This window comes from Polyodon spathula, chromosome 11 (genome assembly GCF_017654505.1).
Source record: "Polyodon spathula isolate WHYD16114869_AA chromosome 11, ASM1765450v1, whole genome shotgun sequence".
NCBI classification, from domain to species: Eukaryota; Metazoa; Chordata; class Actinopteri; order Acipenseriformes; family Polyodontidae; genus Polyodon; species Polyodon spathula.
Window position 1 is genome coordinate 29,093,214 of NC_054544.1, and position 60,948 is coordinate 29,154,161.

Here is a 60,948-nt window from a genome sequence, read left to right on the forward strand (position 1 = left end):
AATCCAGAAGCTTTCCGGGAAAAAAAAAAAAAAGATGTTGCCAAAACTGAGCAGAATCCAGGACTGTCTTTGTTTGTTAGGACTGGAGAACAAGCCAATCGCTGCCCAGTCAGTAGCACTGCCAGCTTTCTAAGCAAGAGGGTGGTTCAGTTTCTATGCTTATCCAACTGTTGATATGGATTGGCTGCAGTCTCTTAAGAGGCTAGCTCTGGTGCTGGTTTTTAGATATAGGGTCCACTACACAAAGGTATTCCAATAATGATGTTGTTGTTTTTTGATGGATTAAGTAATATTTTGTACGCATAAAACTGCTCTGGATGGCTTGATATAAAATGGATAGTTCCATGAATTTCAAAATTATGACACCTGCACCAAGCCACAGCTTCACAGAAGTACGTGCCAATTATGCTTTCCACTATGCAATGTAAAGGCAGCTTTATAAATCATACTTTCCATAAACATAACTCTAAATGTTACCTGTCTGTGTTTGAAATGCTAACTGTAGCTTGGGAGACAGTCATAGCATCCAGGTGTGGGAGGCAGCTTGTTAATAAGAACACAAGAAAAAAAAAAGGGCAATCCCCCTCTTCCACTGCGGAGCTGGAAATCAGCCTTGCTTTTTAAATGTGAAGCTACAGCTCCAACTCCGATCTGACTGGATTTGCTCCTAGTTAAACAAGCTATAAAAACACCAATAAATAATCAAGCTACATAAATAGAATATTTACAAAACCATATCCCTTGGAAGTTAGAAAACGTTTTCCATTTGCAGCACAGCATCCTACACCACCTCAGCTGAGAGACACATTTGTTTAATTAATTTGGGGGTGGGGGGAGTGATCTCTATTAAAATTATAACTTTCCTGTAGACAAATGTGTTACAATAAATACATTAAAGGGTTAGACAAAAACCTAAGTTTACAGAGAGCCTACATGTTAATTATGACGACAGTAAACAGATGTTAAGTGTGATTACCACAAACCTGTTCATTTCTAAAGAACTTCTAAAACACTAAGATAAATGATTTTATAGACAAGCTTTTTGTAGCCAGTGTTCATTGGTTTTATTTAGGGTGTTTCTTCTCAGGACATGTTTATATATTGGAAAAAAAAAAAAAAGTTTCCATTTGAGTTTATTAAACACTATGGCAGAGAGAGAGAGAGAGATTCAATGCCTCATGATTTACCCCTCTATTCAGTCTGAGCAATGGCTTCAATGACATTAGTAAACTGTGAACCCACATGTCTCGCTGGCGTCTCTGGTTGCGTGCCCATGCCCTCTTGTCCTCTTCATCCTGCATCCTCTTTGCCACCTGCAGGTCATACTGCACCAGCCGGCTCTTCTGGATGTTTGACGCCAGGTGATTCTCAACTGGAGGAGGGCACACACACACACACACACACACACACACACACACACGTACGTCACATGATTCATTTAGAATTATTGCAGGTAATAATATTAAAGTTCCATTTTGCAGTTTGAGTCAGATTAATTGTTAATTCTCCATACAAAAGGTCACACACAAATTAAACTACACTAAGAATGGCTCAAACTGCAATGCAATAAGTAATAAATGATCCCCTGTAAATTACAGAATGTTTGTTATAGAAGTAAATTTTACTAACATGTCTCAAAAGGCGAATTAAGCATTGGTGGAAATAAGACTCCAATTGCATTGCAGTTTGATCCATTCCTGGTTTTACTACTACTTTAATAAGACAAATCTGAGGTTGTTACCCATACACGGTGGATAATCAGGCTCATTTTAAAACCTGGAAAAGGTGAAACTGCTCTGCAATAGGAGTCTTACAACCATCCCTGTTAAGTATCACATCTCTCTAATTGAATGCAGTAACCAGGAAGCTCAATGGGATCTTCCTAGTTCTCAAATTATACATCAAAAAAAAAAAAAAAAACTAATAAATAAGCAAACCAGTGGATTATTAAATGGTCAGACTGCTAATGAGCCCTGTTAAAAGGCATCTCTATATTACTACTGCAATTTATGTCTGCATGTCATTTTCATGCACGTTGTTGCTAAAATGCTCAGATTGGCTGCCCTGTCAAAACCTCTTAAATCCCTGCTGGATTCCTCCACTCAGACACAGCATATCAAATGAGGCACTGACTGAATGTTTCCAATGCAATCACAATTTATTGGCCCCAGATAAAAAAGAAAATGAAATCCAATTCAAGGCCAAACCAATACCCATGTTCCTCCAGTGGTCAATAAATCTTGATATTGACTGAAACAAGGCAGTACCTGCGTCAGTCCAAAGACAGATGGGGGTACAGTATTGATCATCTCTAGCATTGGGCTGCAGTCCACTTTGGGTGTAAAAATTGTTTATCGCAGTCTACCGTGCTTGTTTATTTACAATGCTTTCCTGTGTTTTATCTTCCATTACTATGCACTTTTACCAAGGTAACATTACAAGTCACAACTACATTCTACATTAATTGATACTAAATGTAGCGACCGGAATCAATACAGAATCGTGGTTCCGCCAGGAGCTCCAATCTGACCACAGTCAACGGCTACATGACTATCCCAGCCTCAACAGCAAACACATACTTGTAAACGCATTGGCAGTTGTAGAGCTGGACCGTAATGCCATTTTCAGTGGTTGATTATCGTCTAGTAATTATCACGATAAACATGATTATCTTAAATGATTACTGAGAATGTTTTTAGTAAAATAAAGAATCCAGACTAAATAATTTTTCAATAACATCATAATACAATACAAAATTAAGTACGATCGAGATTTTTATAACAAGGAGAAGCCGACTGTCACAATACAGAAAAGGCAGTTTCAAATTCTTTCTTTTTTATTCTTCTCAGAATAAAGCAGATGTGAAACTTTTCTGAAAACAATGCAAGCTGCAGTCGATAGAGCCAGGTACTGCACCACACAGAAGAATGATGCAATATGCTTTATCACAAAGCTTTAATCACAGCTTTCATAAGAACCTTCTTCTAAAAGTCTATTAATTAAATCAAGTTACTGGATTATTAGCGATTTCATTAACAGTTTCATAACTATTTCTGTTCATTCTAGGCTGCGCTTCCTTCTTCTTGGAGGCTAGTGGGTGGTGAAGCGATTAGAGAAGGAAGCACCAGATTATCATTTTATCAATTCATTTTTTTACTGGGTTCAATAACCTTTTGCACACTCCTCCTTTGCTAAGGTTTAGATTCAACAAGCATTCACTGTGCAGCTGAGAAAAACAAGGGAGACAACAGGTCTCTGTAAATCTGAAGGTTATTTAGGTGATCATTCTGCTCATTTTTATATTAAATAAATAAATAAATAATGCAAGTAGTCCAATTCCCTATTTGCTACTTTATTATTGGAACTGTCTGTAAAGTCTATCTGCCCGGGCTGCACTTACTCTCCTGTTCCTGCAGGTTGTGGGCGAGGGTATGATCCTCCAGCACAGCAAAGTCCCGGCACACTGTGGAGATGGGGGGGGGAGAGATCAGCATTTAGAAATACACCATTCACCACAGAGCAAACGTGAAGGATATTGAGTTGGATAAAAAGGATTAAAAAAAAAAAAAAAAAAAAAAAAGAAACATTAAATTAAAATGACTCTGGGGCCATGGTGATGGCCCAGTGTTGGTTGTGAGTATGTGGGAGGAAGATTATAATCAAGAAGTGGACTGCTAAGCTAGAAATAGTATGTCTCTACAACTGGGGTATTTTGCATTCAAATGCATCAAAAACCCTACCTTTACCTCTAGGGCTAGAAATTATATATGGAACCTGCTTCCCCAGAGACTACTTGTCTGCAAATTTTTCACACTTTCCTCGCTTCAATTTTAACTACCGAAGACCCCTCTCAACTCTGCTAACTGTTCCTGAATGATATTTTTCCTAGTCCAGCACTCCAACTCAATTTGGGAAAGCTTAACAACACAGAAAATACAGGGCACATATGCTAGCCCTAAAAGACAAGGCTAGGATTTGACAGATCATGCATGAATTAAAGAACAGAAGCCTACTGTAAGAAGGGTTTAAAAAGAATAAACCCTGTGTAGAAATGCATCCAGGTTGTACAGTAGATGCATTATTTATTATTTATTTATTATTTCTAGAAGTGTACTGACATTACATTCCACTAACTTTTGTACAACTACACACGTACAGTTACTTCGAATACTCCGATTTTGATTTGACCGGGAAAAACCCTCTTGCAAAACTACCGGATCAGTAACTCTATATGGAAGAAACCCCTGTGCAACAGCACTGGAGTACTGGTATTAAAAACAGTCTGGCACCTTTCAAGATCTTACCAAAGAACTTTGCAGATAATCAGGAAAGTACAGCCTGCACCAACAGGGGAAACAGTAATTACAATTACGCTCACTAATAACTATTGTCTTTTTTTATTTTTTGCTGGGGACCTATTAAGCTAATGAGCTGACCAGCGATACGGCAATCTTGCACAGGTCACTAGGGCAAGCCAATCATAGGATTATTCACAGCCCCAGCAGGAATGGAAAGAAAACCATCATTGCACAGCTATTAGTCATACATGCTTCAGTAAGTTAATTAAACAATCCACAGCAAGGAGGAACAGTTTAGGGTGTGCAGATTAACCTGGAATGCACAAACAGCGCACCTTTCTCCTGCCACTCCTGCTCAAACAGAAAAATAATTCTTCGTTCTTCCCATTAAATATCAGACATTTTCTACATTTCTGCTTACAAACAAGATACAAGTCATCATTTGTCTTTAAGTTTCTTTGATGCTATGAATGTGTGTGTGTGTGTAATGAACCTGTTCAGTTTCTTGTACAATATGGGGGTCGTGATAATACTGACAGTACTATGGAAAAAACAGTACAGCGCATTTCTACCACTGCTACTTATTTAGGGTTTACACTCTACTGCTATTCACCAGTGGCTTCCTCAATCAGAAGCATGCAAATCCATTTCCTCCGCGATTCTCGGTATCAAGACGAGGCTGTGCCTTTTCAGAACAGTGTTGTTGCTCAGCAAATCTGAATCCTCGCTAACCTCTCAATTAGAAACTACAGTAACCTGTGCTGGGCAGTTCAAAAAGCAATACTAGTTTATTAATGAAATTTAGGATTTTGATTAATAAGGCCCATGATGGTGCTGTATTGCAATCATTATAAAAGGTAAAGTACGTCTGGATCTGGAACAGTAAAAAACAAATGTAGTTTGCCATTCTCCCAGTGAAAGGGGTTATGATGCACAGTTTTCACCAGCTCACACTGGTAGGAGTCACAGCCAAGGTTTAGACAGCCACTGCACACACGCACATTCCCAAAACTTCTTCACCCAGAAAATAGGCAGCTCTTTGTTTTTGCCGAGTTGTTGGTGTCTAACCTTGGAAGTACTCTATCCAAGTACACAGTGTTCAGAATTCATACTCTTAACAAAATGATCATGGTATTGACAAAAAAAAAAAAAAAGAAGATGTGCTGCTCAGTATGTGATGGAAGTCACAATTAGACCACCCTTAATCCATCATACTGCTGCAGAACATGAGCACAGACAGAGAGAGAGAGAGAGAGAGAGAGAGAGAGAGAGAGAGAGAGAGAGAGAATAGTTAAAGCAATTACACAGCCTTTAAACCAGTCAGTAGGTCTGCCAGAACATTATTCTGTAACTAAGTATTGTACTAGCATGGATTAAGCAGGGTATCACTCTTCATTGTGTTAATATTTGCATTGGACATGGACATTTCTCAGTGAAGCTGTATTGTGCATGTCCCGCCTGCCAAGGCTGACTCAATTTCCTTCACTGAGACAAACCCAGGCAGACAAAGCCACCATTTAGGAGACAAACACCCTTTAATATCAGTCTTTCCAAGCACTGTAGAATCAGAGACGTGCTTTCATGTTGAAAGAGTATTTATAGTATTTTTTTTTATTTATTTATTTTTTAAATCAACCCTTTCATGAATGGAGACCTCGCATGGGGACGGATTTAAAAAAAAAAAAAAAAAACACTCTTATCTTTGCATGGGGACATATGGAAGATGCAAATGCCTGACAGTCTCAAAAAGTGGCGACTCCAACCAAGCATCACAAAAACTATCAGCAGTTTTTCATCTGCACAATGCAAGTGCTTCACGGGAACTGAATGTAGTCCTAGATGGTAAACGGCTTAAGTACGACCACAACCCAATTTACCTCAGTGTTACCCTGGATCGTTCACTGACATTCCACGACCACCTGATAAAGACAGCCGCGAAAGTCCGCACACGAAACAACTTGCTGGGTATGTTGGCAGGCATATCATGGGGAGCACGAACACCAGTCCTCCAGTCCACAGACCTTGCTCTCTGCTACTCAACAGCTGAGTACTGTGCCCCAGTCTGGTGTCGCAGTTCGCATGCAAAGAAAATTGACACTAAGCTGAACTCTGCAATGTGGACCATCTCCGGCACTTTTTGCTCAACTCCGGTCCAGTGGCTACCGGTGCTGAGCAACATCACACCTCCACACATTCGACGCAAGGAAGCTGCGGTCAAAATTGTCAACAAGATCCAGGATAACCCGGCACTACCATTGCATGACTTGATCCTCCATCCACCAAAGGTGCGTCTGGAATCTAGACTTCCAGTCTGGCTGTCACTTCCTGACCCTGATTGGTCATCAACAATCCAGTGGCAAGAGGAGTAGTTCCAGAGCGACACTCGCAACCAATTCCTCATTGCCGACCCAACAGACCGCCCGCCCAGCTTTGATCTGCCACGCCAAGACTGGACTTTACTCAATCGCTATCGTACTGGTCACGGTCGGTGTGCAGCGTGTCTTTATGACTGGGGCCTCGTAGACAGCCCACTCTGCTCATGTGGGCAGAAACAGACAATGCTTCACGTTGTGGAGGACTGCCCGCTGACAAGTTTCCCAGGTGGATGCTTTACACACAGCTGTTGATTCAGCAGTTGCTTGGTTGCGCAAGAACAGCACACGCTAAGAAGACGACGACTGTATTGTCATTCACAAGTGAGTTTCTTTCCCCATCTACGTGGCTTTCGTGAGAAATGCCATTGAAAGAGAGGAGAACTGTGAGATTCTGGACAGACTCCATTATAATGCTAATCAAAGCACCAACCCTCCTCTGCCATGTGTCTGCAGATGAGTGGCAGTTGCGTTTTGGCACATATGCTCAGGGTATGTTATTTATAGCAACGACAAAACCTAACGGGGGGGGGGGGGGGGGGGGGGGATATTTCACGACAGACAGAGATAAATAAATGGGGATCCCATTGCTTGAACTACTTCTGTGTGAGAGACTTGATCAACAGACTGCGAGAGCCAGACAATGAAGAATTGATCACGTATGGCGCTTTCACTTATTCAGCCCAGTGATTTCCACATTACCAGAAATTATTGCGAGGCAAAACAGAACTTGTGCGCAACAAGTAATTATTACAGGCGTTTATTAAATAATAAAATGTACATAAAAAAGGCAAAATGTGATTGCAGAGCCTAATCTCTGACTGAGGCTGGTGACCAATCTGTGAAAAGAGTTTGCAGTTAAAACCAAGCTTTGCCATATCAAGATCTACGTTGCCGCAAAAAGCCGGAGCTAAACACAGACGTTACTTAAGAACGCCGTGGCCTACATGATTAATACACACAACCGTCATTGGTCTTGTCATGTCACTGTTTGTAATACTTAACATACACATTAATAAATAGGCAGTGTACGTGTCTTGCAGTACAGTAAGGGACCCGGCCTTGGCAATTACATATTAGACCACTGCTGACAATGAATGCAAATCAAAACAAAAACAAACAAACAAACAAACAAAACAAAACTTAAAACATCCTTACTCGCATGCTCGCTTTTAATTCCTCATCGTATCAAGAACACTTTCCCCAAACAACACGCATTAAAAGTGAGATTCTTTGGAGCTACTGTATTGTAATGAGGGTGATTTCAGATTGCATCACTGGAGCGTATAGAAAGTAGGTAAAACAGGCTGATCCGATTAATTATATATATATATATATATATCCTATATATATATATATACACACATATATACACACACACACAACACGAGGTCTCGGGGGAATCAAAAAACAAAAACAACTACCTACAATGCTTGAAACATCGTTTCAAGTTAATACGAACATCACTCGAGTTAAAAAACGCTTAGTGAGCAAATTTTGGATAAAAAAATATATATATAATAAAAATAAAATATATATATATATATATATATATATATATAACATTACTAAACATTGAAATATACTAGCAATATCCTACAACGATTTTGGTAAACGTATCCAGCAGCTATGTTTTGATAAAACCTTCTGTTAAATAAATGTGAGCATATCTGTTTCTTGTATCGGTGGTACTGCTTCTGCCGTGAAAACAAACGTTTATTGGACCAAAACATACTCACCTTCTTTGACGCCAGGTAGTTTTTTCTTATCAATACTTAGATCAGCCATGTTGCAGTGATTCTGCTAGAACTAGCCGTTTATCTCCTGTTTTCAAATTCGACAGGCAGGATATTGAAATTTTACCACGGGCTGTAAATTTCAGCCAGGTTTCAGGTTGATATTTTTAAGCACAGATTAGTATCGGCGTCCCGAACGCTAGTGACTGGCTGATATCTCCCTCGCGACTTGAAAACTATACAATGGAACAAACACAATGAGAAAACCGCAGCACTGAGCTACGGAGAGCAAAGCGGGTTAGAAAACCACACACACACACCGGTGACAGGCGTTTCAATAAATGCACACAACATCCCTTGCATACTTAGAATTAAGAAGAGAGTTTCATTTTTTTAATTATTATTATTTCGTTTAAAAAGTTAGATTCAGTTTTTCTTCAACTGAGATGAAATGCACAATTAGAAACGCTTCTATGTGTGTTTTTCAAACGGTGACTATTTTGTAAAAATGAAATAGAAACGTTATATTTCCTAACACCCTTCAAGGACATACAATTACATATTTTTCAAAAACTCTGCAAACTGTCGGAACATGGAAGTTATACATTGAACATGCACTGTAAAGCAATGCAGACTTGAAACTCGTTTTTATAAAGTCAATCTGGAGCAAAATCCTGGACAGGATTGATCATTTGCTTCCAGACATTACCGGTTATAGGCTTGCACCTGCCATTGGGACTAGCTTGCTCTATTGGTCTAGATATAATATTGCTAATACAGTTTCCTATACTTGCCTGTGTCTGTAAAATTAATCACTTTGTTTTCCTTTTAGGAACGGTGCTGTAAATCTGGCCCACTCTCTACTACGAAGCATAACATGAGGGATTGTTCAAATTTGCTTCAGCCACTTGACAATAAAACAAAAGACCACTAAACATTACACAGCGTGCTACTGGTTGGATGTCATAAGGGTTTGATTTTCTCTTGTAACCCAGACTGGTTTGCACACTGCTTTTTGCTGCCAACGGAGGTCAGTCCTATTCAACCACAAGACAGCAGTCCAAGAACACTGACATACTGCACAGTTGTTTCAATTGCCCTGATCCCTGGGCTGAGTGCTACTGTGTGCGTATCATTAGCAAGACTAAACCAGACTGAACATACTAGAGCTATTCTGTGCCCTTCTTCTTCTTCTTCTTCTTCTTCTTCTTCTTCTTCTTCTTCTTCTTCTTGTTAATCTACAGGGCGCATTCCATCTATTATTTTAGATAATTAACGCCCTCTATCTGTAGTCCTTTGTCTGTCTTTATTTTACTTTATTTTTTCTGTCATCTTTATTTATTACTTATAACTTCCCTTCTTTTCCTGTTTCCTTTATATATTTCATCAGTATCTGTTCTCTTTTCAGTCTCCCTTCCTCTTTCCCTTTTCCCAGCCTCCCTTCCTCTTTCCCTTTTCTTTACGTCGAACTCATATACCTCAATTTCCCTTAGCCTCCTCTCCATTTTCCTTCTCTGCTCCTCATATGCTCCTAACTATTTCAATGTTTATTTATTTGATAAATAACCCCATCATCACCAAACCATCCTACAGATACCTTCGATCCTACTAAAATATTCTCAGCTAAATCAATTATCATAATATTAAATAGCAGAGGGCTGATAACACTTCCTTGAGGATTTCCATTTTGCATCTCAAATCTTTCAGAGAACTTCCCCCTATTTTTTACTTTAAATCCTCTTTCCTTCAGAAACTCTCTGATCCACCACAAAATCCCTTTTGTCCCCAATGATGCTATTTTATATATTAATCCTTGTTTCCAGACCATATCACACGCTTTCTCTATGTCAATAAAAACTGCCCACCTCATTCTCACTTAATGCCTCCTTGACTTCAGTAGACAATCTTACCAATTGATCTGTCATCGATCTGTTCTTACGAAAGCCACTTTGATAATCACCCATTCATTTTTTTAGTTTCCAAAAAATACCGCATTCTCTCACACACCATCCTTTCCATAATTTTACATATATTAGCCGTTAATGCTATTGGTCGATAAGATCCCACTTCACGTGGATCCTTTCCTGCCTTACCTATAGGAATGACGATAGCATTCTTCCATTCTTTAGGCAACACCCCCAGCTCTCACATATTATTATAAAGTTTTAATAATATTTCTAAACCTCTATCTAGTAACATTTAAAACATAATATTAGAAATCTTATCTTCACCTGGCAAGGAATTCTTGCTTTTTTCAATCGCAGCTTTCACTTCATCCATTGGAAATTACACATTTATTTTTGTTTTGACATCTTTCCTATCTTCCAATATTACTGAATTATTTATGCAAAATTGTCCCCTCTTATCTAAAAACTCTTTATTATAATTTTCATCTTGCCCCACCTTAACACATGCTAACCCCTTTCTTCTCATCGTCAGTTATAATTATTCCGTCCTGCTTTAACGGAATTAATTTGTTTCCTTTATCTTTTCCTGCCATTTTCTTAATTTTATTCCACACATCCTTTACACTAGAATCAGAACTTATTTTAGTGCAATAATCCTGCCAATATTCCTTTTTCCTTTTCCTAACAGTCCTTTGAGCCATTGCTTTTGATTTTTTAAACTTAAACAACTCTTCTGCCAACATAGTTTTTTTTTTTTTTTTAAACTTTTCTCAAACAAGATTTCCTTTCTTTAATTAGTCTGGAACATTCTTCATTCCACCAAGTGACCGCTGGTATAACCCCCTTCTTACTTTTCCTAGTTGGAATAGCTCTTTTTGCTGCTTGCTTGATAGCATTTATTATCCTCTCATTAAAAATATTTACATGATATTGTATTATGTTTTCTTCAATAGTTCTACTACAGATGTATTTAAATTCTTCCCAGTTTGCTTTTTTATAATCCCATCTCTCTTCCATTACCTGTTCATCAGTCTTAGTCTTCCCATCTATCATAAGAATTATAGGGAAATGATCACTTTTCATTTCTTCATCCATTAATAACTTCCAATCCACTCTAACTCCCAACTGCGCTGATACAATAGATAAATCTAGCGCTGAACTTTTCCCAGTATTTACATCATACCTTGTTCCTTCCCCCAAATTTAAAACCACCAGATTTAAATCTTCTATTATTTCTCCAATCACCATTCCATTTCTGTCATTTATCATACTACCCCATAATGTATTATGGCTATTAAAATCTCCACAAATAATCTTCCCACCTCTCATATGTTCAATAATATTAATTATTTCTTCCTTATCTAACTCCTTACAAGGGATATACATATTCAACACGCTTATCACACCATCCTCCACATTAATTTGTACCCCCACTATCTCCAACTTCATAACAATTTCAGAAAACAATATTCTCCTTTATTCCTATGCATACTCCTCTACCTTCCTTTCTATCTTTCCTTATAATTATATACCCCGGTACATTAAAATTTACTTTTGGAATCAACCATGTCTCTTGAATACAAAAAATATCCACTAGCTTAAAATCAACTACATTTTTTTTAAATTCTTGTCCATTTGCTATTATACTTCACGCATTACATTGAAAAATTCTTATACCAAATATCTATTCCCTTCCAACTGCCCCCTTTCCAGTAATTCATTTATCTGTTCTACAGACATTCTTTCTATTCCCAAGTATCTTTCTCCAGCTTTAATGCAGCTTTAATTTGCATACTCCTGATTGTCTTTTCCTGCCTTGTATTCATCTCAACCTTTTCTTCTTGCATTTTTTTCCCATTTGTTCTTTATAGCTTTTAACTGCTCTTGCATACAAAGTTTTTTTCCTCTAATTTAATTATTTGAATATCCCTGGCTTTTATCTGTTACACACAGCCTTTAAATGCTGCACTATGCTCCTCACCACAGTTACAACACTTACCCTGTCCTTTTACATCACAATCCCTGAAAAAGACCTAGGAGTTTTTGTTGACTCAGAAATGGCTTCATCTAGGCAATGTGGGGAAGCTATAAAAAAAAAGGCTAACAAGATGCTGGGATACATTATGAAAAGTGTTGAATTTAAATCAAGGGAAGTAATGTTAAAACTGTACAATGCACTAGTAAGACCTCATCTTGAATATTGTGTTCAGTTCTAGTCACCTCACTATAAAAAAGATATTGCTGCTCTAGAAAGAGTGCAAAGAAGAGCAACCAGAATTATTCCGGGCTTAAAAGGCATGTCATATGCAGACAGGCTAAAAGAATTGAATCTGTTCAGTCTTGAACAAAGAAGACTATGCGGCGACCTAATTCAATCATTCAAAATTCTAAAAGGTATTGACAATGTCAAGGGACTTTTCGACCTGAAAAAAGAAACAAGGACCAGGGGTCACAAATGGAGATTAGACAAAGGGGCATTCAGAACAGAAAATAGGAGGCACTTTTTTACACAGAGAAACCTGAGGGTCTGGAATCAACTCCCCAGTAATGTTGTTGAAGATGACACCCTGGGATCCTTCAAGAAGCTGCTTGATGAGATTCTGGGATCAATAAGCTACTAACAACCAAACGAGCAAGATGGGCTAAATGGCCTCCTCTCGTTTGTAACCTTTCTTATGTTCTTACGTTCTTATATTCATGATTCCCTCCACCCATACATAGCACATCTTCTTTTACCCCTGCAAGATCCTGCCATATGACTAAATAGTTGACACTTATAGCATCTGATTGCCTATATTCATTCACTCTGAATCTTTGGAATCCAATAATTACTTGCTCGGGCATTTTTTCTAGTTCAAACGATAATGCGACTGTTGTAGATTTCGTTGCTCCTTCCATTTGAAGCAGTCATGCTAATTAAGAAAGGACCTCCCGTAGTTTTCCCCAGTTAAAGCTGTTTAAAAAAAAAAAAAAACACGTAACCAAGTAAAGCAATAGAGATTACTGCAGTTGTCTGATGCTTGACAGTCATTTTAATTGTAGTTTACCATGCGGTTCCCATTATTTTCCTCTGGTTTCTCCTCCAATCCCAATAGCTAGAATTGAACGTTTTTGTGTGTTCCCGTGCATACAATTTAACACGTAAAATAAGGCATTCAAAAATTAAATAGCGATTTCCCTTTTTTTTTTGTTTTGTTTTCCTTGTTGAAATAACAAAGCAATAGTCAGCTGTATCTAGTTAGGTTTTAATTATAGCGCTGCTGTAATTAACTACGACGAAACACAGTCTGATTAAGATTGTTGCAATTATGTTGTGCTAAAATTCTTCATCACATGGGTATTTGTAAAGCTGGTGAGTATTTTGGGAAACTTTTTGTACTGCCTACGTCTGGGCTGGTCCTTGTTTTTCTCCTGTACCTTGAAGGCAATGCGGTGCCTGAGAAATCTTATTTGTTCCCACTACGTCTTGTGTATTGAATCATTACACTAAATGCAACATATATCATGAAGTCGACACAGGCTCAGCTCTGGAAAGGGCAAAGGGAGGGCAGTAAGGGTGACATGTACTCAAGAAAGCGGATCAGTCGTTGTCTCAGTTCAATTTGTATTTTATTTTAGATTTAAAAAAAAAAAAAACACAAAATAATTAATAGACATTGAAAAAGAAGGTGAGTGGGGATGATTTAGAGCAACGATCCTAAACTGCAGAGCTAGATTTCCAGCGTGTATACTTACAGGCAAATGAAGCCCTATTTTTTATTAAAGGAGACAAAAAACTAGAACAAACAACTAAATGACATAATTGAAGCCCTGTTGTCACTTTCACAGTGTTTGTTTGTCATGTTTTTTAAACAATACCATAATAACAAAATAGGAGTAATTAGAATATTTAGTAAATGCTTTGAAAACGTGCCCTGTAATTCCATTCTTCAGGATTGCATTGGACTCTTAAACACGTATTGCATATTTTATACTGCAAAAAATATGGAATGCTATACCTAATATAATGAAGAAAATGTGCATTTTTATAACGTAATTAAATGTCGATTACACTGACGCGAAAGACAGCGTTTACGTTACAATCAGTAGTACCTGCTGGAAAAAGAATCCTAGCAGGGACAGCAGCGCACTCTGCTGGACAAAATGTGAATATTAAATTTAAGTCAAGAAATGTATTTGTTGATTATTATCTGTTGATCCAGTTTCTTCTAAAATGCACACGCAAATTAACCTATTAAATGGAGCAAAAAGTATCCAGGCACAATATCAATGCATTAACACTGGCAACATGTTTTATAGATATGCAATTCAGAGTCTGTTAAACACACTTTTGAAATGTGTCTGTAAAAGAGAGACACACATGCAGTGTTAGATATGTTGATATATACACCCTTGGTACAGCATTACTGTGGGTCTTTTGACCATTCCCTCTATTGATGCTGATAAATAGGCTCTAAGCTTATTGTCTGCAATAGCTAGGAACATATGCATTATATTCACATGTAGGCCATGTTAAAAACTTTGTCTCTAGTTTGTTATTTACTCCTTTTTTTAAAAGTGAGTATTTCATGTTACTGTTACAAATTGAGAAACAAGACAACATGTGCTTAAGAGCGACCTTGGATTATGTTATTTGATTATTTCTAGATTCTTATTATTGAAAAAACAAAGTCTTTCTTCCTATCAAAAATTGTAGTGAATTAAATGTTATTGTTCAGAAGTTTTTTAACATGGAATCTGTCTTATGTACAAACTTCTGATAATGATATGTCCTGTCATTATAGATGTGAGTTATATTATAGCCACCAAACTGCAAGGTGCTAGTTTCATGAAGATGCTCTCAACATTCCACCTTCGCTCTGACAATAAACACAATGTACTTACTTGGTCCAGTGCGGTGAAGCACTGAGATTGAGTAGCTTGCCCTGTGATAAATGTTCGATATACTACAAATCCCATCTAATAGCTGCTATGGGATTTCAAATAAAAAAAAAAGCAACAATAAATAACACAGGCACACATGCAACCGCTCCGAGGATTTCAGTTTACAAGAGAATCCAGATTTTATTTATTAGCCTGATAGAAGATACATGGGTCAGGTCCCGACATGAGAGCTCTGTATATCTGTTACACTTTGCGTGGATAGCTCCTGGGATGGTGATAAACAGACTGCTCTTGCCATGTCCCAGGCATTGATTTACAACCCATCCGCCCCCTGTCTTCAGCTTTAAAAGTCTCCATGAGACCCCAGTAGGATTCCAGCAGAGATCTTGTAGCACCATGGGCAGAGACCTCTACACTCTCTTCTGCACCCGGCTCCTGGCTCTACTGCTGATGGTACAACTTCAGGTAGTGCATGGAAGGAGTTTCCTGATTCAAGGTGGGCTACATGCATTGTCATTAGAGGCATAAAACCAGCTGGCTTCTGGAAAAGATGTCACAGATTTCCAAGACAAGCTTATAGCTCTGCTACTGCAGAAAAGCGAGTCTGGCAAGGCTGGAAGAGGACCTGAGATCAATGGTAAGCAATCCAATGGAAGAGGGTTTGGGCTAATGTGCATTGAAGAGGTATTGTTTCAAACTTGAATACAGTATATACCTGAACTATATGAGAACTACATCTACAATATATAGAATATGTGTATAAAGCCATGGTGTATTTAGAAATGGTTTACATTTATAATAAAGGTACGCCATGCTGAGGTGTTACTGTATTTTGGACAGATTTATTTTCCTTGTGGGTAGTTGAAATATCTCATGGCTCTGAGTGGAATGATAATTTCCATGCTCTGTCACAGATTTGGAGCTGGCAAACAAGCTAGCAGAGCTGGAGAAGGTATGCAAATATATATTTATATAATAGTGAAGTGCTCTTCTGTAAAACTGCTATGATATGGCATTCTCTGAGAGTATCAAAAAGTAATAATAATAATAATAATAATAATAATAATAATAATAATAATAATAATAATAATAATAATAACTGTGCCATCTGTGAAAATAAACAGTTTTTCACATCTATGAGAAAACATAATCATTGTGCAATTAATGAAACGAGAAAGCAAATGTAAGCTCTCTGCTTCGCTCTTAGAATCCAGGTTTTATCACTACCATGTCGCACCAGTGATGCCTTGTGTCTGTGGCTATGCATTCGGTATTGATGAAACCTATTAACACAGTGCATCATTTCACAGCTGGCAGCACTGAGAGGAAAGCTTGACCTGGAGAAGCAGCTGGACTCCAATGCAATAGGAATAGAGTCAGCACACCCTCCTCACTCTCTCTGCCAGGCAATTATTATTGCAGATGAGTGGTGTTCAGGAAACAAAGAAGCGTTTCCAGTGCAAAACTCACAGCATCCTAGAGATGCCTAAATGAAACCAGCAACGGATCAGTGGGGTGCTGGTACATTTTCATGAGGCTTGCCATCTTTCTATGACACCCAGTATGTCACACCCAGTATATCACATCCAGTATATTACACCCATTATATCACACCCAGTTTTACTTCACAAATATTGAGTTTTGTGTTTTCTTTTTATCAAGCCATGTGTTGTCTTTGCATGTTTCTTTGCTTCCTGGACTTGAGAGATGGTGTGCTGAATGTAACGCAATGTACTGTCTTTATGTTTCCCTGTCTGTCTGCAGCTTGCTTCTGGAAATACTGTGTCTGAGATCTGCACCCTTTCCAACCACCCCAGCAATGTGCCACCCTCAATATCATATATATATATATAATATATATATATATATATATATATATATTACAGACAACATGTATACATCTGCAGAAAGGGTCCATTTCAAACATGTATGTTGAGAGTGTTCAAACACATAAAATCCATAACTAAATTTTATCTAAACTAGCAAGATATAAAATTGAAAAGAAAAAGAGTTGATCAGGGAATTGATCACATGTACAATATTTTACTTTATTTTACCAGGAAAACTGTGTGCATACTTTCTGACAAAAAAAGCCCTTGTTTTAAATCATGTAAATTGTAGCTTCTTATTATATTGACACTAAATATATTGACTATCCTATTATGTGTGCCTCTGTACAACTCTTTATTTTGTTGTTTTGTCCTACTACTGGTATGCTAAATGATTGGTTTCACTTATACTGTACTGTCTTTCACAAGGTAGCACTGGTGGTAATCAAGATCTGTGAAACCTGCCTGCAGTTTCAAATTATGTCATTAAACTCCATAAAAATGCTGTACACATATCTAATTTGAAAATAAAACAATGTACAAAGCATTGAGTTGAATTTTTTTCATGTCTTGATATTTGTTTCTCAAAACAGACAGACGGTTCTAACTACTTTCATCACTCCCTTCCAGCAGTTCACTATGAATCTTGTTTACAGTGAACTCCCTACATTATGTATTCACTCTTCCAACCCAAGGTACCTAGAGCCCTAAACACTAGAGCTCCACTCACAAGTTTACAAGGAATCTGTGACACGTTCCCAGTCCATGAAATGATGAACATTATTTCATCCATGACATCAGATATTAACAGGCTCAAAGTGATAACTAAGAGGAATGGAAATGAGTCTCTTCTCTACAGCAATGTACTTCTGTAGATGATCATTTTTTAAGTAATCCATATAATTTAGTGTACTCAAAACCATAGTTATTACTCCTTTCAACTTCTCTCCTTAAAAACAGCTTCACAGCCCCCTCAATATGAATTTAATAATGCAGTGCAATAGCACCATCAGGTGGCTGATTCATGTAAATCGTTAGTACAGTAAAAGCTCCATTTTCATGGTTGCATGCAACAAATTCAGTCCTGCAAACCAGCATGCAACTGGCTTTATGGTGCATGCACTCCCAGTCAAGAAAAACAACGACAACGAAACAACAGACAAAATGAACAATAATTAGCAACAAGTTCCACTGTTACCTTCGAAGTCCTGGTGACATCCCAGTCCCTGTCTGTACAGTTACTGCATCTAATAGGCGTGTAGTATAGATAGACAGATATCAGAGTACTTTCCATCTTGAGCTACTGCAGACCGTGACAGACACAGATAGGCATACGAAAAAGGCTAGGGAATTCATAAAAATGGATAATAATGGTAAAAGTGCTAAAATGCCTATATAACTACAAGGGCGCCTATTGAATACCGTATAAGCAGATTTGAAACTAAGCTATAGAATATTTGAACAAACAAGAAAACTGTGTATCCATGAATGGAATCAGTTAAAATAGACAGGCAATGATATACTGATACTGTATATGTAACACCTTAAATATAAAAAAGTAAAGAATGATTTATGTTTGAACCAAAAGACAATGACATTTAAATAATTAATAAAAGAAACAGAAACGCGAAACGGAAACTTTATATATATATATTATATATATATATATATATATATATATATATATATATATATATAATATATATATATATATATATATATATATATATATATATATATATATATATATATATATATATATATATATATATAAAATTATATGTGTTATTTTACACACAATATTTTTAACAGTGGCGAGCGGCAATATTGTCAGGGGCGCCGCCGTCTCTCTCCTATATAAGGGCCCTATATATATATATATTCAAAGGCATTCGCGTTTTTTGTTTTTCTTTAAATTATAATATATATATAATATATAAATATATATATAATATTATATATATATTTATTTGTATATAAAAATTTAAATGCAATAACAATTTTTAAATGCATTGTTATAAAATATTGTCACCGCTCGCCGTCTCTCTCCTCCCTCCCGGGCCTTTTGTTACTAATGTTCCAATGTTTGTTTCTCTTTTTTTCACTACAGAGTTGGTAGACGGACCGTTTTCCAGGAAGCGCTTCTGTCAGTGGCTCTCTCTCTAACTGTGTGTCCTTGTCAATGAACAATATAGAGACTGATATTAAAAACAATGATATGATACCTGAGAAGCGGGTTTATATCAAACATTAATTCTGTTATTACATATTTTACGGCATAATGTTACGTGTCGGGACCGGAGTTGCCTGGTGAGTTGATTTCCGTACAGTAATAGATGTTTTTTTTTTTTTTTTTTTTATTATTATTATTTATTTTTTATCATAGCATTGCAGAACGGGGCGTGAGGTATGATGGCGATTGCATATAAATATACATCATATAGTAATGTATGTACAGTGACATGGTTCCCATGTTCCCTGCGTGTTTCATTAAATGTTGCATCATGAAATTTGCATTTATTTAGGACGTTGCCATGTGTACGGAACGTACAGTGTAAATTATATGGCGGATCAGTATTTTGACATGGACTGTCACACTGGGTGCTGCAGTTGTGCATTTGCTAGAACTTGGATGTCCAATATGAACAGCTTTGTTGTTTACAAGGATATGTTTTGTCCCAAACCAGTGACGCATTAAACATCAGCTCTTGAACTTCAAATTGCATCACAGTGGGGTTAGCGGCCTATATGCCAACAGCACACCAGAAAAGGTTAAGCTTGCTCAGTGACTTTCTGTATCCTCATGAATCGTAGACACAGCAACAAACGATCCAAATAACCATCTCCTAGCTGCAAGGTATTTAACAGGTTTTTAAGTCCTTAGTTAAACTGGGATAGCATGGAAATATTGTGAATAACTTCAAACTTCCAAGCTACGGTGAAGCTCTGGGTTTTTATTTTCACTTTGGCAATGTTTGATCTAATATATTGAAAGTGAATGCAGAGACTCATGGTGATAATCAGAGTGGAGTCTTTTACTTTCAAAACCTTTTTAATTTAACTTTTACACAAGAAGTACAGTTATTACATTACGCAGCAGCAATTCAATAATATAAAATTCCGAGATTTTCAATTCCCCAGAAATCTATTTTATCGAGACGCTTTTCTGACTGAGCAATTGCATCTCTCTCTCTCTCTCTCTCTCTCGCTCTCTCTCTCTCTCTCTCTCTCTCTCTCTCTCTCTCGCTCTCTTTCTCTCTCTTTGCTGTCCTCCAGTGCCCAATCAGCAAACCAGGCCCATAAGATATTTCAGTATTTCTATTTATTAAATGGTTACTTTATAGAATGTGTTTTTTTTTTTTTTTTTTTTTTTTTTTTTACAATATAAAGTTTGTGAGTGTGATGATTCAGACGAAGATAGCTGTTATTTTGTTTTATGAGTAGCAGTGTTCTGTTACCCTTTTACTAAACTTTGTCCTTCTTATCAGCAGTGATTAGAAGTCAAGGTGTAATACACAAGGAAGAATGGTACAGCAGTACATATGTGCTGTAGATTTTAGAGGAGCTTGCATTGTTGGTATTCCAGAATTTATTTCAGAAATTAGCTATTATTTTCTAGCAGAGCTGGGTCTATGGAGAGATATGGACTTGAGAATAGACTCTATGGCAGAGGTGTAAAAACACTGGCCAGGCTTTCCAGCTGCAGGCCAGCTGAAAAAATTAAAATACTTAGCTAAAGATTTAAATCAACCTAACCCTAATCAAAAGAATGTAGTACGGTTTTATATTTGGCCCGTATTTCTGCACCAGGTAAAGAGCGTGACTCGTCTTTCTGTTCCTATGCTGACTATTAATATGACTATTGGTAAAACAATCCACTGACCATTCCCTTATTTCTCTCCCACCCTCCCCCAGCATGGCCTGCAGGAACCTGGTTACCAATAGCTCCAGTGTCAAAATCAGAATCCCCCTTCAGAAACTTCACCCCCTGTCTCGGGCAATCCACCACCGCAACTCCCCCAACACTAACCCTCACAGGCCCTCCTTGCAGTCTGCAGCCCGACAGTTCACCTCTCTCTCCAGACTCCCCCTCCACCCAGCCAGGCCCCTGCCAGGGAAGTACGGCCACCAGCCACACAGGACCTTCTGGGTAGCCCGACTGGCTACGCGGCTACTGAAGCTTCGCTACCTGCTTCTGGGATCGGCTGTGGGTGGCGGCTACACCGCCAAAAAGGTACTGCTTTTGAATCTGGCGGAGGCAATCATGCACTGATCAAAGAAACTTTATTTTATTACCTCTGAATTATAATTATTATTATTATTAGTTATCGCATTCAGGGTTGAAAGTAAGACTCTTATTGCTTAGCAGTTTTACCCATTCCAGGTTTTACTACAAGTTTGATTAGCCACAGTCAAACTGCTATGCAATGGGAGTCTTATTTCCACCCCTGTTGCTATTTTTTTTATTATTGATACTTTTTTTCATTTTCTTCAGATTAGGATAATGACAGTGGCCTAAATTTGTGATATCACAATAGGGATGGAAACAAGACTCCCATTGCATAGCAATTTCCTCCGTTCATGGTTTTACCGTGAGCTTAGAATAACCTGCACACTGTGGCTAATTGAACTTCAATGGATCAAATGTCTATGCAGTTGTCTTCCATCCTTCCTTTGCACAAACTTGCTCTCTCTTAATCCTTCCAGGAAGCTTTTCAGATCTGAGACAGCTATAAATAGTCCCTTATGCTGCACATACCTGCTACTTGGTTCCACACATATTATTTCTTATAGTGTACTGCTGAATTATATTTTTTTATTGAAACTATATTACTAATTTTTTTATTTATTTTTTTATCTGGACACCAGTAGAAAAATAGTTAGGAGAGACTGTTGACTAGGTCACTAAAGGTCACAAAACACTCCAAGGACTGGCTTATTTTGGGGTGATCAAGAGAAGTTAAATTAAATTAAAATTATGGTTGTAAAAGTGAGTTACTGATGATATACTATCAATACTTGATTGATCATTAATCACACATAAACATGTGAGTTTTCTGACCATTGCAATTCCATATACAACAGACTTGATGCTTTTCTGCACTCTGAGATTAATAGCTTCACCAGGCAGGAATTGACTGCAAAAGCCAAATCTTAAATTTAATAAATCTGTTCTCCAGACATCTGAAAAGCTATAAATAGAAGCAAACTGATTAGCCACATGCTCAGTTAGTCAGTCGGTAAGCAACGGCTGTTCATCTGTGAAATAATGTAAAATAAATCAAAATAATAAGTATGAAGAAATTGACAGATATTTGAACCGGATTTATCACGTCAGCTTTTGTTTCATTTCCACCTTGCTTAGTGGGATGGTGTTTGAATAGCAGATGACTCTGAAGCAGAGGAGGTCCACTTTCTGCTGGCTGTTTCACAAATGATTTATGTTTTGTTTTAGGTTTTGGTAAATGAAATATAAAACTTTGAAAGCCATCAATATCTTTGAGTTCCAACTATGTGCTTCTGTGCTTTCTTTCAGACTTATGAAGAATGGAAGGATATGCTGCCTGATCTTAGTGAATATAAATGGGTAGTGCCTGATTTCATATGGGAGCTTGATGAACACATTGATCTGGGTAAGGGTATTTCTACAAGCTATGTTACCTTGACCCAGTCATCCAGTGTCCTTTAAAGAGCTGTGAGTAGAGCGTTTAATCCTAATGACTAGAGCTTAATAGCAGAGGCGCTTGAATCTCTTTATTAATGATATTGTGTTGAAAACAAGCTGAACCCTGAGCTAACTTACTCCATATTAACAAGTGGCTTTGCACGCACATGACTGTTACTACTGTAGCTTATGCTCGTGTTACTGTTAAGATGAAAGCGTTTTTAAATAGCAATATTTCTTTCTTTTTTGCAGAGAAAATAGCCAACGCGCTGCCTGATGCAGAGACCCTGGCCAAGCTGCTGCCAGACTTTGAGAAGATCGGAGAGAACTTCAGTTTTCTGAAAAGCCTGATGTCAAAGGGTTTGTAATGATAGATTGTGTTTATTTAAAAACTCAAGTATCAGCTTTGCTGCTTTTAATGTGTAGCCTGTGTGTAGCAGCTGAAGTTCTGTTTGGGTTATGGCACTGTGATCCTCAATACTGTGATAAAGATAGTTCAGTAGTTCACGACTGTGGCAAAGTGCCTGCCACACGAGTGTTTCACAGACCCGTTTATATCCCGTGTACCAATGATTATACACCAACATTAACACACAAAACAAAATACACACAGGGATGAGCATTTTGCCACAGGGACAAACACCAATCACGAAATGTTTTAGTACAACTATTTATTGTGGAGAATGCAGAGTATGAGATTTTACAGAGAGTTTTGTTGTATATACACTTTTATTTGGCATCAAACCTAACTTAGTTTGAGGGCTCGCTGCCTGACCGAGTGGACAAGACGAAGTCCCCCATTGATAAAACATAGAAATAGTTTTTAAGAAAGGTGGCGAAGGGGAGGTGGTGGGTTACGATGAAATCGAAACTCAACTGAGGAGGTAAGTGAAGAGGGTATTTATAGTGCTAACACTAATGTGTAAATTGAATGATTCAATTTGGTGAACCGGAGATTAGTGACTGACCCTGAACTTGAAATTTAATTATAAATTTTGTTTACAATTCTGCTCTGCTAAAACAGATACGATTGGTAGAACCATCAATTCTATTTGGTATTTGAAAGCCTCTAGGAAGATATTGAAGCCATTCAAACCTTTCCGTGTATGTGCCTTGGGTGTGTCCGGATGCACAAACTGTTGTTGTCCCAAGATTTAAACGGGACTGTCCAATTCATTCAGAAACTCTGTGTTTGTGTGTTTGTCTGTGTGTGTGTGTAAGTCACTTTTTGATGATGTAGTTGGTTTGTGATTTTGACCCTGTGTTTTGAAATTGGTTTGAGATTTATTTTTGTCGCTATCATTTCATTTTCCCCCCTTTGTGCTGATTTTTCACAGGTGTGAGTTTGGTTAGCGAAGTCAAAGGAGCTGGTCTGCATCTGTTGTTAGGTGTGTAAACCCCATTCTATTTGTTCCCATTCACCTTCCAATTCAAGTTCAGTTTGAATGATGTTTTTTTGGAGTTCTGTAAATCCTGTTATTCCTTATCCCTGGCACATACCATTAGCTTAGGGCAGCCTTCCTTGTATTGTCTAGCAAGACAAATGTGACTTTGTGTGTTTCTGACAATTCAGTCCTTGGGTAAATTAAACTGCATTTAGTTCAATAAATCTGCTATTCTTCTTTGCATTCAAAAAGATTTAACTGAAACTCAGATTTTTGTTTGATAATGAAATTACAATATGAATGGCAAGATGTATTGTTTAAAAAAATGTGTTTAAGTAGTTTGATTTATATGGTTTATGGTGCATTTAACAACAGATAGAAGTACTGTTAATTCTGTATCGCCTCCTTTGACTTCTGCTACATACCTGGTTTACACCTGCGCTACAGCTTTTCTGGGTGCACGCTATAGTGAAAAGTGTTGAGTTTAAATCAAGGGAAGTAATGTTAAAATTCTACAGTTAGTAAGACCTCATCTAGAATGTTGTGTTCAGTTTTGGTCACCTTGCTACAAAAAGGATATTGCTGCTCTAGAAAGAGTACAAAGAAGAGCGACCATTATTATTCCTGGTTTAAGAGGCATGTCCTATGCAGACAGGCCAAAATAATTTAATCTATTCCATCTTAAACAACTAATCCGTCTTAAAGAAGACTACGTGGCAGTCTGATTCAAGCATTCTGATTCAAAAATTCTAAAAGGTATTGACAATGTCGACCCAAAGGACTTTTTTGACCTGAAAAAAAAAAAAAGGACCAGGGGTCACAAATGGAGATTAGATAAAGGGGCAAAATAACGGGGCATTCAGACATAAAATATTATAAATTATAAATAATTATTTATTATAATCCTATAATTACACAATAATTATAGGAGTCTGGAACCATTATATATATATATAATATAATATATATATTATATATATATATATACTATATATAGATATATATATACCACCAGAATGGTGGGACTTAATGTAAGTACATACTAATGAAACAGCTTGTACAATGTTGCAAGCTAAAATGAAATATATATATATATATATATATATATATATATATATATATATATATATATATATATATACACACATACACATACACATACACACACACAGAAATAGTCCCTATGCTTTTTATTAACCTGGAATACCATGGTGGAAGGCTAAACTTTTTTTAAGTTCATGAGGTGTATTCAATTAGTCAAAATGCCTCTAACAAACATATCTAACAGCAGCACCTCGGTATCTTCAGTTGTTTTTTTAAATAGGTGTAAGACAGGACCCTTACTTTTTAATTATTAAAAAAAGAAAGATTTAGATTCATTTTCAAACTAACCTTTTGTCATTGTAGTTTGTAAACTGGTTGTATTTTTGTTTTTCTGTACAGAATCATCAGGGGAGGCCACATTCAAAGCCACAGAAAACGCCAGCTTTGAAGGCTCTGAGAAACAGTATAAGAAGGCAAGTTTCAAAAAGCAGATAATAGTTTTAATGTGAGGGTGTTCAGCATAGTCTATATAGGGGGGCCCTTCACTATAGCTTCTCTCTATAGGAGGATCTCATTTCACAAGATAATAATGTCCCTTGGCAGGTGACTCATGGCTGTGGTCTCAACAGTGACCAGAAGCACTTTACACTGGGGACACAGGGATCGTAACCCTTTCTTTATAATCTATCATTGAGTGGGATCTATTGAGCCATATACTGAAATGGACCATGTGCTTTTATACCGTCGTGTCACTGCTCACTTGGCTCATACCTCCTGAGTGCACAATAGACCCATGACAGTTCGTCATTCATATCATATCTGTGTGTTGCATGTTCATTTGGGAACAATGAGAGGTCCTTGCGACATTTAGTCCAAATAACATTTAGCTATTTCGTACCCTGTGTTTTGTGTTTTATGTAATCTATTTTAAAGTAACTGTTGTTGGAATTCAAGATCCCCATTAGATTTAGTTGTTTTGGCAGAGTTATAAAAAATGCTAGCTTCCAAAAAAAAAAAAAAAAAAAAAATATTTGAGAGTAGTTTAACAGATTTAAATTCATAAATATTGTTTCTGTAGTCGCATTTATAAAACAGTGCATATTTATTTATTTAAATTTGGAAATTATTTACCTAAAGCATATGGATTTCAGCCATCAAGCCCTACATTCCCACTTCGGTAAAACCATGTTGAAGATGATGGCTCTAGTCTGCCACTGGAGGGCAGTCAAGGATCAAAGTTCTCTTATTCTACCACTTCTCATTTCTTTACCCATCTTTCCATATATCCACCTGGTTTTATGTTGTGTTTTGGGGTTTAACTTGTTTTCCACTTCTTTTTTATTTTATTTGTATTTCACCCCCTCCCCGCCCCCTCTTTCCTACCTCTCTTGCTTTGTACACTCACGGCAGGGTCTGCTGGGGGAACTCATTATAATACAGGAGCAAATCCGGGCGCATGAAGAGGCGGCGCGCACGGCCGCAGGGCAGTATAGCACAGGCTCCTCGCAACAGAAGCGCAAGGTGAAGGTTTACAAGCATCAAACAAACGATTCAAAACCCACAACTGCATTCACATTGACAAGCTCTTTCGGGGTGGCTAAATTGCTGTGCACTGACCAGGCACTGAAGTGTATCCCGTTCTCCAGCCTATCAAGTGTGTGCAGGGGTGATGATTTGCAACGTCCAATTGTATTGCACTTATTGTAGTTACTACTGAGAGTGTGTCTTTGTTGTGCTGTCCAGAAGAGGAAGTGGATACACCAACATGCACGATTTATAAAGAGCTTTTCACTGTGACATCTCTACCTGATTAAAACATACGATATATTTGTCATAACAACTTTTAGCATTCAATGCAGTAACACAACACGGTTTGGAGTGTTGAAATTTGTATGACAGATATTTTTTTAAACAGTTTGGAAACTTTCAATGTTTTGAATACACCTCGAATGTGTTTTGCTAGCCTCCCCAGTAGAATGTTGTAAGAATAAAACATTGTTGACATTTGGTTCTTTTTTTAATTCATTTTTTTCAAAACTGTTATCAGAAAATGTTTCGCAAGTTAGATCATTATGATCCTACATACAGTTTTTTGTAACTTAATTATTCACTTGTCTTAACTTAAAATGTATATCAAAACACATTGGACCACATTGCTCTGCAGTGGTGTACACTTTCTGTCTTGATAATGAATTTCAAGGCTTGCTGCCCACGAAAATGCTGTTAGTGGAGAATGAGCCGTTGGATACTGCATGATAAAATACATGGTGAGAGTTTACTTGATTCAAGCTCCTGAAATCAATCCACAGCATGCAGTTCAGGTCGTTCCTTCCACACACTGACAGGTTGAATGTCAGCTCACATAATTTTCCTACTTTTTTCTTTTCCAAATCCAAAAGGGTGCATTGGGAATGCTTTCATGCTGATCTGCTACTAATATTTGTTGAATTATTTGAAACTGCATTGACTGTGCAAATCCTTTTAGTATGGAATTAAACGTATGGGGTGTACCAATGATTAATGGAATATGCTTTCTTGTTTTATATATCAACACCCTTTCATATTTTCGTGCTAGATTAATCTTTTTTTTTTAATTAAAATGTAAAATGAGGCTCCCGAGTGGCACATCCAGCAAAAGCGCTCCACGTGGAGTGCAGGATGTGCCCTATAGCCTGGGGATCGCAGGTTCGAGTCCAGGCTGTGTCACAGCCGACTGGGAGTTCCTAGGGGGTGGCATACAATTTGCCGAGCACTGCGCCGGGTAGGGAGGCCATAGGTCAGCAGGGGAATCCACGGCTCACCGTGCATCAGCGACCCCCTGTGGCCGATAGGGCGTCTGTGGTTCTGCAGTGGAGCCGCCAGATCTGTGTTGTCCTCCGGCACTATAGGTTTGGTGACCTTGCTGTGGATCCGCAGTGCAAAAAATGACGGATTGGCAGGAGTCCTGAAAGGTTGTAAAGTGTTCAGCAGCGGGGCGGGGCGGGGCGGGGCGGGGCGGGGCGGGGGGGGCGGGGGGGGGGGGGGGGGGGGGGGGGTTGCGAGCGGTGAGCCAAGGATACAGATAATAATTGGGCACACTAAACTGGGGAGAAACCTGGGGTAAAAAATTGGAGACGACTACATTTTTAAACAAAAATAAGTAAGCATTAACAAGTCCCATTCTACCTCAACATTCCCCCTTTGTTTTTAGTAGTCATTTTAATGAATCATCTTCATGTAGAGTTTGTGGGGTCCCCTGTTCTAGAGTGTCAATGTGAAGTGCAAATTTACAAACCATTCAAAATAGTCTAACATTTTATACTGTGAAGATACTCAATAACAGTCCAAAGTCTTTTGCAGGTTACCTCGGCGCCATGTTTGAAGTGCCTTAAATACTGTACAGTCAAAATATTCTTTTACCCTTGAAAGTATACTGGAATGAACTGACATGCTTCTTGCATCTCTAATGATTTTGTGTGTTGCATGTTAATAAAATGCACACTTTATATAACCTGAAACATTATGCCCATATTATATTTAGTAAAGCTGTGCAGATATCCAGGCCTAGGTTATATCAAAATGGTTGGGTCGACATAACTATTGTAAAGTATACTTACGGTAGTGTGATCAGTTAGATTTTTAATTCAAACAAAGTGTTTTAATTGATATGGTCACTATGAAAAACAGCAGAATGCAACACCTCTTAACAGCTCTTACCGTGCAGTACGTCGGTAACACGTGAGTATTTCGATCATGCAGGTGAGAGGTTATATCAGGTGAGATTTAAAAAAGCACAGTGCAGGAGAGAGGGGCTGCTTGTAGCTTTTCTGTTAGTGTCCTTCGAAAGTGGATGCCCATTTTCTTGAAGCAGTGAGTGAGTTTCAGTGATCACATCATGCATTTTAGTTTTTAGACCGACAGTGCTTATTAATGGAGGCTCTTATTGCTTAATTGTGTTTTTAAAGGCTTCAGACAAAGAAAAAGCAGACCAGCTGCAGGAGGAGCTTCTTCGAACACAGGTAGTGAATGAATCTATTATGTGGCCTGAACTATAAGGAAAAAGGCAGTTTGATTATACTCCATATGTTGAAATCCGTGGGGAAATCTACTTGGTATTACACCTCTAAATATTAATCATCTATAACAGGAATAGCTTTTGTTGCAAGGGCATACACCTTTACCACCTGCATAATGAAATGACTAGGGAAGCTGTTTAACCAGTTGCTGCTTTCCCGTGATTCATGTTAATAATAGTTTGACGTATCCGTTTTGTTTTTTTTGCTCGGCTCAACCTTCTTCTTTAGCTGAAGTACCAGAGAATCCTGGAGCGCTTGGAAAAGGAGAACAAGGAGCTGAGGAAAGTGGTGCTGCAGAAGGATGATAAAGGCATTCACCAGAGGAAAGTCAATGTAAGTCTGCACTTTTGGGGCTCTCATTGCCTCATGCAGTATGAGTGCTTACTATTTTATAAGTGCACTGTTTTATAAGTGCTGATCGTCATTTTCCAGGAACCGTATGTAGCAAACTGATTACATACAAAGACTAAACATTTATTTTGTAAAGATGTGATATAAAGTCTTTAACAGACTGCACAGTATACCCACTGTTTGTTGCCACTTCTGGCTGTTCTAAGTTAGCAGTGTTGCACAAGACAACTATTGATGTTGAAAAGCTGTTTATTGTTTCAAAAGCAATGCAGTAAAATTGTCAGTTGCTAAAACTCAGCATGTTTGGGCAAAATAGTGCAAATGAAGAATTAGATTTCAGAAGCATAGTGATATTTGTAAATACGGTAAAGTACCAATAAATATTATTATTATAATAATTTATTATAGACAATTTTTTCCTCCTGTAGAAGTCCCTGATTGACTTGTACTCTGAAGTTTTGGATATCCTCTCAGACTATGATTCCAACTATAATACACAGGATCATCTGCCGAGGGTAAGACTTGAAATGTGAAAGTGCTAAAGCAGCATCAGTGTGAGCTTTTGCACCAGCCATGGGTGAGATGTGAGAACATCCAAACATGAAAGTGACTCACACCGATGTGTTGAGTAGGCTTGTGTTAATTCTCACATTTTTTTCCCCCCCATGTTTTTTTTATTTTTTTTTTATTTTTATTTTTTTCATGTTTGTGCTTTGCGTTTATGATAGATGTGCTTTACCATGCTTTCACTGTACACCTTGCTAGGCTTTTACTATGATAAACTTCTGTAAAGGTTGTTGCTTTTCTTTTTTTGTTAAATGCACCCCTTGAACTTTGAAATTATGTTTCTGTTTAAATGTATATGTATATATTTTTTTGTCAAGTCATTTTAAGGTTTTGTTTTTTCTAACTCAGGTTGTTGTAGTTGGGGATCAGAGTGCTGGGAAGACCAGTGTGCTGGAGATGATCGCTCAGGCCAGGATATTCCCGCGGGGTTCAGGAGAAATGATGACCAGATCTCCTGTCAAGGTGAGCCGGTTACACGACACACTGCTGTTCATTAGTTAGCAGTGTGGACCAGCCAATCAAGCAGAGAAGTGGGTCTGACTCTGCAAAGCCGCTGACTAATTGTGTGACCTTGTGCAAGTGATAAACCATACATGCAGATCTCTTTCCATTTTGCTTTATTTTTCCAAACTGTTCTTTCTTATATGACATAGCCCTTATTCTACTGGAATGCTCCCATATTATTGCAAAGCTTTCTTTCATCTTCCTAGGTGACCCTGAGTGAAGGCCCCCACCATGTGGCCATGTTTAAAGACAGTTCCCGGGAGTTTGACCTCACTAAAGAAGATGATGTAAGCGGGTTAAGCAGTATGTAATGGAAACGTACATGCTGACAGAATCCGTCTAGGATTAATACAGTACAACATCGCATATCCGCCCTCCTGTGGACTGGGGTATAGGCAGATATGTGAAAAAGTCTGATTTGTGAACATCTATAGAAAAAGCATTTACACATCCATAAATAGGTTAGTGAACAAAAACAACACGCAAACTGCTTTAAACATGGGGAAATGTTTTGCTTTAAAAGTAAGCATACGTAAACAAGATTAATTAGGCTACAAATACACAGTGTTGCTATGCGGTTTGCTATAAGCCATCTCCAAGCAAAGCTTTAAAAATAAATAAATAAATACAAAACAAACAGCAAATATACAGTAACCTACAACTGATGGCTTCTTTCTTAACTCTAGAAGTCCCTGCCTCCCTGGTTCTGCTTTCTTAATATCTCTGTCACGATACTTTGCGCTTTTTTTTATATTGCCAACAGTCGATAAGCAGCTCGGTTTGAGTATTGCTTCGGCTATTTTAAACAAACAGCAAGGTGAACATTGCATTTATGAAGCTTGCTTTGTTTAATTCAAATGCATTTAAAAGCTACAACAACACACTGCTAACACCTGCAAGCGTGTGCTCCATCATATAAACACATTGCACCAAAAAAAGCTTTCTCGACTGGTGTATTGAAACTGTAACTGATTGCTGTAACGCTTTCTTTCTGTTTCCATCATGGAAGCTGCATTTGCTGCCCATGCCGTTACTCTCATAGTCTACTTTTAATATATAGCGAGGCAGTTAATTGATCAGGGCGGTTATGTGACGGTCAGATGTGTGATGTTGCACTGTATTTACATCTCTTTCTTTCAGAAACCGACAAGCTTTTCTGTTGTTCTTTTAACTTCTTTTCATTTGATTCGCAGCTGGCAGCCCTTCGTCATGAAATAGAGATTCGAATGAGGAAGAGTGTGAAAGAAGGACAGACTGTCAGCCCTGAGGTAATTGTTGCAGTGCCGCACCTACATTACACCCTGTGGAGGATGGTGTGTCTATTCCTGCTTATGCACATTTCATTCTCTTATTGCAGACCATCTCCCTGAGCGTGAAGGGCCCTGGCATACAGAGAATGGTACTGGTAGACCTTCCTGGTGTTATCAGCGTAAGTACTGACTAGACTAGACAGTTTACAAGCTGGTTTGCTGAATATATAAAGGGGATAGCACTAGCAGCAGGCAGAGTTTGTTTAACTCAGCATTATCTGCTAATTTTGTCTGAGCTTAAGGTGATGTCCTTTTTGTCTAGAATATAGGGCTTACTCATGCATACCTATAATCTTAATAGTAAAATCAGATTCAAATTGAGAACTCGTTCTGCAGGGTGTTGTCTTGTATGGCACAGGGGATGTAAAAGAGATGCACCACATTTCAACTAAATCATTTTTTTCTTTTATATCGTGAAGACTGTGACGTCAGGCATGGCTCTGGACACAAAGGAAACCATTTTTAGTATCAGCAAGGCTTATATGCAGAATCCCAACGCCATTATCCTGTGCATTCAAGGTGAAGAGACTTGTCAATGTCTTTGGGGTTTAGTTTAGCTCAATTACTAGTTTTGGTTGTGACTCTTGGGAAGTTGGAACTGTTTAGATGTTGAAATATTGTTATTATTACTGTATTATTATTATTATTATTATTATTATTATTATTATTATTATTATAGTAGTAGTAGTAGTAGTAGTAGTAGTAGTAGTAGTGGTCCTATTTAAATGCCTAAATAGGCAATCATCACCTCCAGCTGTCATTTGTGACGACTGGAGAAAAAAATTCAAATTAGCATCCTCGTAATAGAGGAAAAAGGACTGCAAAGGACTGCAAATTAAATGTTCAAAGAAAACGGGGAGGTGGTACAGAGCACGCCCCCTAGAGTCCACTGGTCGAAAAACAATGCCATGTCGCCAGCAGACTCCGCGTAGTAGTAGTAGTGGTGGTGGTAGTAGTAGTAGTATTACTAGTTGTGCTATTATTAGCTGATTTTCCAGTATATTTAACTGTTGTAAATGTTTTTTGTTTTACAGATGGCTCCGTGGATGCGGAGCGCAGCATAGTAACAGACCTCGTGAGTCAAATGGACCCCCAGGGGAAAAGAACAATATTTGTTCTGACTAAAGTAGACTTGGCTGAGAAAAACATGGCCAGTCCCAGTAGGGTGAGTTACTTTTTATGCACGCAATTTGGTTACTCTCAGTTTGAAAGATGTGCTACTCTAGTCCAATTTGTCGTGTTTTAGCTTTGCTTAAAGCATGCAGAACTGTTGACATACTGATGGATAAAGATTTCTCTTTGTGTTTCTCTGAATAATTTAGTAGGCAGGTCTACAGTGATTTTGTAAACTGTAGTAGGTAAGGCAGGCAAAATATGATTTCTGGGAACGATACATTTTCCACAATGCTTGTGCATAAAAACTTTAGGGCATTTGTAATTTCAGCACTGCCATTCGTGATCACAGTCTGCATGTATGTCTTGTCACATGTGGTGAATTTACAAACAGTGAAGGACTTCAATAGGATTATCCTATGCCTAGGATTAGTGTAGATCAAGGTATTCAAAAATATGAAAAAAGTCACATGGTCATGTTTTAGAACAATCTCGGTTTTCTAATTGATTGTTTTTCACAGTGTTTTTTCCTTTTTATCTCAGATTCAGCAAATTGTTGAGGGAAGGTTATTTCCAATGAAAGCTTTGGGGTACTTTGCTGTTGTGACCGGAAAAGGTAAAAGTATCCATCTGGAACCTTTAAAAAAAAAAAAAAATAAATAAATAAATAAATAAATGAACTAACCTTTCACACAAAATCAATAACTGACCACTGTTACTGAAATCAGTAGTTTTGATTACAAAAAAATTGTACCCTCTTTCGATCAGGTAGTAGCAGCGAAAGTATTGACGCTATTAAAGATTACGAAGAGGACTTTTTCCAGAATTCCAGATTATTAAAGTAGGTTTCCAGCGCATTATTGCAAGCATTTAAATACATGTCGTCACTGCAAAGGCTTGTGTGCTGAGGCTTGCACCTTCTGTATCCTAAAAGGACAGGAATGCTGAAGGCACATCAGGTGACCACTAAGAACCTGAGCCTGGCTGTATCAGACTGCTTTTGGAAAATGGTCCGCGAGTCAGTGGAGCAGCAGGCAGACTCATTTAAAGGTATGTACTTCTAACTGAGCAAAGAGGATCTACCCATGCTTTCCACACTGCAAACACATTGCAGTCTTTCAGTAGAACCAGTACAACAGCAGTGTTTAGATGCCTTCCACATGAACGGAAGATGGGTTGTTCTGCAAGCTGTCGTTTGTGACGGGTTTAATCATACTAACGTGCATCACCTGCTTCTCGTTTAGAAGAAATAAAATAAAACAAAACAATTTTATTTTAGCTGCTGGTTTGTGTGTAACTTTGGGGAAGCTTAAATAATAAGGTAAGAAAGGTAAAGAGGTCTCCCCAGCTCGGTTACCAGAATCACACAAGCTAATTGTGTCTCATACAGCTAGATTGATACAGACTATATATATATATATATATATATATATATATATATATATATATATATATATATATATATATATATATATATGTATGTATGTATGTATGTATGTATTGCTACTTTGATTCTATATGCAGGAGTCTGTTCAGTTGATCTAAATTGAGAAGGATTCAAATAAATCATTAAAATATGGCCCTTTGTGCATGTGAGTCTCTTTAGTATATTTCTGTATATGTATGTAAATCGGCAAAGACGATCCTATTTTAATGATTTAAACCACTGGTATTTCGATCTGGAGCCTATAGATCACTTACACAGACACCACAGTGTTTCCATGTTCCAGTTGAAATTGTGTTTAGTTACTAGGCTAAGAACACTTTAGTCACTTTAGTTTGGTCACCTTGAGAACTGTGGAGTTAACTTGGCAGTTCTCTACCATACTTCCGTTTAGCGATTTTAATAACCCCTTAACTAAAGACAGCTGGCTGAAGCTGTATTTATGATTTTCAGCTCCTGATTCCATTTTCCTTTATACTCTTATTGATTCGCCCACATCTCAGGTTGAACGAAAATCTTCAGGGGATACAAATAACAGAGCAATTAATACAGTATCTGTTGTGGATGAAAAAGCAGCAGTGTTCCTCTGCTATAGCGGGAGGCTGGTAATGGATCCCAGAGAGTGTAGAAAATCAACAGCTTGCTCTTATTAAGGGGAATGGGTGGCATGGCGAGAGCAGCATGAAACCAAATCATTCAGGCAGTATTGATCAGAGTCTGCCATTCCTTCAGTTTTCATTGTATTCACACGCTCAGCTGCCGCACTGACTTTACACAGCATTGAACCTCTGAGTCTAGGTTCCGTTTTTTATTAGTGCCCGGGTAGGACCCTCTGATCTGGCTGGGCTGGTAAATACACCCCAATGTGCGTGTTTCTTTAGAAGAACCCAGTCCCAGCTGTGCTAACTATGAGGTGTGTACTTGTTGTTTTCCAGCCTCGCGCTTCAACCTCGAGACAGAGTGGAAGAATAATTACCCTCGACTGAGAGAGCTCGATAGGGTAAAACCTTTAGATTCTATGTCAGTGCAACGTGTGAAAGACATTAATACCTGAAAACCCTGGAAAGCCCCTCTTTGTTTCACACTTCGTCCGATTATTGACTTTTGGCCTCTGATTTAAGAGTGATATTCTACACCATATTAATGTTTTTGTTTGTCATTCCAATCAAATATCATTTATTTAAAAAACATAAATAGAAAACGATTCAATAAAATACTTGGACTGCAAGCAGAGAGCTGTATCGCCATTTTATGAGTTGTGGACTCTCATAGCCCTACTCTTTCTTTTTTCGTCTTACTGTTTAGAATGAGCTCTTTGAAAAGGCCAAGAATGAAATCTTGGATGAAGTGATCAGCTTGAGTCAAGTTACACCAAAACACTGGCAAGTATTGTCATTTTTTTTATTGGAAAAAGAGTGTATGTCAGGTAAAACAAGGCAATGGCATGCAAATGCTGTCGAAACATCCACACCAGTCGCACAGGATCGGTAATTGAGCAGGACTGCTTTATGGTGATTGGCAGCACTGCGTCTTGCAGAATTTGTGATCAGCAGTTTTGTTAATAGGTGTATTATTCAAGCAGAAAAGAAGAAAAAAAATTATAAATCACAACACATTTTATGTTCTCTAACCAGCAGTAACATCTGAAATAAACTACATTTAAGTAAGCAAACTTTTATTGTCTAACACAAAACAGCAGAGCATTCAGTATGCTTAACACATGTTTCATTGGAGAGCAGTGGGTGGGTCCAAGAAAACATGACTAGAATTAAGTCTAATCTTAATATTATTTAATATAGTTTTAAAAAAAGAATACTGTCGTCTCACGATCACGTTTGTTAAATTTATGTGCTTGAGATTAAAATCTGCTAGATGATGATAAACGTATATATAAAGTGTGCTTGAATCCTGTTAATAGTTAGGTGGCTTAGAAAGAGATGTATCAATTCAGCCTGATCAATGGGATGATAAATTGCATGATACAAGCTATTGTGTGCGTGCCTGGTCTGGGGTGGCTCTGTTAGTTGGTTGTTTAGGAAATGTGTATATTGACACAAGGGGCAGAACATGATAGTTAACAGCAATTAACAAAAATATGAGCATCAGAATGTGATACATGGATCCTGGTAGAACTGAGAAGAGACAGCTTTTTATACTGTACTGCATTTTTTCTGTATATATAAATACCTTGAACTTTGGGCACAAAGTTCTTCCCAAATGTATGAGGAGAGAAAATGCTTCTCTGTTAGACAGTGTTGTACTTGTTGCATTGTCTCTGTCTCTAATAAATTGGTATTGTTTTAAATCTTAGGGAGGATATTCTCCAGAAGAAGCTGTGGGAGAGAGTTTCCACGCATGTCATAGAAAACATCTATCTCCCTGCAGCTCAGACCATGAATTCAGGCACCTTCAACACCACAGTGGATATCAGACTGAAGCAGTGGACTGACAAGCAGCTGCCACACAAAGCGCTGGAGGTAAAAACAAGGTTCATTTAGCATGCCTGTTTCGTACTGAAACAAAACGAAAAACAGTGCATTCTACGTGCAGCAATTGGGTGTGTGCATAATGGTCTGCTTTCTCTAGCAATTATTTATTTGATCTAACTTGGGATCACTGTGCTTTTTTTACTATACATTATAAACACTTCTAATGCATGGGCTGATCAACCTCAGTTGGAGAATACTGTACTTGAAGTAGAAGTTGCAAAGACTATTCAGATTAGAGCTCAGCTTTGCGTACAGTAGGTCTGTCTTTTTCGCCATGTCGAACCCCTTCTCTGTCCAGGTAGCCTGGGAGACGCTGCAGGAAGAGTTTGGCCGCTTCATGTCAGAGTACAAAGGCAAAGACCAGGATGACATCTTCGACAAACTGAAAGAGGCCGTCAAAGATGAGAGTATAAAACGACACAAGTGGAACGAGAGGGCAGAGGACAGCTTGGTAAAGTATCTGCTGACAGGAATCCCTTTAGGGGCTTTTTACAAGTCACCGTTATAGCTGTCCTTGGAGTCTTGGTCTGAAGTCTTCCTTTTTAGTTAGGGAAGTTGGGAATGTGGGTGCTTTGTAGTGACGTTACTGATTTGTATTTGTAGTTGTATTATTACACTGACTTGTGAAGCCAAAGTCTTCTGAGATCTCTGCTTAGTGATGCTTTTCTTTCCCACTGTTATTTAAAGTGACTTTGTGTATTTTCTTTGCAGAGAGTTATCCAGCACAATGCTTTAGAAGACCGCTCCATATCAGATAAACCCCAGTGGGATGCAGCGATTCAGTTCATGGAGGAGACTCTGCAGACTCGACTTAACGACAGTATGTTTCAGATAACTGGTTTCAGACCATTAGGAAGCACATTGTTTAGTTAACAGCGTCTGAATGGGAGTGGCTGTTGGCCTGTAAATGAAAGAGTAATTTCAGCACGTAAATGAGAGGAAACGGAATAAAAAGGGAGTGTCACAGATCATGTTTGTTTTTGGTTTTTTTATTATCTTTTGCAGCTGAATCTGTTATCAGCGACATGGTTGGTCCAGACTGGAAACAGAGGTGGATGTACTGGATGAAACGCTCCCCAGAACAGGTCATTACTGATATAATGTACAATACATTTCTCAGTGCATTTCAAATCAAATTTCATTATGATTATGATTATTATTAAGGTTTAGTGTGCGTCGCATGCTGTGGCATCACAATAGGCAGCCACACAGGCCCCTGTGTCATATCCAAGGATCTGTTCTCATTTATATAAAACACTAATTAAATAAATAAATAAATTGTATTTTATTACTTCCAGCACATTCGTAACGAAACTAGAAACGAACTGGAGAGGCTATTGAAGGTGAATGAGGACCACACAGCTTATCTGGCCAACGATGAGGTCACAACAGTGAGAAAAAATCTCGAAGCCCGAGGGGTGGAAGTAGACCCTGCTTTGGTGAGTGCTGCTGGTTTGACCCTGGTCTGGCGTATAAAAGATATGTGTGCTTCATTTGAAGAGTCCTCAATCTGCTGAGGGTTGAAACAAATTGACTGCGTATTTATATGCATGCTTACATAGTATTTATCCTATTATTGATCTGCCTACTGCACCATTGAAGATGCCTTGTCTTTGCCAGATTAAGGATACCTGGCACCAGCTTTACCGGCGGCAGTTCCTGAGGACAGCACTGTCTCACTGCAACCTCTGCAGGAGGGGCTTCTACTACTACCAGCGGCACTTTGTAGACTCCGAGGTGGGTCACTTTCGTTATCGACCACTATTGTTTCATGTGAAGCTTTCACCATGGCTGGTCAGGTTCAAAGCGATGAGACGATCTCACCGCAATGACAGCATGCTGTAGCTTCAGTTGGTGCACTCCAGTATCAATTTTTCAGTTTATGGTATCACAAATCCCTTGCTCTTTACCCCCTTGCCTTTTGTTAACATCTTGTTATTACAGTTGATTATCTAGCGTGTTAACTGCATGAGTTTCTCATTGCCTAAAAAATTTACATCATGATAATGTCTTTGAGTTGCCTTGGTTCTAAAGGTGGAATTGCAGGCAGATTTGGCGCCCATTATTTTACATGATAAAGTTCCTAGAGTATGTGGGCATGGAGAGAGAACAGCTCTCTCCCCATCCAGAAGCCAGGAGGGTGGTCTCTTTAGGACAAGCTAGAACAAGCATGAGGCATTCTGCATGGGTCTCACCCCTCACCCCTCACCCCTGGGAGTGGGGAGTGGGGAGTGGGGATGGGGAGTGGGGAGTGGGGAGTGGGGGTGGGGGTTGGGGGGCAGGGCAATCTGTAGAAACTCGCTTTCACCACGACAAAAAATAATTACAACCCACCAGAGAAAAAAAAAATATATAAAAAATCCCCAATGGAATCAAGTTAAAAGCAAATTTAAAGAGCAATCTGTATGATTTTTCAGGATTGTGAGCTACAGATTCTCAAGACTGCTTGTGTTGTTCTATTCAGTGCTTTTGAGGTATTGAAACCTTTGCCAACCCAAAATAGTAAGTGTTTTTGTGCATTTGCTGCAGCTGGAGTGTAATGACGTGGTCCTGTTCTGGCGGATCCAGCGAATGCTTGGAATTACAGCAAACACACTCAGGCAGCAGCTCACAAACACTGAAGGTACTGTCTGAGAGGCTTCCTTTATACAGCAGCAGTTGAAAACAGTTAATATATATATAGACTGAACAGTGCAACTTAATCGAACATATCCCCAGTATTGCTACCATACTTAAAACTGGTTAAAAGGCAAAGCCCAGTGGATATGAGGGTAAAACCAGCATGAAACATCACTGTATGTTTTGTACTTCCGGTTATTTCTAGTTTATATCACCAAAGATGACATTTTTTGTAAAATGTGGTCAGGATATTTGAGGTAGTGATGTAAAGTGACATTAGTTGCAGATTAGGTTTTACACCTCAAACAATGAACTGGCCCAGGATTTAGATTATTGTGTTAATGAAGGGTACGTAGCTATCATTGTCTCTGTTCTGCCCTCATCACCCCCCTCCCCATTTTACAGTCCGTCGTCTTGAGAAGAACGTAAAAGAGGTGCTGGAGGACTTTGGAGAAGACAACGATAAGAAAGGCCATCTGATAACTGGGAGGAGAGTGCAGCTAGCAGAGGATCTCAGTGAGTATTGACTGCTGTTTGAACCCTGTCCTTTCTTAGATATGTCTTGTATACACTGTTAGCTAGGAATTCTAAGCTTAGAGACATTGAGTGCGTTTACATAAGGAAAACAATGCCAATGTTTACACTATGTAACACAATTTTTGTTCCTGGGTAGTAAGTGTTATTTCCTAATTGCTTATGCCTCAAAAGTATAGAAAATGGCTATTATTCCCCACCAGGGCAGTACAGTGACCAGGACAGTGATATTTCAAAATATCACTATTTCCAAAGGGAAAACGGGCAAATGTGTGTCTTTTCGTTCACATAAAGTCAGAAAAAAACAACATATGAATCCAATTAACATGTATTTATACTAAAGTAATACAAAAATGACTACAAAAGATTTAGAAGTGAGTAGTTTTTTGAGATTTACGATTATACTGTAAATGTAAAACAGGATTCATGTAGATGTACTGATTGTTATGGCAAATTGCAGCTTGCAACCAAATTGTTGCTTAAACATTTCTTTCCTCAATAATGAAACGGAACAAAGTTTGCATTGTTTTTCACTTTGTAGCATGAAATTAATTTAATCTTAAGCTGATGTTATCATAAGTCTCACCAGGTCAGAATGGAGAGACTTTGTTGTGTCACACCGTGGCTTTCAACAAAACTGCAAAATGTCAGACGCAAAAGTTGGGTGTTTGGGTCGCCCTCATGTGTTACTGTCCCCGAACAGCAGAGGGCAGTGTTGTCTTGGACATCTGTGGCGTGATCTCAGCAGCGTTGGTTGGAGTTAGTTGTGCTATTCTGTTTTCTGTTATGGTTGTATCATTTTTGGATTGTCTCTTAAGTTTAACAATAATGTTTTCTAGTACAGGAGATGATTTAAAAAGTCATCCATTTAGCTGTTTTAGTAGTACTATATAGATGTGGTTTTGCTTTCTTAAAAGGAATTTGTGAAGTCTATAGTAGTATGTACGTTTTACAGTGTATCTGTACTTAAACATATAAAATATTATTGCGTCGAGGTGTTCCATATTTCAATTTGTCAAAATCTGCTTCTATCACAGAAATCAAAATCAGAACATGCATTGAATTATAGGAATCTCAAGGTCTTTAATTATTTGTGCAGCATGGAAAAGGATTAGTTTACCCTATCAACGATTACTGGACCCATCTGGGTTCTGAATCGTTGTTCTGTGTAAGTGGAGAAGGGTAATAGGACTGCAGGTAGTTTATAAATTGTGGTGCTTCTATTGAACATGCTATAAATTCATTAGTCTTTCAGTACAGTGTGCATGCCTGGACTTGTGCCTCTGTGTGAGTCCTTTGTTATACTGATTACAGCAGAGAGAGAGAAAGCCAGAGAGCATTGCTTCAGTGTTAATTCGGCTCACTGTAAACACATCTTAATGTCTTTAACATTTCTTTCCACAATCATGAAACAAAACAAAATTAACAAAAAAACCCTTCTACATTGCATTTGACTTCATAGCTTAAAATGGATTTCATATTTTAGGCTGATTTTCTGTTTTAATCAAAGTATCAAAAAACATTTCTTTAAGTTTGGGGGGAAAAAAGGCACATATTATTATTGTACTGGCTTTGTCACAAAAGAGTACATTTTTTAAACAATTTCAATAAAAGTAGACTTGATTTAACATTTATATACTCATCGTTTTTTATTTTACTTTTGTATTTATTTTTGCATTTGGCACCAATTTTTACACATGGTGCTAAGTTACAGTCTACAATAAATTACAGTTTGAATTGAATTACTATGCAAAATAGTGGATAGAAAATGAATGCAAAATCATCATTAAAACAGGACTTTATACCTAAAAAAAAGTCCTGTATTTTCATGTGTCCTTTCACCCTTTTGCTTGCTGTCGTGCAGCAGTGCATTTAGCTGTTGTATACACAACCTACCCAGTCTTGTCTGACCAAACGGTAATAAATGACCCATTGTGGGGTTCCATTGTCCATTAGTGTTGAAATGTACAAGTGACCTCCCGAGCAGGCTTTTTCCCTGCTGCATTTGATAAAGAAGGCATGTCTAGGCACGGCTATGGCTAAGTGTTTAAGCAGTGGTTGCTACCCCACATAAAATGCACACACACACCCACACACACACACGTAGGACAGCTGACTGATATTGGAAAGAAGTAGGCTTCAAGAAAAACGATTAAGTATTAAGAGGGGACTGTTATCTAACCCTAGTGTTTAACTGTATATAATACAGTTAGCTTGATGTTGGTGGCGTGGGTTATTGTGGTTAAATACCCCCCTTCTCCCCTTAGTCTCGAGCTTCCCTTTTTTTGTTATGAAGAGCTGGCATAGATACTATTATAACTTTTTTGATCCTAATAATAATTCTGGTGAATTGCATCAAAAGATATTGTTAGTTTCTTATTTTAAATTTTATGATTTTTTTTTTTTTTTTGGACTTCAAATAACAGAAAATATTATAGGACCGCCAAATTAGAAGAACACTTTTTTGGAATGGACGCATGATCTTTAGACAGCATAGTTTAACTTTAGTTTTCATAGCTGATTGAAGTGTAAAAAAAGCACGACATTTGCATCTGACAGATGTAAGTCAACCCAATATTAAGCCAGTCATGGTGTGAGTGAAATTAACATTTTTGAGAATGTGTTTGATCCTGAGTATATATATATGATCAGCATTAGTTTCACCGTTTCAGCCAGTAAGCCTCAGGAAGTATCTAGTGTTGGTGTTTCTTACAAGCATCTCTCCCTTGGATCATTCTTTCCCACAGTATTCCCAGATATTTAGTTTCAACTAATTTGTGGGGATCCAAGCTAGTATTGTGAAGAATCCCTAAACGGATCTCTGAAACACATCAGTCCATCCAAATGCTTAGTGACAGGCTGTGTGACAGGTTATGTACAGTATGTGACATGCTAATTTAGTGCAGCAGTAAACATACGAGTTTAAAAAGTGATCTGTGTTTATAGTGGCCTTTTATCACCTGTAAACTTTGCAGACATAAACAAACGAACCCAGAAGGCTGTCTCTTTAATTTTTGACTGGGCTGATTTTTTTTTTTTTTTTTAATTTTTTAACTCAAAAGCATTTTCCTTGAGTCTGTTTCAAAGCAGAAAAGTTTCTGGGCTTGCGTGCATACACCCTCCCTCCCTGGGTGTGCAGGCTTCCTGCACAAGGTGGCAATGTGTTCCCTGCTTTCTGCCTCTTTTGATGTGGGATTATGGAGCGTCTGCAGCAGCACGCCAGCCCTCCTGCCTCTGTTTACTCTTCCATCCTGCTTGATGCCTCCACATCACCCTGGCAGCAGGTGGCTGTTTTCTCAACGGCTACCAGAAGCATTTCTGTACTTGCTGAGACTTGCCCCTTGCCTCTCCTCTCCTCTCCTCATATTTCCCTGTGATAAAATGAGAGCTAAAGAGGCTGGATGGGCCCCTTTGTCAACTCTTGCAGAACCCAAATAACTACAGACAAAGAATAATAATCCAGCATGCAATCATTTGGCATTGCTATGCATGTGTAATAAATATTCATTGGCCATTGCATGAAGGAAGCGCATGTGTGCTTTGGTGTGGGCTGTGTGTTTGTTTGTGCCTGTATGTCTGCGATTATTTTATTTATGCAGTCTACAGTGACGGATCAGCCTGTGTCACCGAAATTAGCACTCGTGTGATTTGTAGTGTGTAGCATGTTACAGTTATTTTGACATTGGAGAGGAGACTTCTAGATACACCAATAACCAACATAAATGAGCTTTCTTCGAATGTCATGGATGTGTTTTGTTTTATACAGATATAAATATGTTCTAACATTGATGTTTCTTTTTCTTCTTTTTTTACTGATAATACATTGCTGGATTTTGACCTGTTGATTTTGCCTGTGGCTGCTGAGATGCTGCATCTCTGCTAGCTTTTTTTTTAAATGCATGAATGTGTAAATTATTAACCCTTTCTATGCTGGAATGAGCTGCTTACAGTCCCCCCCCGTCCCCCCTCGTCCCCCAAGTGTGTTTGCCCTGTAACGGGAATCGTCTGTTTTTAATACATCATACTGGTCTCTTATAAAACGCATTGTTGCCCTTTATCTGCATACATTCAAGTGTGGAAACTGAAGGAGGATTTCGATTTTTGTATATTGTATTGTTGTTGCTTGAGTTCAGACAACTCAAATAGTTTCAGATTTAGGGGTAAAATAAAATCCCAAGAATTCACAGAAAATCCTTAAGCCCCTGTTTGAAACTGTTTTTCTATTCTTGAGGAATGGAGGCTGGGGGTCACAGACAGATCTGAGAGGTAGACTTTAGGTTATCGTGTTACTGTGCAGTGCTTTATCCACACGGCATGACTGAACAGGAAGATCCCTGAACCCATTGCTTTTGAAGGCAGGAGACATTTTTCTCAGCGGCTATTGTGCTCGCATAACGGGACTGTTGTTACATGTTAGGCACCGGATTCTTTTTCTATTTTTCTGTAAATTCTGTGTGGTTTGTAAGAAAGGGAGAAAAAAGCCTTTTAATCCATTGGAAAACATTAGTGTAACAAGCTAGAAAGCTGAGACTTTGATGACGGTGTTGCTATGTGTATATATAAAAGAGTAAAAGCGTGACCCCCAGGTCAGTCTGTCAGCACAGCAAGCCAAGGGGATGCCACCTGTGCAGGTGTCGTGAATGGGGCTGGACTACTCTGATCTGCTGTGTTTTAGGAATGCCTGGCACCTCTGGCTATGAGTTTGTTAAACCGCAGTATTCCTTTTCCAATCGGGATAATCTGAGGAGAGCAGTTTGTCTCACTTGTGTGTGCAAAACTCATTAGACACAGGCTACAAAGCAATCCATTATTGTTCTGTAGTTTACCGTTCCTTTCTGAATTGAGGCTTGCTGTGTTTGAATAAGTTAGCTGGATTGGCAGAACAGTGATCATGTGCCACAGTAACTGCTCGGCTAAGTAAATATGCTGTCAGGAGTCTTAATAAGCAACTGCAAGTATGTCGGGTGAACTGCTTTCTGTTTCATTAAGAAACTGTATGTACATTGCCGGGTGATGCAATGGGATTATTGCTGGACGTTCCCCCTCTTTAATGCTTGGTTTCAGTTCAGAGGTACACTCTCCCAGGGGCTTGGAACTGCTCGGTAGAGCTGCTTGAATCGATTATTCGGATTGTGCTCTCCACAGGTGAAGGTCATTGGCATTGATTGTGCTAATTTTCTGTTCCAAGTAAAGAAACATCTGCTTGGATTTGTGTGGATTGCTGCTCTCCACTATCTAAGAAAAGCAGCAGTTCACACAAATCAAGTAGCTTTCTCTTCACTTGTTTCACTTGGAGTGATTTAACCTTTTGCAGTCCATTTATTCAGTGCTTGTCAGGCGCGTCATGTCCAATTTATTTTCACACGCACTGTTTATTTCACATGTGCTGCTTTAATTCCCCCCCCCCCCCCCCCCCCCCCCCCCAAGTAAAACAGGTTTAAAAGGCATTGAATCGCAAAAGGACACTCAGTACTGTATCTAAAGCCAAGCCCCACCCCTTGTTCGCTATATTTTTCACATACCTCTTTATAGACATGCTTACTGATAAATCCTCTCCTGATCACTCGTTTTATCCCAAAACTCCTCATTAATGCGATCAGTCATTATTTTATTACTGTAACATTTCCATAAAGCTTTGCAAATGTCTGTGATATTCTTTGAATGCAGAAGCAGCTACCTCCTTTGTTATGTCCCATGTTATCTCTGTAGTGGATGAGGCTGTGAGATACGCCCTTTTTTTCGGTTTCATTCGGCCATTGAAAGGTTTTCTCGTCTTTTTCCGGAGAAAAAATGACCAGAGACCTATGTACGCCTTTTTGATATTCTTGGACAGAGTCCGACATTGGACTGGAAAGGGAAAATTAGCCCAATCAACACCAACGACTATCTGATCGAATAATCAGTTTGTGCAGCTCTACAGCTAGGTGCCATTGTCTGTCTCTGATTGGGTAATTTAATGGTTGGATGGTCCTTCAAGAGAGGTGTGTTGGCTGAGCCTGGCTCAACTGGCGTCAGCCCCCCTGTACCTGATAGTGGCCCTCATTCCCTGTCTTCAGCACGTTTGAGAAACAGGATTGTATCCAACCAGCAGCTTCAAGTCCCCTTCTGAGGAATGGGTCTTGTTATAGAGAGGTTTGGGTGTAGCCAAGACTCTGCATCATGCTGTTTTAGGAAAAATTAGATGGGAAAAAATGTGAGGAGCTGCTCAGTCACCTCCTACAGTGAATGCAAATGTATAGATCACAGGTATGTGCCGTCCGCATGTAAACTGTTTACAGCAAAAGCTTTGGTGAGCCTTGGCAATATTGTAGGCTGACGTTTTAACAGCTTCTAGTGCACTGTTTCTGATATGGATTCATAGATAAGGGGGGTGCTGGTTTGTGTCAAGGCAGCTGTTGCCTTTAAGGCACCAGTGCTGAAATGCCACAAGACAGTCAACAGTTTATGTAGTGGGGAAATCTCCACTGGAGAAAGCATGCAGTGCGGAACAAGCCTCAAATGTATCCGCAGTAAGCCTGGTGCATTCCTCAAAGCCGGCTCACATCAACACAGCAGCCAATGATAAATTTGTGGACGACTAATAGCTCATTTTCTGCCCATTAATCTCTAGCCAGACTCCTATGTTTTCCAGCAGCATCTGAAGCCAGGCATCCGGGTGTTCTACTTGTTACTCTGCGGACACGTGGGAGCTGGTGTGATGGGTTCATGAGCACTGAGCTTCGCACTCCACAGGAACATTACTGACTGCTGCTGCTTCCACATCTTCTGGCACTAAGGGTTTGTGGGAGTGGAACACAAGCATTATATGGGGAGAGGTGTTTTGGGGGTTTTAACTCCATCAACATACGTTGGATGTCCTGTGCAGTAAAACAAGGCACGGTGTTGGCGGTGGGTTCCATTTCCATCAGTGAACACATTTTCTGCATTTTGGAGGCACCTGACAGCAGTAAATGAGTGGTTTTCCTGCTCCACGTCACTTGCGTTTACCTTCCTGTTTGCAGTATAAAAAGGTCTGGTTGTGGATATGTGGTAGTCCTTATTTCTTGGCAATGTACATTTATAGTTGTGAATATTTGTTTAAAGTGATTTTGGGATTGATATGGTTTTCTCTGTGCATTACATAGTGTAACAATTATTATTATTTTTTTTTGTTCCTGGGTAGTAAGTGTTATTTCCTAATTGCTTATGCCTCAAAAGTATAGAAAATGGCTATTATTCCCCACAAACTTTGCTTTTGTGACCAGGACAGTGATATTTCAAAATATCACTATTTCCAATGGGAAAACGGGCAAATGTGTGTCTTTTCGTTCACACAAAGTCAGTAAAAAACAACATATGAATCCAAATTAACATGTATTTACACTAAAGCAATACAAAAATGACTACAAAAGATTTAGAAGTGAGTAGTTTTTATTATTATGTAGTCATTTTTGCATTGCACCGATTAATCATCACGCTTCTGATCTTGCAGTACAACAGCCTTTAAAAAAAAAAAAAAAAAAAAAAAGTTCCACGCAGTAACTGAAATAAATAAATAAATCTTGCATTTTGCAGTATTTATTTTTTACTCCTCTGGTGCTGACTGACTGAGCTATTGAGGGCTATATCTTGGAAAGTGATCGCTTAAGTTTATTGAAACTTTTCAAGGACATGGACATGACAGAAGATCTATAGTACTTTTCCAAAACACTGACATAAATGTGCATTGATTTATAAAACATTAACAAAACAGTAAAGCCAGCTTTGTGTACCTACAGTCAGACAGCACTTTAGACTTACTTTGTAGGATTGTGGTTTGGTAAGACAGAAGTGACCCTACACTACCCCACCTCACCCCCACATTCTTTCACACCCCTCCACAGCTATTGTAAACCCATACCAGGGTGTGCAGCATCTTTAATGTTTTGATAAATAGATATTTATAGCTCTGTGACAGTGGACTAGGAAACAGCGTCGGTCTTAACAGCTGGAAGAAAGGCCCTTTCCAGCTCCCAGCCAGACGGTTACAGTCTTTACCCCCTTTCAGAGGCTGTGAAGCACGCTGACAGCAAACAACCGCCTCCATGGTGTTTTCTTGACCCACTGACTGTCCATTCACTCCCCATCTGTTTCAAGGCCTTAAAGGAACCGGGGAAGGTCCCTGCTCATATAAATCTGTCATCACTGGTGATGAATGGTGCGCTGCCTCTTTAAAGGGCAACACAGTGCGTGCTGCCTCTTAAAAGGGCAACACATTGGGTGGTTTTCCATTTTCTTTAATTGAGAGACAGAAAGAGAAGGAACTTTTCAGTTTTCCTGTTGTGCCACTGCTGTAAGTCATGGAGCTCTGTACTGTATGGCCTGACTTTGTATTTCCCTCCTGGTTTCGTATAGCTGTAAGACTTCCCACTGTCAGAGTTTACGTGTGTATTTAAAAAAAAATAAAAATCATCTTTTATAATATATATCTTTTTGAAGAGTAACATCTGCTGCTGGCAAGACAAGCTCGTGAATTGGAGGAAATCATTACTGTGATAGTCGAATGCACACAATATATACGTAATGGCTGTTATTACAAATGTTACTTGGAAACCAATTTGTGTATTCATACAAAAGTATTGTATAATAAAAATCATTATATATATATATATATATATATATATATATATATATATATATATATATATATATATATATATATATATATAAAATTACACTAAAGCATGCCCTTTGGAGTCGATGATAACAAATAAAACTTAGCTTGTTTGTTTTTTGGTATATCATCAATGAACAACATGGTCAGTCATGTACAATGTACGTGAATCTGTCCAGGAGCAGAACTGTGTGATGGAAGCGCTTTTCCAATGAGTTGTGGGCCAGGTAAATAAAGGTTTGTTTACCAAAGTCCCCTGTGAACAATGCGGCAACAAAACTATTAGTGTTGTTATGTATTAGAGTTATTCATACAGTGATACATTAGACCAACAGCAGGCTATAGCAGCCTGGCAACTAACCCAATCACATTTAGTAATTGGCGCAACAAACCATTTAACCATAAAGATAGCTTGAAACTGCATCCCAACAAAGGCTTGTTAAAACCTGCATGTTCAAGCAGCTTTACGGGGCTCTTTCAAAAGGCTGATTATTTGCTAGTAGCTAATGTCCCTGTGCACAGTTCTGTCCTGGAAATAACCACTGGATGATACTAACTGCGTCACTGTTTGCACAGAGATAGTAGGAGGTCACTGCTGGTGGTCTAGTCTCATTGAATCCATTCAATAGTTAGCATTCTGGCAAAGTGGCAGGGACCTAGCCCAGGCTAGCATTGTATAATTGCCACAGTGTATAATAAATAAATTGAGCAACATTTGCCAGGTTGTGACTTGCCCTTATTGCAGAAAGAGATTCTGTTGGTCGTATTGACTATGCAATAAAAAACAAATTAATTCAGTAATGTCTTCTTTTTATTATTAAGCTTGCACTAAAATAACAAACACTGTAACACTTTATATTTTACATAGAAACCTGCTGTCATGCATCTGTTGTCTCCTAGCAAGGCTGCAGCATTGTATATTCGGAGCCTTTGGAATTCTACCGCACCAAAAAAAAAAAAAAAAAAAAAAAAAAGAAGGTACTTAGAGATTCATTTTTGATTTGTTTATTTGACCTGTGGCTATCAAGAAATGCCTATGTCAAAGTCACAGATTTTGCAGCATGTTTTTAAAGGAGGTCCATGATTTTGAGCTGTCTTTTTATTATCTTGTTTCACAGCCTCAGTGTTGTCATCATGTTTAATGCATTACCTCTGCTGTTTCCCTCCCAGGCAGCCTTATACAGTGGTACCACAGCTTATTGTGCAGTACAATATCTCTTGCCGGTGGTGCATACAACTCAATTTCTAGGAATACAGATCATTAAAAAAAGTAATTAATTATGTCCATACTGTCAGGTAAATTGAATGAAGTCCATATAGCGTTTTCAAAATCCCTGAGCTGAGTGTGTTACCACCTTTTAATTTGACTATAATTTTAAAGATTAACCTTTTCACTTGGATATATCGAGGGGGGGGTGGTCTTTTCTATGAGGAATGGATTACAGTTTTTTTTTCCTCCCCTAAGAGGACCCAGGTCCTGAACTTTTCTTTTATGCCTCTGCTGTCCATTTTATCAGCGGGAGTTTCCCTTCAGCCAAATTGTTTCAGACTCTAATTACCGATCCATTATAGGCTTTACCAGCTTCTGTCGTACCAGGCATGTGTGAGGCTCAGGAACAAGGGAAATTAGAGCAAAAGAGAGAAAATTGAGAAAAGTGAGAATTCGGAGGTGTTCTGAATGGGAGCGGTCCGCGCAGTGTCCATGAAAAGGGTTTGTAGGATAGAGGCCAGAGGATTATGGGAATATTCATGACCAGATAAAGGTTGAATCATGAATTGATGTGTGTAGCGACTCATCTTTTAGGCAAACAGTGGCTGAATGGAGTGTAGATTTGTATCAGGAGGTAAGGGAAGCAGAGCCTCTGCAATTGTACAGCATCCTGCTTATAAAGAGAGGTTTGTTTCAGCCTTTTCCATTTTTTTTTTTTTTTTAAACAACAGTTGGCAAAATAATTGATTGTTTTAATACGGTGTCATGATTTGTTTCTCCCTTCCATGTCTCCTCTGTCCTGCTGAAGTTAAAATCTTTGTGTCTTTTGACAGACCAGCATCAAATGGAAATAAATTAAACCGTAAGGCTATTTTAAGAGATGCAGTGTGAATATTAAGATTCTGGTGCCATTCTTTCCCAACAGATAACTCAAAAGCCTCAGCAACTCAGAAACTAAAAGAAAGTAGCAGAAATAGGACATCACTTTTGTATTACAGAATTAAACTATCAACCTGTTCCTTGAAAGTAGGTGACGCTTGATCTACCGATTTTTTTTTTTTTTTTTTTTTTTTTTTTTTTTTTTTTTTAATTAAAAATAACAAGTTGAAATGTTTGTGTGCGGTCATTAATGTGTAGACATAGTTTTCATTTCACGCTGAATGGAACTAAAAATCAAAGGAATTTCTTTCCTTGTTTCCTTTGTGATTTCATCCTCTGTTCAGCCCTGCTGAATGTGCAAAAGGAGACATGCTGCTCCTGCTTCTCTGCCATGTTTTCTTGAAATTCTAGGACTCCTCTAAAGTAGAAGTCTGCATGTAGACTCTTGTAGAAGTGTTGGTGCACTGTGTGTGTGGCTAGCATTACTCCACGTGACATGGTGGGGCTTAACCTCTTGGATATTGTTTGATGTGACCAGAACATTTTGCACATACAGAAAGGAATCAGTCGTATAAACATGTGATATCATGTATGTAGAAGTAGTTTTGATTGCTTTTTTTTCTCTTATAATGTGTTTTAATTTAAGAATGTGTCCCAGATTTGCCAAAAAAAGCTTGGCACTGTAACAGTGTTTTTTTTTTCCCCCCTTTATTGTAACGTGGCTGCAGTAGTTGAGCTGGGTTTTACAGCATATGATAAGAAGCCCCTCACCTGGCAGGCCTGGTTTAGTCCCTGCTCCTAAGTGCTCATCCATCTTCCTGGCTGAGCGATCGATCGGCAGTCCTGACTTCCTTTTTTCTTACTTCTGTCTCAGTAGCTATGATAATTTGCCAGATAAAGAGTGTCAGCAGTTGAAGCCTCTGATAAATGAATGGACACAGGTTAAGAGAAAATGAAATGGCTGTAAATGGGGGTAGGGTGTCAGTGATTTATCATGTTTAGACAAGCTTTCCTTAACTGTTTTCTTATTAGAGCTCTTGTATGATGTTGTAATTGAAGTGGAATTCTGATGCCTCAGAAGATGTGGCTTGATGCAGAGGTGAAATGTGGGTTAATGAGCTTGCAGTGTATTGTGCAGAAACTAGCTCTACCAGTCTTTGTGTGTTTCAAGGCAGGCACATTATGAAACTTCACCAAAATAAATAATTATAATAATAGGGATTCTTTATGTCTATAATTTTGCTGTATTTACTGTCTTAAGAAAGACTAATGATGTGACAATGCATCAACAGCATCTTCTTACGCTGTTTGTTCGAAAGTGTCCATCGGTTTTATTTGTGCTCTTTGAAATTGCCAGGACATTGAGATTTATGACTTTCTGGACCTCCTTAGATGGTGCCACTTGCGTGCTGTTTGTGGCGAATGCACCTGCACAGTTAACCCCTTCCTCTGCCACTACCACTTGCATTAAAGCAAAAAGGAGTCTGGAAATATCTTTACAGGAGGCAAGTTATGGAGAGGAGGGTTTAATAGCTAGAGTTAGTCTGCAGTCAAATTGACACACGGTTGTTATTGATATACTGACATTCCTAAACATCATAACCCTGTTGTTGTTTGCAGATATACAAAGCCTACCTGCTTAAAATAATATAGTTATATATTAGGCACCTTATTTTGTAATTTAAAAAATATATGTTTAAAAAAAATTTTGGAACAAGGTATTAACTGTTGTGTGTGGTTTACACTCTTTCTTTCGAGTATATTAATTAAACCTTTGTTGTTTCTCCTAGTACGGTTTAAGCTGGTGCAAAATGATTTCAACACGTTCAAATAATAATAATAATAATCTCCCGGAAACAGCTTGGTTTAGCAGATCCAAATAGGACAGTATTTCAAATCTTTCCAAAGAATGGTATAGTTACTAGGTTTCAAATTGTATAGGTACTTTACAGATGTGGAAACTGGATGCACAGAAACCTAAACATTTAAAAGAAAGGTAAAAAGAAATAAGTAAAGCAACAGTATTATTTAATATGAATTAATCTCACATACACCATAAATTCAACTGAACCCTATTTGGTTTCACCTTAGCACCTGCAGTATCAGAAAGCCATGTCCCTAACCACTTCCTTTATTGGAGGTTGTAATCTGTTTCTGAGTCCTTTTGTTTACTGATATGTAAACGGAGCATCAAAGGAGCAGGGACGCTGAAGTAAAGGAAGATGTTTTTGCAGCTAGCTTGGCTTTCCTTCAGTGGTTCCTTTTGGGTTACAAGAATAGATCTTCAGTTCACTCAGCATGCTGGCAGCCTTGACTGTGTGTTTTGGAATTTAAAACACAAATAAAGGGACATTTCTGCCTGTGCAACATGTTAGCATAACATTGAGGCTTTATATAGCTCCAGGGTCGTAGCACAGGCTTACTGGAAGCGCAGACAGCACAGTGGAGATTTAAATTTAGTAGGCGGAAGGAGACAAAAAAGGCAAGCTATGCTGTGTGAGACTGGCAACAACTAAATATCAAGCGTGGAAGAATGTGTTTTATGACTAAAATCAAGTTTGATATTCCTGAAACTGATCTGAGCCACTGATAAAGAATAACAGTTTTATAAATATCAAATGTTTTGTTATTTATAAAAACAGACTTTGTAAAACTGAAATCCACGATTTACAGATTCCCAGGAAAAGCGAATTCCCATATTGGCATATAGAACTGAAAAAATAAGTTTTAATGAATAAGTTTTGAAGTCTGTATTGTAATGTAATGATTCAGTTTTCAGGAATCATATTCAGGTGATATTGTTATAAAGCAATTTATTCAAGCAAGATATCAAGTCCGCTTTTAATTAAGGAGTTCTGGATATATATTGAACGTACGTTCAAAAAGGTCTTCGTCCTTAATAAAAGCGTGTCAGGCCAGTCTTTGATGTGGCCTTTTGAGTTTTGTTTTGCTTTTCTGTCATACTGAGTGAAATGTTACACCATCCATTCATTATTATCTCCCCTTACAGCATCAAAGTACACCTTTTTAAGGTAATTTTTAAAATGTCAGTATATGTGTGTGCCATCTGCTCCTTACTGCAATACCTGATTAAAGTAGGAAAGGAATAACAGAAGTGGACAGCTCTTTGTTATAGATAGAAAAATGTCTTGGAGCAAGATATCTGTTTACAGCATTAGCTTTGAAAACAACGTTATGAGAGATAACTTCAGAACATGTGTACTTAACCTCTGTATGATATCATGCTTTTATGCTGGCGCAGGTCTTGTAGGCACGGTCATGCTTCAGGTAGTGTACTTTTCAGGTTCTTCTGAAGTCGGATTTTAAACAGATATTGTCCTGATACAGTAGCGTACTGGTACCAGTGTTTATTGGCGATATAATTGAGCCTATGCTAAGCCACTGTTTTACTTTGAGGCACATCCCATTGTAGCTGTCCATGTGCTGCCATTGCTCCTTGGTACAGGACCATTACTTTATTGTACTGCCCCTGCATTGAACACTAGTTAGGGGTAAGTACTACAGCCTACTGCATTTGTTGCTTTGCAAACAGACTCTAAAGTGTGGAAAACAGATATGTGTTGGCTTGAAAACTCAATATGATGAAATAGCAGCCAGTGTTCTTCATCTTCCATTCTAAAACGTTCCTGCATAATTACTGTGCAGATCAATATTGCTAAACTGTCCTATGGGAAGAAGTACTGGATTGTGTCTTTTCGTGGTGATGTGATCAACCACACTTTTTACTGATTTTTGGTCATTCTGTACACAATAGCTAAACACTGATCCATTGCTTCTCTTTTTATATTTTTCTGTCTTGTAGAAAAGGTTCGTGAAATTCAGGAGAAACTTGAAGCATTTATTGAAGCCCTTCACCAGGAGAAGTAAAGTTGGTCTAACAGGTACACTTTCATTTGTACTTGCTTGTGTGTTGTGCCATGGCTTATTGAATAGTATAGCGCAACATAGTATTTTTCAGTATTTAGTGGACTGACTTGATAAACATTACTTTCAAAGTGCTCAATCTTGGATTACTTCCTATTCAAACTGTAGGTAAAAAAAAAAAAAAAAAAAAGAAAGAAAATGCCTGTAGCTTTGCATAGCAGTAGAATGGCAGCTGTATAAAACTTGATCCAGATGAGTTGAGCTTGGTACTAAGAATATATGCGTGGGGTCTAATGTACTGTTTGTCATATACTACATTTTCTAAATATTACTAGAATTTCTTAATTTTTTTTGTTATTTTTTCCAGTCACTTGAATTTTTCAAATCACTTCTCTGTTGCAGATCCAATGGATCCAGCCTGAACCCTACTCTGATTATGCACTGATCAAAGAAGACAAAGCATCGCTCGTTTTCCTGTTTTTGTAAATTATATTGCCTCCCTTTTTCTGTTTCTTTTCACTGCATATGCTTTTAATTTCATAGCCAAATAATCTTGGCATACAGAGTAACCCTTTTTAAAAAAACGTAGAAACGTCCAGAAATTCACAGTAGGGTGAAACCAGTTGAGTACCTAAGATGTCGTTTAGCGTTCAGTGTTCCCCTTTCCCAAAGGAGAGCCTCCACAAGAGCACAAAACTGCTCATCATTAATCCATAGTACTGTGTGCGTTTACAGGAGGGGTTGTTGCAGGATGCAGGATGTCCTCGTTCACATGCACACACTCTGTGATAAGCACCGCTCTGTTTCGAGACCGCCTCTTCCTGGGCAGGTTTCTCACCTTAGATCTGCTGTTTGTTTAGTTCCAATAGCAAGATCAGGATCTTTACAGTGTGTGATGTGTGTTAACCTAGGTCAGTATATTTGTACAGTGTTATATATGTTCTTTTTACACTGCAGATGTAACTAGGTGATTACCCTCCAACTGGCTGCTATAAGCTAGTTCCTATAGAGCACTTTGAGAAGCAGCAGAGCAATCCAGTGGCCAAGATGCTTATTTAATTTGTATCTGTGTGTATGCTCTCTGTGTATATATTATTAGGGATAAAAGTGTGAATGTAAAGCAGTCACTTCAAACACATCTGGAGGATCTCACTGATTTAAACTCACTGTTTCTCTACTAAACAATTAAAGGGGATTAATTTCAGTTGTTCAAGCTGTACGTGATCTTGATGTGTACAGCAGAATTCCTACGTTCCACGTTCTTACACACTGAGTTTGCACTTCAGGGTTGGTTGGGGTTTCTGTTTTTTGGGTTAAGCCTGTTAAATGGAGGTGCCTCACTTCAGCTGTGGAGCAGATGAAATAGTCACATGTGCTGCAAGTCTGCATCGTCACTTGCTCAATGCACTTAGAGCACTGTTATTGGTGCTGTCTGGGGTTTGCGTTGTTGCTTGTGTTTGTTCTCCTGTTGTTTTCTCTCAGTGTATTCTGCACTGTTGGAGAGAGAAGGAGAGGGAGGTCCTGGCGAGTTGGTACAGGTGAGAGGGTAACCAAATTGAATCTCCCCTTGTAGTAACAAGCCTAAATGCAGCATTGGATTCTCTTACAAACCTGTTCTTACAGCCCAGGAACATGGGTAGTCTGTTAAAAAAACACTGCAGACAGGAAGCATTTAATTTTTTTGGGGGGGGTGGGGGGGGCTAAATCTCTTGCACACACAGTGTTTAAGGTGAGCCTAGCCATAGAACATGTGACTGCAGATTGTGAATGGTCTTCTTTATATTGCTCAAGAACTACAATGCAGCAGCAGCAATGAATCCACCCTGAAAGAGCACCTGGCCTCGAGCCACTTCATACAGATGTTCAAAGCACTAGACTAGACTTGTGTTGTCATTATCATTATTCTTCTAGGTGTTTGCATCTAAAACACAGATTTGCTAAAGTTGTTTGAAATATTCTACAAGTCCTTCTGAGTCCTCCCCTGCATTGCGAAATGAAGGTTGATTTGATTTGAAAAAAAGTCACACACTGCTAAAAACTTGAGATGAGCTTCAAATCGTTTTGTTATGTTTTTTTGTTTTTTTTATGTTCAAACTCAATTGGCCAGACTTTGTCTTCAGCATGAGGATCAGAGGTAGCAGAAACCACTAGGAAATTTAAAGTCTAATCATGGAATATGTAATTTCTGTAAATTTGAAATAAAAGGAATTCATTGTCTCTCACTGTGTCCATTAAGAGTTTCAGAATGGCGTTACGCTGCCACTCCAGTATCTGTGGTGCTCTTATTCTCATAAACGGAAAACACATTCTTTTTATTTGAGCTGCTGAAGTATTTTGTTTTTATCAAAGTTCTGACCTTGCATGACTTATCCCATCAAAGTTTGTGTATTTATTGAATGCGATTGATTGTATTTAAAAAAGCAAAACAACATCTAAACAAGAAACAACAACAATAATGATAATAAAATGCCATTTTCCATGAAAATTCCTAAGTGTTTGCTTCATGTTGTTTTATGTACTATACACTCAGACCTAGGAGTATATTAATATATACAGGATGATTTGGAAAATAAGTTTACCACATCAACGCACCATCTATCATTTGGCAAACTTCCGTTCTAATTGCCCTCTATTTTCTCATTCACAATCCTGTATCATTAATAAGCATTATGTTTAAAACCCAATTTTGTAATGCAAAACCACAGTTTAAATGGTGGATTTCAGTGTCCTTTTTCCCTGCTCAGTTTGCTCAGATGCCCTTTGGCATTGTTTCTGAACCTTGTGAGAAGAGCGCACCAGGGGGCTCCTCTGTCTATCAGTGATTGCTGCAGGTTTAACAACAAATTATACTCGTACTTCACATTTCATGCAAAAGAACATGCATAGTTAAAATAGAACATAACACGTTTTGCTAAACAGGATTGTTTTACACATTTTCCTAAATGCGTAAATTGTGTTTTTTTTTTTGTTTTTTTTTGTTTTTTTTTTTTTTTACTAGCACATGTGCAATAATAATTTGTTTTAGAGCAAACAAAATGCTGTGATCACATTTCAAATGACCCGATTTCTGCAGAACGTGTGCATGTTATAATCCTCCCCCAGGAAACCTGCTAATGGGATTAATTCTGCAATGGTGACAAGGCTGTTCATTCTGCACATTTACAACCTCGAAGAAGGTAAACCGTTTGCCCTTCCCTGCTCAGAAACATGCCATGTGAATGACTGTGCTAGCGAGCTGATTGATAGTTTTAGGGGTATAGGTCTTGTTTTTTTAGTAAAGTTTTAACTTGTGGGTTCCTTCTTGAATTTCACAAAGGGTGCCATTGTTTCCTGCCATCACTGTCACGTAGAAACACGCTGTCTGATTTTTGGTCATTCTGTACACAATAGCTGAACACTGATCCATTGCTTCTGTTTTTATCTTTTTCTGTCTTGTAGAAAAGGTTTGTGAAATTCAGGAGAAACTTGAAACCTGTGCGGCATACGCTCTTCTTGCTAGCTCCCAGTTGTTTTAGAGAGTATTATTTTGTTTGTTTAAAACAAAAACCAGTTTCACTTTGTGACTTTATTCAGCCTTTTTTTATTGAAAAGTTCCTTCTGTCCCTTTGTGCTATAAAATGACGATGTTCTCAGACCAGAGGAGATACACTATACCAACAATTAGCATTTGCAAAGGTCCTCGCGCTGACTAGCGTTGAACCACAACGCCACTGTTGCTCAGTTTGTGTTTTTCCTATTATGTGGGCGACACAAAGAAGCCGAACACTGGTGCAGGCCTGTCAAATCTGGTAATGTAAGAGAAGGCCCCAAAGCTTTATTTCCCCTTGTGCAAGCGGCTCTGTTCTTTGTCATGTTTCTTTTATCTTTAAAAAAAAAAAAAAAAAAAAAAAAAAGGCACAGAGGTTCATGAATGGACTCTGAGGTAGGTAAATGAATTCAGTGATTCAGGGGGTGGACAGTTGTGTCTGTGTTACCGTTTGTTTGCAGCCTTGTCAGAGGGGTGGGACATCTCCTGCCCTTTGTCTCACATAGTTTCCACACAGGTTTAGAGTTAATGGAGGTCCTTGTGAACAGCCAGAGCACTGAAATGCACAGACACATGACATGTCCGACCACCTTGGAAGCATTGGGAGGGTGAAGGAAGCTGCTTGTACAGGAGGCCTGTCAGTAGTCCTGCAGCCTCATTAATAATAGGCCTCTGTATCTGCACTGCCTAGTAAAGTTGTCACTGTTTGGATATGATATCAGCTTCTGAAAATAAGTTCTCTTGGAAGTCAAGATTGTACAGAGTTTAAACACACGGAACTCGCTCTTGTTAAATTTGGGTTTTGTTTAGTAGTGAAAAACCAAATGCTAATGATAACCGTACTTTTTCGGTGTGCCACTCTGAGCCCATAAATTAACATTCTGAGTTACTGTTTTGTAGTTTTCTTGTAAACTTTTGCACCGAGGTAAACAACTCAATATTTCATTATCTTATCAGGTTGTGAATAATTCAAGTCAAGAATAATTGGATATTATAAGACTATGGAATGCAACTTCTATCAACTGACCCACGCAGTGATCAGTTTAATCTTTACATGCCATTCTTCAGTCTTTTCTGCAAAGTGAATGATACTGTCATTCCTGACTTATGGCTGAAGAGCAGACAGCCTTATGCTATCATTTCAAACATACCCGTTGAGAACTAGCAGACCTTCACCAGTCTTGTTGATAGCGATGTTAAAACCAAAAAAAAAAACAATTTGCAATTATTGCTTTGTGAACTAATGCACAGTACAATGTACAGTAATCTTCTACAAGAGCTTCCTTTATAAAAAAAAAAAAAGTTTTTGCCTTGCAATAGATGAACTGCAAGGGTATTAATCTTGAAAATATGTATCCCCCCCAGTAACTCTGGTTTAGCAAACTCGTTTAAGAGAACCTGTTCTCATGCTGAAAAATAGCACCAAACCTTATTGAATATTAAGCTGGTGAAAAATGAATTTTTATTTCTGCTTTTTGTCAATCACGTTAGAATTTAGAAAGTGTTGCTAAATATATGTGTTACCCCATGGAAGGGTGCATATAATCTTTTTGAGCCTATCATAGCTGATTTAAGTGTTTCTGTTGCTAGTAATCACATCAAACTCACTTGCATGCTGTAAAATGTGCCCTTACATTGAACTGCATAACACTTCAAATTTCAGTGATGTAATCAGATTCCTTTGCATTCTAGTAAATCTGTTCCCGAACTGGTAAACATTGGAGCAGAGGGGAACCCAACTGCCTCCTATACAGTAATGCTAGAGATTACTATAAACTAATTCACTTTTATAAGGGATTCGGGTCAGTTTAATAAATTTCTAATGCCGATTCTATCTTCCAGTCCTAATCTCCTTTCTCCTGGACTGTTCAGTAAAGCTGGCATTTCTTCACACACTAAAAAAAGCCTCTTCTAACAAAGGAGAATAAGACTTTACTGGTGGAATTCAATTTACTGGACACTGATCATCCAGGCTCGAAGGTAAACATCAATAGATACAACGAGATAAAGGGAGAGAATGTGCTTGGGGGCGGAAAGGGACAAGCTTGGCTTATGACAGCCGACTTTCATGTGGATATGAGAGTTGCAATGGGTAAAGGCGAGCCAAACAACCTAGAGAAAGGGGGTGTGTTGGCGATGCTGAGGCTGATGGGATGCATGGTTTTAGGAGGATTATGTGCATATTCATGACTGCTGTAGGGGAAGCAGGTGAGGCCCTGAGCCTAGCAGCTCATCCTTTAGGTAAACATTGTGTAATAAAGGGCCTCGGTTGCCAGGATGAAAGTGTAGCCACAGTGTGACTGATTTCTTTCACAATGCTGCTGCTGACGGCACAGCACTTGTCTTGAGCAGGAGTCATGGACCGGTTCTTTCATTTCTAAAGTGTTGCTGAGGGGCAAAAACCAGAAGAGGTCTGGTGACATTACATAACTGGCAAGAATAGTATCTTAGCAGTCCTTAAACCCTGTGCAAACATACGAAGGGGCTGGCGTTTATGTATAGGCTTCACACAAACGGGCTCCTGCTACTTACATAGATATTTTTCCTTGATTTTTGTTGTTGCTTTTCAGCACATGCAATTACATCTTTTTTTTTTTTAAGTACAGAAATTAGTTATTGCAGTGTTTATACATAACCCTCTCTACAGCTGTGCTCTCTGTGTTCAGTAACCCTCTCGATAGCTGTGCTCTCTCTGTGTTCAGTAACCCTC

At 38.4% G+C, this 60,948-nt stretch overlaps 2 protein-coding genes across 11 annotated transcripts in view; one reads left to right on the top strand and one right to left on the bottom strand.

Annotated features, from left to right (window-relative positions):
• The window catches only part of LOC121323367 (coiled-coil domain-containing protein 50-like), a 16,936-nt gene extending 8,269 nt beyond the window's left edge, over positions 1-8,667 (bottom strand). For both annotated transcript variants that reach the window (XM_041264396.1, XM_041264395.1), the window contains exons 1-3: positions 8,410-8,667; positions 3,401-3,463; positions 1,243-1,372 (exon numbers count right to left, since the gene is read on the bottom strand). In XM_041264396.1, the coding sequence (XP_041120330.1) occupies positions 1,243-1,372; positions 3,401-3,463; positions 8,410-8,458 (242 nt within the window). In that variant the 5' untranslated portion in view covers positions 8,459-8,667. The remainder of the gene's footprint in view (positions 1-1,242; positions 1,373-3,400; positions 3,464-8,409) is intronic.
• A 10,459-nt stretch (positions 8,668-19,126) lies between these two features.
• On the top strand, positions 19,127-56,929 carry LOC121322844 (dynamin-like 120 kDa protein, mitochondrial). 9 transcript variants are annotated; one of them, XM_041263237.1, is made up of 31 exons: positions 19,128-19,336; positions 20,942-21,260; positions 22,563-22,659; positions 22,944-23,051; positions 24,029-24,079; positions 25,520-25,593; positions 26,531-26,641; positions 29,065-29,118; positions 29,404-29,508; positions 29,955-30,041; positions 30,442-30,555; positions 30,804-30,884; positions 31,791-31,865; positions 31,955-32,026; positions 32,327-32,426; positions 32,942-33,072; positions 33,564-33,636; positions 33,789-33,861; positions 33,955-34,070; positions 35,400-35,464; positions 35,770-35,846; positions 36,776-36,941; positions 37,252-37,404; positions 37,665-37,773; positions 37,959-38,038; positions 38,252-38,392; positions 38,574-38,690; positions 39,483-39,576; positions 39,978-40,088; positions 54,651-54,729; positions 55,115-56,929. In XM_041263237.1, exons 1-30 carry the CDS (start codon positions 19,308-19,310, stop codon positions 54,713-54,715), a joined length of 3,048 nt encoding a protein of 1,015 aa, XP_041119171.1. In that variant the 5' UTR covers positions 19,128-19,307; the 3' UTR covers positions 54,716-54,729; positions 55,115-56,929. The 9 variants fall into 9 exon arrangements, with proteins under 9 accessions (XP_041119169.1, XP_041119173.1, XP_041119172.1 ...); XM_041263235.1 differs by lacking the exons at positions 54,651-54,729; positions 55,115-56,929 and adding an exon at positions 46,741-47,292 and having other exon boundaries at positions 19,127-19,336; XM_041263243.1 differs by lacking the exon at positions 26,531-26,641.
• Positions 56,930-60,948: the final 4,019 nt, after the last annotated feature.

What these genes read in the sequence shown, in the direction of transcription:
- LOC121322844 (XM_041263235.1), top strand. Translation starts at nt 19,308, where the DNA reads ATGTTACGTGTCGGGACCGGAGTTGCCTG. An exon ending in GCGGCTACACCGCCAAAAAG is followed by an intron (nt 21,261 to 22,562) that starts GTACTGCTTTTG and finishes GCTTTCTTTCAG; the next exon opens with ACTTATGAAGAATGGAAGGA. An exon ending in AGGAGCTTCTTCGAACACAG is followed by an intron (nt 29,119 to 29,403) that starts GTAGTGAATGAA and finishes CTTCTTCTTTAG; the next exon opens with CTGAAGTACCAGAGAATCCT.